This window comes from Phascolarctos cinereus, unplaced genomic scaffold, assembly GCF_003287225.1.
Source record: "Phascolarctos cinereus isolate Bilbo 61053 unplaced genomic scaffold, phaCin_HiC Scaffold_4;HRSCAF=312, whole genome shotgun sequence".
Taxonomy (NCBI): Eukaryota; Metazoa; Chordata; class Mammalia; order Diprotodontia; family Phascolarctidae; genus Phascolarctos; species Phascolarctos cinereus.
In genome coordinates, this window is record NW_027555847.1 from 500,382,864 (window position 1) to 500,454,952 (window position 72,089).

General features: G+C 39.3%; 1 protein-coding gene across 1 annotated transcript; it reads right to left on the reverse strand.

Annotated features, from left to right (window-relative positions):
• Positions 1 to 32,129: 32,129 nt before the first annotated feature.
• On the reverse strand, positions 32,130 to 51,002 carry LOC110195791 (actin, cytoplasmic 2-like). The gene is given in 6 exon segments (XM_078151786.1): positions 32,130 to 32,342; positions 32,344 to 32,431; positions 32,433 to 32,841; positions 38,269 to 38,378; positions 50,259 to 50,476; positions 50,997 to 51,002. Coding segments are annotated over 6 exon segments (1,044 nt in total).
• Between the last annotated feature and the right edge of the window lie 21,087 nt (positions 51,003 to 72,089).

Genomic DNA, 72,089 nt, shown 5'->3' on the forward strand with positions numbered 1-72,089 from the left:
TCCATCTGCCTTCCAAGCCTTGAATACTATGCTTCTTAAAGACCCTTGCTGGTTTTCAGGGTGCCATCTTCTAAATGAGACCTTTCCTGATGCCCTCTATTGTTTGTAATTTCTCCTTCCCTCATGGGAGGAAGTCAGAAAAGCTAGGTTCTAATCCCACTTCAGATGCTAATGATCTGTGTGACCTTGAGCACACAGATAATCGTCTACAAAAACACGTGAGTTGGACTAGAAAGCCTCTGAGGTCACTTTAGGTGCAGTGAATAGAATTCTCAGAGTCAGGATGACTCATCTTCCTGAGTTCAAATCCCGCCTCAGACACTTACTGTGTGACTTGGGGCAAGTCACTTAAACCTCTTTGCTTTAGTATCCTTCTCTGTAAAATGAGCTGGAGAAGGAAATGGCAAACCACTCCAGTACCTTTGCCAGGAAAACCCCAAATGGGGTCACAAGAATTGGACGTGACTGAAGAACAACAAGGTCCCATCAAGTTCTATCTTTATGATGCTATCGTATATAAATAGATACGAGAACCCATTTATCCACATGGGAGAACAAAATCGAATTACTTTTTCAAAAACTGGGTACCTTCCAAACCAGTGTTGTTTATTAGTTATTGGGCACAAATGAGTTACCTGACTTATGTACTGTCCTTCATAGGTCAAAATTATAAGGTAAATGAGTTCTTACCTTAAACTGAGGTGTCTGACAGAGGAACCCTAATCCCTGGACAAGGTAGAGAAGACCAAAAAAAGACTAAACTTGAGTTCGTTAGTCAGCAGAGGAGACGCTGCTCTTTGCTCTAAAGAGCTTAGTGCCTGGGCCTGAGAACCTCTTGCTGAGATGAAGCATCAGTGGTCAAGACTTTGAGGGAAGAAGACAGGAGAGCTCCAGGGAAGGCTCTTTGCTGGCTCCATAGGAGATCCATAAAAAGGATATGGGCTTTGAGCTAAGGAAGCATGGCAGCATCCACACTTACAAAAAGAAGACAGCCAAGGTTTTCAGCTGAGTCAAAAACTGAAGGTGGCTGAGAATACAGCAGGGTGGTCTTCAGCAGATACTATATGTCCAGTCAAGCAGCATTCAGGTGAGTGTGTCCAGTGGAGCAGGGGGGCAGCACCGAGCAAGACAAGGTCCAAAGGGTACTACAGTAGAGCTGTCTATGGTAGCAGAGGCTACAAACCCAGATGAGCAGGATTAGGTGCATTATCTATAAAAGAAAGGTGTTGGAGCAGATCAGGGCTTCCCAACCTTTTCACCTTGACTTAAAGTAAACCTTCCTGTACTTGTTTCAATATGAGAGGAAATGAATTCTAAAGTTTACCATGCATATACACATATGATATGACATAGAGCAATTCATTTTTTTCTTTTTTTTTCTTTTTGGTGAGGCAATCAGGGTTAAGTGACTTGCCCAGGGTCACACAGCTAGTAAGTGTCAAGTGTCTGAGGCCGGATTTGAACTCGGGTCCTCCTGACTCCAAGGCCACAGCTCTATTGTGCCACCTGGCTGTCCCGAGAGAAATTAATTTTTCATAGATACTCCCTCTAACTCCTTTGAAATATAACCTGCTGCTTGATTTCTCTGCCTTAAGTCTCTCCCTACTCTCTCTTCATTGTCAAACTGACCTTCCTTACGTGTTGCTTTCCTACCCCACTCTGCTGCCATTCAATACATTTCAGTGACTATCTTCTGTTTGGTATGTAAAATCCTTCATAACCTTGGTCACTTCCTACCCAAATTTTCTTGCACTTTATTCCCTTTTACTGCAATTTACCATGGTCTGTGACATGGGCCTTCTTGTTCCTCCAACAGACCTCTCCATCTCTCTACTCCAAGCATTTTCATTGGCTATACCCCATGCCTGAAACTCTCTCCCGCCTGATCTCCTCCTGGCTTCCCTGGCTTTCTTCAAATCTCACTTAAAATCCCACCTTTGACAAGAAGCCTTTTCTAGTTCTCCTTAATCTTCTCCTTAGTGCCTTCTCTTCAGAGATTATCTCCACTATATCCTGTATTTATCATGCTTGTACAGTTGTTTTCATATTGTCTTCCCCATTAGAATTCAAATTCCTTGAGGGCAAGGACTGTTATTTATATATTTTTTTGTTTCCAGTGCTTAGCATGGTGCCTGGCATATAGTGGGGCTTCATAAATGCTCATTAATTGATTGACTTACTGAAAAGCTTCTCATGTCCCCTGGGATATGCATACACCAGATTGGGAACTCTGACCTAAGTGATCTACAATAGCCTTTCCAAATATGAATTATATCATTGAAAGAGGGAGAGAGAGAGAGAGAGAGAAAGAGAGAGGGAGAGAGAGAGAGAGAGAGAGAGAAAGAGAGAGAGAGAGAGAGAGAGAGAGAGAGAGAGAGAGAGAGAGAGAGAGAGAGAGAGAGAGAGAGAGAGAAGGAAGGAAGGAGGGAGGAGAATTTGCTTCTTTTTAAAATCTTTTGGTCCTTTGTGATTTATGACAAGATGATTTCAGTGTGTTAGTTGAACTGGTCAGCATTTGGTTTTAATTTTCAGTCATAGTCTTATGTGTTGAATAAAGAGGTCCCTTAGAAACTCATCTCTCCTCTCCTGTCACTTCCCTCATTCTCCCAGGTTGCCCCCAAATAATTTGCTTATCTCCTCGTGATAGATAGGTTGGGGATGGGGGGGGGGATTCTGTATTCTTAGTCATTAAAGACCAAAGCATAGGATGGACAAAGTTTATGTTGCATGTTTTAATTTTCCTACTTGGGAATAATAAGACATCTGCACTAGTGGCTGTTTGAAACTGAAGATGAATGGCAATGCATTGGGAGGAAATCAGCCAAAACTCTGATGCTTTATCAGATGATGCACCCTCATTTATTATCTGCACTCTCTCCACCAAAAATCAAATGGGAAAGGTAACAAAGGGAGGAATTTACATGCTGCCCTTGTTGCAGAAGGATTTTTCTCTGAGCTTTCTTCCCTAGTTTTTTGACAGCTCTGTTGAAAACTGTTGTAAAGTCAAAGAATGAAAAAACCAGGGCACACCCAGAGGATGCTAAAAATGAGCTTTCCCCCTTTCCCCTCCTGTACTGGCTTTTTGTGTTTTCTTTTTCATTTTCCTCTCTCCATTCCTTTTCGGAAGGCTCTTTTCCTTTGCTGGTCCCAGCTCTCTGGCATGAACTCCGCTCCTCCTGGAATTCTCATATCCTTTTGTCTCACACACATTGCCCTGAAATAACATACTGAGCACACACTTAGACTCTGCAAGGCTTTAAATACTTTCAGGCCCCACTGACTTCCTCCCAAGAGGTTTCTTATTCCTCCACACCTGCATGGGGTTCAACTGTGCATTTCATCTAGGGTGGGGTGATATTTTCCCCTGAATGGCTGTTTTTCTTTACTTGGGGAGGGTTAGTTTACCTTTGTTCATTTCTGAGTCCATTCATCAGGTTCTGACCGGGGGAGAAAGTATCACTTAGCTTTAGCTATCATAGGACTAGAGATCACATACCCCTGATTTGCTCACAGCTGAGAAGGCAACACCAAACCTATAATAATAAGAATAATAATAGCAATAACAATAATAACAACAATAATAACTAGCATTTATACAGAACCTTGAGGTTTACAAACCATTTTATATCTATGTATATATTGGTATTTATATATCACATGCAATATATATTTGCTTTGTTTATAATCTGGATATTATCTCATTTGATCCTCACAACAAACCTATGAAGTAGATGCTATTATTATCTTCATTTAACAGCTGAGGGTCCTGAGTCTTAGGTTAAGTGACTTTGCCAGGAAAGTGACTTATTTGGGTCACATAGCTAGGAAGTGTCTTAAGTAGAATGTGAATCCAGGTTCCTAGCATGCTATCACAACACAAAATATGGCTAGGCAGACCAAATTCGGCAGTTAACAAAGTTTGTTCTGAGCATTCCTCCCTTCTTCATCTATTCTGTCAGTGCCCTTCCTCCAAAATGATGCCTCCCTAAGATGCTCACCTAGGCTGTAACCGTTCCATGGTTTTTCACTCTTTGAGTTCCTATAATTGGAAAAGCTCTGAAAGAAAAACAAACCAATGAATCCTCACGAACTTAATAATGCTCATTCTTCTTATTCATTCCCAACAGTCTGGAAACCACTGAGAGACTCCAAAGGACCAAAATCTTTAAAACTCAAAAGAACAAATCTTTAGTGTTGGAATTCTAGGACCCATGGCAGGCAGGTGGGGGAGACATTTAGGTACTCTATAACCATGGGGGTCCCTACATCAGACTTGTCATTGATTAGGGAAGTTCTAAAAGCCTTAAGTTTGTAATAATTCTGCCATTGGAAATGAAGTTGTAAAACCTATGAACAATTTCTGATGCTGCCCCACTTAGAGAGTCAAGACTTTCTAACAATGGGCTGGGGGGTTGGGATCCCAGCCCTGAGCTAGAAAAGGTCATTGTCTCTTGTGTGGCTTCCAGAGCTCTGCTGCAGGATCCCTTCTGTCACAAAGAAAGGGGGCACAAGGAAATGCAAAGGATAGGAGCAACCAAAATCATTTATAAGAAATAAGATTAGATCTGTCAGATGCAGCCTTTAACAGAATAAAGGAAGACACCTAGAAAGAGGGGCCTTTCAGACCCTTCTTAAGCAAGGTCAGGGAAGGAGATCAGGACTTCTAATTCTGGGCATATCTGGGTTTTTATTTTGGGGGTTTTTTTGTTTGTTTTTTTGAGGGGGAAGAAGGGGTGTTTGATTTTTTCCTCCGTGTTCTAGTCCCTTGAGCTAATGTCAAAGATTAAAAACAAACAAAAAACAAACAATCAAAGAGAGTTTTATACCTTCCCATTTTAGTTTTTGTTTCTTCAGCCTCCCAGGAGGAGGTGTGGGTGATGGTGCCAGGGCTACTGCCACCTTGTGCTGCTGCTCCAAGGGCTGGATAAGGCCCCTCCGCCTCCCACCTCTCCATGTGCTCTCTCTCCTCATCCTCAAGAGATCCTTTAAAATTCTCATGGGGGCCAGGGAGGATCTCACCCTCTAGCCATGGTCTCATATTAGATTCCTCTTTCCCCATGTTGGGAAGAAGTATACCTCGCAAGGTCTTAGGTGACGTGGACCCCCTTTTAAGGCAGCTCTTTCTAGAAGGGCTGTTACAACTCTTACTCATAAGACCCAATCATGAGATCAAGGGTTACTTCATGAGAGGTAGAGCACCCTGCACCCCACAACACCCCATGCCCACCTTACTTCTGTATCTCTACTTCTATCGTTCAGTGTGAACCAAAATGTTCCATCCATTCATCAATATTTCCAAACCCAAATTTCATTTGTGGTAGGGACTATGTATTTCAAGGGAGACATCTTTTCCTGTGTCTTTCTGGAGGCAGTCAAAGAATAAAGAGAGTGAAAACAAATACCAAGGAACTTTTCAAAGAAATGGAACTACTTAGCAAAATCCAGCCTCATTTCCAAGGTCCAACCATTTATTTTTCCAAAGATGCTCCACTCAACTGTGACTTCTACTATGGTTAAGTTCTCACCTGACAAACATCAGAGAGGGTATCTGTTTCACCTTTTGGTTTCTAATTTCTGTGATCACCTCGCTTTCCCCAGAGGCCGCAGATGGAAGAGCAACTGTCCCCAGGCCTGAGCAACGGGGTTGCCACAGACTTACTGCAGGCCTGTTAACCCCTGTTAGATTAGTGGCTAGGGCAGTTCTTCCATGAAGAGGCTACTCAGAAGAATGCAAAGCTGCCTCCCCCTTGCTTTATTTGAAAATTAACCTCCTCTGGTCGTTGGCTTTCAAGTAGCACACTGGACTTAGAACTTCTTGAGCTCTGCGATGCTCTCCTGAGGACGTGTTCTTTATTTTAATTGAAGTCTTCATCATTGGCTGACTTCCAAGTGGTCTACCAGATGTCTATTTCTTTACTATAGCTGAAGCAGATTATAATGTTCCAGTTCATTTTTTCAATTTACTGTACTTTGTTGGCAGCCTGGTTTCCACAGCATGCCAGACTTGAAAGGCTGAGCTTGTGGAGCAGAGCTGCAACCAGTACATCTTCAAAACAAACTCACTCAGGTTCTTTTGGGCAAACCTGTCATTCACCTCCACCTCTCATTGTTATTGTGCTTTTTTTTATTTGCAGCCCAAGTTTAAAAAAAAAAAGCTGTCCAACTTTTCTAGTTTGTCCTATACCTTAAGCCCAGTGGAATATGAGGACCCCAAGTCATTGACTCATCTCCAACTTCTGCTCATTCCCCAGTGGACTAATTTCTTACAACTTTTCAGTTCTGCCCACTATGGTCTGCCAAACACATGACTTCCATTTCCATTTCTTCTTTAGTCCTTTAGAGGCCTACAACACTCCTGAATGTGACCCAAATCAGTGTGAGAATAACAGAATACGTAAAAATACAATAAAACAGAGATAATGTTAATATGTGGTTTTCTAAGTCAGCATGTGGCCTGTAGGGATCCTTATGTATGATTTAGTGGCCCCTGAAGTTGACACCACTGCTTTAGGGAATGTCTCCAAGCTCAGTATGGGGCAGCTGGAGGGCTCAGTGGATAGGGTAAGGAAGACTTGTGTTCAAATTCAGATTTAGACACTTACTAGCTGGTAAGTCACTCAACCTCTGTTTAACTAAGAGGCAACAAGGTAGCTCAGTGGATGGAGGCGTAGGGCCTAGAGTCAGGAAGATCTAAGTTCAAATCTGGCCTTAGCATTCACTAGCTATGTGACCCTGGGAAAGTCATTTAACCTCTGTTTGATTTAATCCATTGCAGAAGGAAATGGCAAACCACTCCATTATCTTTGCCAAGAAAAGGCCATGAACAGTATAATCCATGGGTTCATGAAGAGTCAGACATGGCTGAACAACTAAATGGCACCAAAGTAAGTAAGATGAAAGTCAGTTACCAACAGACTATAAGTTCTTTTTTTTTTCATTTGCTCCATTTTAAAAATATTTACATTTTTTAAAATTTATGGAATAAAACAAGCATTTCCATAAACATAGTACAATTTAAAAAAGATGATTACATATAAAACCTCAAATTCACTATGTATAACTGGTTATTCCTTTTAAATACACAACGAAGTTATCGTGTAAATTTCCTTCCCCCTCCCTTTCTTTTTCTTCCATAAATTCTTAGCATCATAAGATAATCAAGTTAGAATAGGAAGGCACCTTACACAGCTAGTCTAAGCTCTTTGTATTATGGATGAGGAAGCTGAGGCCTGGAGAGGTTAAATGATTTATCTAAGGTCATACAGATAGTGTCTGAGGCTCAAGATCAGAACCCAGGCCCTTTGACACCAAATCAAGGGCCTTCTCCATACTGCCTTCGGTTGCCTAAAGCGGCTGGGAAGATTAAGCTGATTATTGTTATGCATGGCAAAAAAAAAAAAGTGGAAAAAGGACTGGATTTGGAGTCAGAGACATGGCTTTGAATCCTGACTCTCTTACTTAAGCTCTATGTGACCTCAGGCCAGTCACTTATTTTTTCTCCATCTCATTTCCTTCATCCGTTGAATGAAGGAGCTGGACCTTCTCACATAAAATCCTGGAGTCTCTGATCTTACAGGCCACGTAACCTTTATCCCCAACTTAAGTGGCAGATGACAAGGGGCTTCATTTTATTTTTTGGTTTAATATGGTAGAAACCCAATTAAACCTATAATAAAACAGATGGGAATTTTGACTTTATAGGAAGCTGGGGGGGTCCAAGGGCCTCAGGAGACCTGTCACAAGTGAGTGTGACTAGAAACCTACATTTCTTAGCCAAGTTTTGTTAGCCTCAGGTGACAGTGTTAATGCAGTGTTAGTCCCTCCAATGCCTGCCTTTTCCACAAAACACAAACAAAACCTCACAGAACAAAAATAATCAAACCAGCCCCCTACTGCCTGCCAGCTGATGTGGAACAGCAGGATGGCAGTGTTGAGGAAAGGGTTCAAGCAGGAGGAGGTGGCAGTTCACTAAGAAACTATATTGTTTGAACAATTTTGCTTTAGTATAGAGGGGGGGAAAGCCCTTGTGCTGAAGATTTACTCCAAAGTTCCAAGCAGATTAACTTTTGCTAAGAGTCGAGACTAAAAACTTTATTGGGAATGCTACGTACACTCCAAAGACCAACAAGAGAATTTAAGTTAGACGTGATTAGTATGAAGAAAGTTACATTTATTGTACTCTTATGTATAATTGATCACATGAAAGGCCTTTTGTAACTATAAAAGAGACAGCACATTAAATTGTTTTACCCTGAGGATTATACAAATTTGCGGATATCGGATTGGAGCCCCAGCCTATTGGTTTCACTGCACTGGTAAATCATTAAGAAGCTCATTTTTATTCATATATCTTTCTTGCTATTTATTATTAACCAAATAGCTCCTCCCAGCATCAGCTCAGCTTTCAAACATCTGAACCAATCAACCTGCTACTCCATCACCTGCAAAAGATCAGTTGGATGGCTAACAACCCTTTAGGTAATTTTTGGGGGGTGACTTTTAATAGGAAAAAAGGTATTGGACAAAAAACATCCCAAATGATTGCATTCTAGCTTCATCCTTTGGTCGTGGGTAGAGAAGCTGATGAAATAAATGGTCAGGGGCCATCTCGGAGTCTTGATTTGGATAGAAGGGTCATAGAACTGTTGGCATCGGTTGGTCCAAATAGATCTAACCCATTGTTTTGCTCTTGCCATCCTCCTGACCTGGGATTACTGCTGGAAGAGCTAGACATTGTGCACACTGTTTGGCAAGAATGAGACAAGCAAAGTGGCCCATGTGCTGATGTTACAAATTGCTGTCAAGGTTGGTTGCCATTCCCTGTTTATTTCAGATAGGCCCACAGAAAAATTAAATCTGGAATTAGTGCTGGTAGATGTTTTAGGAGGGTGCAGCTGCAAATCAAGGCCTGGATCTTTATCACCCTGGAACTGAGTTGAACCCAGTTTGCCATTGCCCGTTCCCTTGATTTAGTATACACAGAAAAATCCATCTGCCCATTCCCAGTCACTGGAAATATGGATGGCTAAAAGTAGAAGTTTGTCTTCACATAACGAGCTTCCTCAGTCGGCTGTTCAATCTAGTTTTTCATACATTTGAATTTCACCATCAATGTCCCACACCTGTTTGCTGTAATCTCGCAGAATATCCCAGAATGTTCATATTAAAAGGTCCCTCAGGGATAATCCACACCAACTACTTCATTTTTCACAGAAAAGAACAAAGATACACCCAAGTGAAATGACTTGCCTAAAGTCACACGATTAGTAAGTGGTGGACCAAGATGTGAATTTTCTGTCTCTTTCCAGGGCTCTTTCTCTTATGCTATAGCTTGATATTTATCAAGAATCCATGGAAATACTAGAAAACACCATTGTTCCAGAATCAGCATACAAGTCCCCAAAGAAGTTCATATTCTGTACTAATGTCTAAACTGTGTCAGACCACTTTTGCATATAATTCCAACTACAGAAATTAGTAGGTGGTTGTGTGAATTTATAAATCGAGGTCTCTATCAACTGTATGCCCCCTTTGTTTCTAGAAAGATATACTGTTAAGCAAATGACATTCACCTTAAAATATTTGTTGTATTTTATCTTAAATGAAACCTCTCAATCAGTTGAACATTTTTTGAGACAGTGAAGATATTAGAACAGAAAAGCAGTTAATGAACCTGTGGAGAAAGTTGCTTCTAAAGATCATTATGTGTTTAGGGCTGTAATTGCTTTATGACATTTTGATGGCATTACAACATGAAATTAAGAGGGCAAAGTGATTCCAGAGCATTTCTTCGGATACCCTGTTAGGAAACTATTAAAAGGCAAGATTACCCTGGCAAAATGATTTCAGTGTGTGTCTTCAGATACCTGTTTCCCAAGCTATTATGGGTTGAGTTGATATTACAATGGCCAAATGATTCCAGTATGTGTCCATGAAAAAGAGCCCACTCCAGTGTTTTTATGGTCAAATTGCTGTGGGGGATTAAAATGCAAAGTAAGATTGCAGGAAAAGTCTGGGGAGGTCAGTCTCAATTAGGATGTCAAAATGAAATGAGGCAAGTGTGAGTATTAGTGCTGAGACTCAAACTCAGAAAAATGAGGGCCATTGGAGTTACGAGGGCCACAGTCAGCCAAAATCACCCACTTGTGTTCACTGCATTAACAGCATATGTGGTCCTTTGCTCCAGAACCAAAGTCACATTGCCAAAGAAATGTGACAGAGCTGGCTTGTGTCTGGAAAACAGATAAGTGGAAAGGGTATTTGAAATGTAAGAAAGTCTGTTTTCTTGAGGAAATTACACATGCAAAGCTAAGTTTAAAACTTCAGAATGCTCACTTCAACTAATGTACCCCGATGGTCCACAGAGAAGAGCTAGGTCCTTACTGAACATAATCTTTTGAGATTCACCCACACATTCACGGCCTTGAATATACTAATATATTCTCTCTCTCTCTCTGTCTCTTTCTCCCTCCTTCTCTCTCTCTCTCTCTCTCTCTCTCTCTCTCTCTCTCTCTCTCTCTCTCTCTCCCTAACTCCCCATCTCTGTCTGTCTCTATCTCTTTCTCTGACTCCTGTCTCTCTGCCTCTTTCTCTTTTTTCTCTATGTCTCTGTGTGTTTGTCTCTTTCTGTCTCCCTTTGTCTTTTTTCCTGTGTCTCTCTGTCTCTTTGTGTTTGTCTCTGTCTTTCTCTGTCTCTTTCTCTCTCTTCGTTTCTCTGCCTCTGTCTCTATCTGTCTGACTCTGCCTCTGTATCTCTCTCTCTTTCTCCTTTCCTCCTCCCAGATGTTACCTCCTGCTGTTCAGTCTTCACATTCAAAGAGGCACTGAGAAACACAACATCTGGGATGCTCCATTAGAGGAGCATCCACTCAGAGGAAGAAGGAGGTTAAAATAACTAACGAGGCTTTTTTTTTGTCAGTTCATAAAAAGGAAGCTTACTTTTCAAAGGGCATATCTTTGCTGGCGGGTCAGGGCTTTGTAACATGGACCATATCGGAAAGCTGTGTGGCTTACTGAGTGAGCTTGCACTTTTCATCAGTGAATTCATCTGAGAACATTTTGAGTTTCATTTTTCATGGCACTTCTGTTGTGTGTTAAAGACCAATATGTCTGAGGACACATAGGGATGCTTTTCAAGGCGTATTCAAAATATGATGATGATAATAACTATATAGTGCTTTAAAGTTTGCAAAGTGCTTTAAAATATTTTATCGCTTTTATTCTCACAACAACTCTGGGAGGCAGATACTATTATTATCCCCATTTTACAGATGATAAAACTGAGGCAGGTAAGGGTTAAGTGACTTATCCAGGGTCACATAATTAATAGGCATCTGAGGCAGGATTTGGACTCTGAGTTTAGTGCTCTGTCCACTGAGTTACTCAATATTAGACATTACTTTCCTCTACACATCAAAGTCCAGGCAAACTGGCCTTCTTGAATTCCTCACACATGACACTCCCCTCTTGTTGTTTCTGTGAGTTTGCACTGATGATCTAGAACACCTCCTCACCTCTATCTCTTGGAATCCACAGTTTCCTTCAAAATTCTACCTGAGCTCTGCCCAAGCATCATCTACATGAGGCCTCTCCTATTCCAGTTCATTGTTCCTTTCCCTCAAAATTACCTTGTACCTATTTTATATGTGTGTGTATATACACATATGTGTATGTAATACATGCAATTATGTACATGTATATTACACATAATAATATACACACTACATGTATAATATATGCACATTATATATACATATATGCAAGTGTATGTGTATACACACACACACACACACACACACACACACACAGAGTCTCCCCAGCTGGACTCTAGGCTCCTTTAGGGCAAGGACTGTTTTCACTTTTCTCTTTGTGTACTCAGAACCTAACACGGTCTGGTACATAGTAGAAGTTTAATAAATACTTGTTGATAGAGTAATTAATGGAAGACAGTTATAAATATGGTTGGAAAGAATTTCATTAGATAATCTTCAACTCAAATAAATATGAAGCTGGTTAATGCTATATTGCCATTAAAATACATTGGTATAGCTTGGCTCACACCCTCCCCTATAATAAAATGTCGTAGAAAATACAATCCCTCACGGGGATAAGATATAACCAATTTTTCTAGTCCCTTCATTCTACCTCTGTGAAGAGAACGGAGCTTTTGGGATCCGCATTATAAAGCAACACCCCCAGAAATAAGGGAAGCACCAGTAGCAGAACAACGGAACAGGTGCTGCCCGAGCCTAGAATGGCAGCCTCTCTTCCCCTCTCCCTACTGCAGGTCTGTCTGGTCTTCTTTGTTGTTGAGTTGTTTTCAGCTATGCCCACTCTTCATGGTCCCATCTGGGGTTTTCTTGGAAAAGATACTGGAGTGATTTGCCATTTCCTTTTCTAGCTCATCTTACAGATGAGGAAACTGAGGCAAACTGGGTTAAGTGACTTGCTCAAGAAGGTAGCTACATGGCACAGTGGATAGAGCACCAGCCCTGGAGTCAGGAGGATCTGAGTTCAAATCCGGCCTCAGACACATGACACTTACTAGCTGTGTGACTCTGGGCAAGTCACTTACCCCTAATTGCCTAGCCAAAAAGAAAAAAAAAAGTGGGGGCAGCTAGGTGGCACAATGGACAGAGCACTGGCCCTGGATTCAGGAAGACCTGAGTTCAAATCTGGCCTCAGACACTTGACACTAGCTATGTGACCCTGGGCAAGTCACTTCACCCCATTGCCTCACCAAAAAACAAACAAACAAAAAAAGTGACTTGCTCAGGGTCACACAGCTAGTAAGTGTCTGAGGGCATATTTGAACTCACAAACAGGAGTCTTTCTGACTCCAGGCCCAGCACTTTATTCACTGTGCCACCTAGGTGCCCTTAAAAGCAAGGAGTGTTTCATTTTTGTCTTTTTATCCCAACCCCTTATGGATATGAGACATTTCCTCTTTTCTCGCCTGGCTGCGCTACCTTGGGATTCCTCTGACCTGCTTCTCCATCATGCCCCTGGAAGCTCAATGTTGGGATAACCTCATCAGGCTTGGTGCACCACCATCTGCCTCTCTGCTGGGAAGGTGATGCCATGGACTCCACTTAAGGAGAGAGCTCACCACAGAAGATCTCATTTTTTAACCTGGCTGTGCTTTGTTGCTGTGATTATTGGGTAGTTTCAGCAGGGTCTGACTCTTCATGACCCCATTCGGGGTTTTCCTGGCAAAGACACTGAAGTGATATGCCATTTCCTTCTCCAGCTCATTTTACAGATGAGGAAACTGAGGATGTCTCATTTCCGTAGTTATTTGCAGTTAAGTGACTTGCCCAGAGTCACACAGCTAGTAAGTGTCTGAGACCAGATTTGAACTCAGGAAGATAAGTTCTATCCATTACAATTTTAGGAAGCTCCAATCCTGCCACCCCTCTACCTAGACAGGCTTGCTTTAGTGACCTCATTCCATTCTGTCTTCTCCAACAGATTGCCCCCTCTGTCATCTTCCTCTATCACTTATTTTCAGTCTCTGCCTTTCTCCTGGCTCTTTTTCTACTGCCTACAAACATGACCCTGTCTTCTCCATCTTGAAACAACCTTCACTTGATCCTTCCATCACCACTAACTGTTTTCCTTCATCTTGTGCACTTTGTGGATAAATTCCTCCGAAAGGCCATCTACAATAGGTGCCTCCACTTTCTCTCCTCTCACTCTCTTCTTAAACCCTTATAATCTGGCTTCTGACTTTATCATTCCAGTGAGACTGCTCTCTCCAAAGTTACTAGTGATCCCTTAGTTGCTAAATCCAATGGCCTTTTCTCTGTCCTCATTCTCCTTGACCTCTCTCCAGCTTTTGACATCATTGATCACTCTCTCCTTTTTGAAACCCTCTCTTCTCTAGGTTTTCAGGACACCACTCTCTTCTAGTTTTCCACTCCTTCTCTGTTGCCTTTGCTGGATTCTCCTGCAGATCATGCCCTCTGCTCACATTTGTCCCTCTGGGTTCTGTCTTGGGGGCTCTTCTCTTCTTCCTCTATGCTACTTCACTTGGTGATCTCATCAGCTCCCCGGGATTTAATTACCATCTCTCTGTTGATGACTCTCAAATCCACTTATCCTGCCCCAACCTCTCTGCTGACTTCTATTCTCTCTCTCATCTGCCTTTCAGGCATCTGAAACTGGATGTCCAGTAGACATCTTAAACTCAATTATGTGCAAAGCGGAACTCATTACCTCCCCTCCTTAACCCTGCTGACCCTCTCACAGGCACACACCTTCCTTATTACTGTAGAAGGCAACACCATCCTCCCAGTCCCTCAGTCTTGAAGTCTAGAAGTCATCCTGGGTTCCTCACCATAAGTCACCTGCCATATTTAATCTGTTGCCAACGCCTGCTGATTTCACCTTCACAACATCTCTCAAATGTGACTGCCCCTTCTGTCTTCTGATACTTCAATCACTCCAGTGTGTGCCTATGGCAATGGCCTGCTTATGGGTCTCCCTGTCTCATTTTCCTCCTTTCCAATCCATCCTTCAATCATCCACCAAAGTGAGGTCCAATCATGTGAGCCCCCTATTCAATCAACTCCAGTGGCTCCCTATCACCTCTAGGATCAAATACAAAATATTTTGTTTGGTGTTCAAAGCCCCTTATAATCTAGCCCTCGCCTACCTTTCTAGTCTTCTTATATCTTACTCCCTGACACATACATACTCTCATTCAGTGACACTGGCTTTCTCACTGTTCCTTGAACAAGATTCCATCTCTTAGCTCCAGGCATTTTCTCTGTCTGTCCCCCATTCCTGGAATGCTCTGCTTTTTCATCTCTACCTACTGGCTTCCCTCACTTCCTTTAAGTCCCAATTAAAATCCCATCTTCTGTAGGAAGCCTTTCCCTACCCCTCCTAATTCTAGGGCCTTCCCTCTGTTAATTATTTATCCCGTCAAGCTAAAGCTTGCTTTGTATATATTTGTTTACATGTTGTCTCTCCCATTAGACTGTAGGTGCCTTGAGGGCAAGGGGCCTCTTTTGCCTCTTTTTGTATCCCCAACACTTAATGCAGTGCCTGGCACATATTAGGTGCCTAATTAATGCTTATTGATTCACTGATTGATCAATAGATGCTTGTTAATGGACTGACACTCTCTCTGCCTCCTTTTCCTTTAAAGCTTTTACCAAATGATCAAGTTTAAGTGTGATAACGAATTCAGCACAATATTTTTATTAGGTTTTCTTTTCTTTTTTTAAACAAATTTTAAATTCATTTCACCTACCCTTCTGTTGGGGTCTTTAGGGTTAATTAAGAGCTGCTTCATATTTTGTTTGGTGGTTAATTATAAAGCACAGCAATTGTACAAAGTATAACATTGAGGGGAAAATGCTTTTCATCTCGGCATCCAATTCCCAGGAGGCCTGGAAAAAACTATTTTACTTGTCAGAGGCCTCATACGGTATTAGGTAATTATTAAATCTGATTGCATATCAGAGCCTAAATATAGCACTGCAGAACTGTACTTCATGTATATTATCCTCATGGCAAATGAGTCAGAGAGGCATTGCCATGTATTTTTGAAGAGTAAATCTTGTGCTAATTAATTATATCAATATCAACGTGTTGATATTGATATAATTAGCACAGTGGATGACACTGATATAATTAGCACAAATATTTACTCTTCAAAAATAGGTGGAGGTTTATATGCATATAATAATATTAATAATAATGTTTTGTATTTATAGAGCCTCCTTCTCTGAGGAGCTTATAAAATGCACGGAATAAATAATAAATAACTGAATTAAGGAGCTCTGACTTCATTGAGGGCTTTAGAGACCATCACTGAGGAAGACTGAAGAGGGTTGTATAGTCAGATGTGTCCAAATAAATATGCCCAAATAGAATGGTTTCATTTTTCTGAAATCCAGAAAATATTTATGGATGTAAATCTCTGGACTGATATCTATGTGATTTCTATTCAGAAGACAAATGCTACGTGGTGATGGACTGCTACTGTCTTATTTTTCATTTATTCTGATGAAAGTATTGATAATGCTTTATAATTGAGCTGAGTAATATACTTTGTTCCAAAGAATTAGACCAGAGGCAATGATGTGAGGAGATCTCTTAACTTTTCTTGGCCTCAGTTTCCTCATCTGTAAAATGAAATTATAAGACTAGATCATTTCTAAGCTCTCTTCTGTGAGGGCATAACCCTTTTTCCAGTCACTCAGGTACACATCAAGGAGCCATCCTTGACTGCTTATTCTCCCACATCTCATACATCTAATCAGTTGACACCTTTTGCCTGTTCTGCTACATTCACAACATTTCTCACATCCATCTTTTTCTTGCCATGTACATGGCTGCCACCTTTGTTTAGGACCTCACCACCTCTGGCCTGAATTAGCTGCCCTAGGTACCAGGGATATAGAGACAAAGATGAAAGAATCCATGCTCTCAGGTAGCCTGCATTCTTTATGAGAGTAAGACCCTTTGAATTCACAGAATCTCTGAGCTGGAAGGAAACTCAGGTGTATATACCCAAAAAAGGAATCCCCTCTACAACAAACATGACAAGTGGTCATCCAACCTTAGCTTGCCACAGAAAGGTTAAGGGTCACACAGTCGGTAAAAGTAAGAGGCAGAAGCTAAACACAAGTGTTCCAAGTTCCAAGTCTAGCACTCTATCTACGATACTGCACTCGGATAATTTGTGTAAATTACTTTACAGCACAAAATGTTGTGTAATTAAAGGCAATTCTTTTTGAAGTCAAAAGACCTGGATTCAAGTCCCATCTCCCTACTCTAGCACTTAACCTTGGGCAAGTCAGTCATTTAGCCTAAGCCTCAATTTTTTCATCTATAAAATGGGGATAATAGTCTGTACATCTCATGGCACCTCGAATTGGAAGAGACCAGAGAAGTCATCCCATCCAAGCCATTCTTGAACAAGGATAACAATTTCAATTCAATTCAAATCAACTCTGGGACCTGAACCCAGATAACTCTCCATTCTTCATCAGTAACTCTGCTTGGGTTTGATTCCATGGAACATCGAGCCCCTGAGCAGGATGCTCCCTGCTCCCCCGTCCCCATACACTTCCCTTTGTGAGTTATCTTCTCCCAACAGATTATAAACTCCTTCAAGTCAGGGACTGTATTTCTTTTTTTGTTGTGTTTTGTTTTGTTTTATTTTTGTGGAGGCAATTGGGGTTAAGTGACTTGCCCAGCGTCACACAGCTAGTGAGTGTCATGTGTCTGAGACTGTATTTGAACCCAGGTGCTCCTGACTCCAGGGCCAGCGCTCTATCCATTGTGCCACCTAGCTGCCCCATATATTTCTTTTTCTTATTTGTATCTCCAGGGCTTAGCAAAGTGCCTGGAACACAGCAGGTACTTAATAAATGATTACTGAATTTAGGTGAAATTTGACATGATTTATTAAACAGTAACTTTAAGGTTCTTGTAGGCCCTGGAGTTATACAAACAGAAACGATTGTCATCTGCCCTCAAGAAGCTTCCATGCAGCTGGAGAGAATAGGGAGACAACATGTATACAAATAAGCAAATATAAAATTATTTAGGGAAGGAAAGAACATTAACAGCTTAGAAAATGGGGAGGAGGGAAGAGCTTCAAAAAGAAATTATGTTTGAATTGAGCCTTGAAGGTAGATAAGGATCATGTATTAGGCATCTACTATGTGCCAAGCACTGTACTAAGAGCTGCGGATACAAAAAGAGGCAAAAGACAGTCCCTACCTTCAAGGAGTTTGCAATCTAATGGAGTCATTATGCAAGCAAATATATTCAAACAAGCTATAAACAGGATAAAAAGGAAATAAGGAACAGAAGGAAGACCGTGTGTGTGTGTGTGCGTGTGTGTGTGTGTGCACAAAGTAATTTCAAGAGAGTGCACAAATGGCTTGAGGGGTCAGGAAAAGTCCCTTGTAGGAAGTGATACCAGAACTTTACATTGAGTGGAACTAAGATTCCCAGGTAAGGAAGGAATGCATTCCATCTATAAATAGAGACCACCTGTTCTCAAAGGCGTGGAGACAAGAGGCGGAATGCCAAACTCAGGGAATAGCTAGTGGTCCTATTTGAATACCCCTGCTAAATCTTCTCTCATTCAGGCCAAAAGTGTTCCTTCACTTGATTCACTTTACTTGACATGATCTCAAAGCTTTCCACCATCCAAGTCACCCTCTCTCGAGTTCTATTTATCTTATCAATGTCCTTCCTAAAATACAACATCCAGATCAGAACTGACCATGGGAGTGTACAATGAGACTAGCTATGTTTCTTCCAATGCAAACTAAGAGTAACATAGTTTTTTGGGGACTGCTATATTATTATACTGTTGACTCAGCTGTCATAGGTCTGTTGTGAGAAGGAAAATTATATAATGTATATGAAAGTTTTTTTAAAAAGCTGTATAAAGCATTATATAAATGTATGACATTGATCTTCATTGTAAAAATGAATTCTAAAAGATTTAAAAACTCTGATCAACAAAATGATCAACTGTGACTCCAGAGGGCCAATGATGAAGAATTTTGCCCACTTCATGATAGAGAGATGATAGACTGATATATGTAATGAGACATACTCTTTTTTTTGGATGTAGCCAACGTTGGGGATTGGTTTTGCTTCACTTCTCATACTGGAAACACACTCTGCCCTTGCAATCCCTTCCTCTGATTGGTCAGTTCCTCCAAGAACTTCCATTTTAAGGAAAGCACCCAGGCTAGCTATGTCTTCATTACTCTCTCTGGTCTCTTTGCTCCTGACTCTTCGGATACTTCACCATTTTTAGCTACCTTTCATATGTTGACTTCACCCATAAGAATGGAAGCTCCTTGAGGGCAAGGACTATCTTTCTTTCTGATTGTGTTTATATTCCCAGCATTCAGCCCAATGCCTGGCACATATTAAGTGCTTAATAATTGCTGACTGACTTGACTTGGGGTGATGGGTCCTATGATTCCTTAACTTTGCATGAGTTTTCATTTGGACACCTTCTGGATCCATCATCATTTTTTTAAAGCATGTGTTAAGACTGATTGCAAAGGTGTTACTTGCTCTAAATTCATTCTCCCCACTAAGCTTTGACTTTAGGTTGCCAGTCAGGTTCTTAACACAAAAAACTTCGCTTCTTCTTGATTGCCAAATATATATTCAATGTGTCTTGCCTTTAGGAGATCAAGTATTTGTAGATATCACCTTCATCCAACAGTTCAATTTCATTTCCAGATTCAAGCTCAAAGCATTCAGTCTCTATTCTTCCTTTACACATTAAGAATATTATACTTATTCAATGCAAATGTCATTTTGGTATCCTTGGAAAATGTTTACACTACAGAAAGTAGTTGTTTAATGTCCTTGTCGGTGGAAACATGTAGCTTGGTGTCATCAAATACATCAAGTGATTAATAATGACATTTTGGTAAAATTTCTTTGCCTGGAAAACCATATTCAATTATATTCAGGAATAGTGATGGATTTGAGAGTAGGCTGAACCATATTGGGCTTAATTCTCTCTCTGGAAGTTGCCATATTTTATATCTTTTTTTTTTTGCCTGTGTTATCAGCATATTTAAAACAAAGAACATTTTTCTATGTGGACCCCAAATACTTTAACATTCTCTTTTTATTTGGATCTATTTTATATATACATATATATACATAAATACATATATATGTGTGTGCGTGTGCAATACCTGACTGCCATGAATTCAAAATTAAATCAAAGACTTTGTAATTATCAATATAAATACTTAAATGTAATGGCAGTCTTGGGCATTTTGTCTGCTGATCACTAAATCAATACTGTGTTGCTTTTTTACCCTAGAGACTTGACACATCCTTTTTGCTATTAAATTATTTTCCTTAAATTTTTATAAACATTTTTAGTAATACAAGCTATGGATAATTTGTATGAAGTACATAAGCACATGCGGCCCACATATTGAGAGACTGCTAGCATTCTGATGATTTGGTAATAAACAAATGATATTTTATGTTTTAAAAAAAAAAAGATGGTATCATACTCTCATCAGAGAGGAAGCTGATAAGTAAAGTGCCTTGAAGTCAAAGCTTTTGACTTAATAATTATAGCTTTGATCTAGTCCTGGTGCTTTCCAGTTTTGAAGAGAAGCTAGGAGTTGTCACCTCTCTTGACATTACTGTTCTGTCATTAATACTATTAATGGTTTGTTGGGTTGTTATTCTGTATTTGATCCAACTTTTACTTTCATTGTTGTGGACTTATGTTAACTATATAGATGACCAGAAATTTTCCATATCATCACTCTTCAGGAGTTTACTCTCTTCTCTCATTTCTTCATTTCTTAAGCCTCTATTATTTTATTTTGATTGATATTTATTTTTTTTTGTTTTTGTTTTACACTGCTTTGACTTATATAACCTTAATCTTTTTTTGTTTTTTAACTGCTACTTGAGTGAATCTAAAATTTCTGATAAACTTCTATATTTGGTGTCTTATATTCAACATTTCTTATCTCCTTTAATTGGGCAGTATAGTAGTAAAGTCTGTTATTGCATGTAACAGATAGATATTGATGTAGTCTTCCAAAGTCTTTCCACAGGTCTTCGATAATTTTCTCTAATTGAGACTGCCATGATTTATATTTACTTGCAGTCCTTAGAAGGATTACTAAATAAATAATTGCACCTTTCCTCCTGCAATTCTTACCATGGTATTAGCTACGGTATATAATGTTATTTAAAAGTCTTGAATATTGTTTACCCTTTCTGTTAAATAATATCAGAGAATATATTCACTCATGAAAGTTACAACAGATGCTAGATTCTTAATATTTCTCTCTTTTGGTATAGTTTGTCTATATAGTACATCAAATTCAAAGGAGAATTTCTAGAGTTCCAGTCCAAGTATGCTCATCTCCTTTTCAAAATCATTTGAGACTAACACTATTTCTGCCCCCACAGACCCCACACTTGTAAGGCTCACATTAAGTATAGAATTGCAATGCCTTTAGGTTCATCAGCTTTTTAGGTCCAAGAAATGCCTCAACTTCTGCTCTTATTTCATCCAATCTAGATTTAACTTTCCTACCATACCATTGTTGCTCACGATATGGATCTTGGGTTGGACTTTGAATGGGGTTTTTATTTTTGTTATTTTCTTGTTCTCATTTATTTCAGCGAGGTTCAGATGGAAGTGATCTTGGGATTAGTCACTATACTGCTATTATTATTATCATTACTGTTGTTATCTCTTACACATCTGACCCATAACTCAGAAAAAGCAAACATGAATTACAACTAAATATGACTCCTATTTCCACTGAATTCATGCACTAATATCTCAAAAAGAGACTCTTTTTTGCATATTTCCAGAGACAATACGAATCTTCATAATCTAAAAATTCAGAACTAAGTCTAACCCTACACATTGCTCAGATTTGTAGAATGTTATAGGTGAAAAGTTACTAAAAGATCATCTCATTCAATATCTTTTCATATAGATGAGGCAATTGAGGCTCACCCTGATTAGTAATTAAGTAATTATTAAGTAATATGCCCAAGGTCAGAGAATTAGGTATTGACACAGACAGAAATAAAAACCAAGTGTTCTAAGTCTCGGTCTAGAGTTCTTTGCATTATAATATGCTGTCTCCTCCTGAGAAAGTAGTTTCTTAAAAACATCTCTGCAGGCTTAAATTTAAACTCTAAAAGTCCCTGAAAGTAGTTATAGAAACAGCAAGATTCCTTTTCTCATCTGAAAACATAGAAGATAGAAAAAAAACCCCAGAGATAATATGATTTGGTGTGTTAAAAAAAAAATAGGAATCACTTTCTCAGACATTTTTCCACCTATTTCATCATTTCCAATCAGTGAATACCAAATCTGTCTCCTTATGAGTAGACAGACATAAGTGAATGAAGAAGAAACCTTGTCAGTGTCACAGAAAGAAAACCCCACCTTTGTCCCTTCTGCTAGGGCCCTCCTGTTTTTCCTTCTTCCTTCTGGTTATTATTCAAACATCATTTCAGTTAGCATTTATAAAAGACCTAGACCGAAAGAAAAGAGTTGGAGAGAGAGCAGATTCAAGGATGACATTCTCCTTTTTTCAGAATTGCTCATTCTCCACCAGCTTCAAATCTTTTCCCAGGCCAGTAGAAAAGGCCATTTTCTTTTTCTTCCCTCATTGCGTTTCCCGTCACAAATTCAGCCTGGTGCTTGCTCCTTTCAAATGTGACGAATATGTCCTTCTCCCAAAAGTTAATGACCTCTACTTCAGCAGCTGATATTTCCTTTCTTCTTGGGCAGGCCAATCTCAGGGTGGCTTCAGATGCCACTGAGTTTTCTCTTCTTAGGCCCTAACATTTGACATCTTGTGTCTTAAGAGTTCTTTCTGCCACCACTCTGAGCTTTCTTCTTGTTTAAAGCCTCCCCCCTCCTCCCTCTCCGCCCTGCTTTTCAGTGTTTTACATTAAAGTACAACCTTGTTTCTCTGAACTGACTCTTTTGACCTCTGTGCTTCTCTTTCCCCTCCTCATTTCTCTGTGGGTCCAGAGCAACAACAAGCCCGCCTTGCAGTCAAGGGAGCTGCAGGAATCATGCCACTGATAACATGTATTTTTATTTCTTTCTCCATGAGATTAGTTTCACTGTTGGTCATCATCATATTTAGCATTTAAAAGAGTTTTTCATCTTCAAAGAGCTCCTTAGTTATATAGGGTCCTCTAGGGTTAGTTTGAATAAGGAATTTTTTTGGTCAGGTGGTTAAATGCATTAATGAGCCTGCATAGGCATCTTTGCAGGATGGGTTACCTATAGGTCTATCTCCTCCTTAGATTCACTTAGACCAATTTACCTCCTTCTGCTTGGAATGTCTGTCTTTGTCAGCATCTTTCTACCCCATACCTTTTGGTTACACAACACTTCAAAGGCTCTGGACTGAAAAATCTCTGCTTCACGTCTTTGACTCCAACCACGTTCTTTAATTCAGTCCTGAGGGCGGAAACTTTGGAATCATCATTGACCTGATACTTGCCCTTTCTTCTCACATCTTTCGTGTCAGTGAGTTACTCTAGCAGAGGTTCCCAAAGTGGGTGACGTCACCCCCTGGGGGAGCGCTGGAACAATGGGGGGGCAGTAGCAGCCTTGGGTGAAATTGGGGGGGCATTGAATAAAAATAAGGGGGTGGTGGAAGCATAAGGAAAGAAGAGAAAATAAGAAACTTTTGAAAAAATTTACATATGTTTCATCTGTTGTGTAACAGAGTTAAAGTCATAGTGATTAGATTATTTTCCAAATAAACACATAAAATGCAAGTTATAACCAATCAGTGGTCATGTCCACTGACAGGTCTTAACAAACAAGTGTTTGCAGACGAGCATATCAAGCATCGTTGGGAAGTCCAGCACGCACTGGCAGGAATAGGTGCATATAATGACTTGTTTACAATACAATACTATATGGTTACATACTGTCATCAAAATTTCAATGCAGGAAAAAACCCCACAAAATTACAATAAATGATTAAATATAAGATACATCATTTAAAAAATGATTTATGTATATTTGAAATAACACAAATTTCCTGCTGCCAAGTCTTGAAAAGTTGAAGGCATTAAGTATATGTTTACAAAATGCCACTCAAAATCCAATGATTATAATCAATGGGCAGAAAATTATCTAATTCTATTTAGCCCAGAATTCTTCATGTAGTTGTTTGTCTACAAATTTTCAACATCAGGGCCAGTCACTCTTTTTTCATTATTCTTATTCTCTCTCTAGTACCCTCCTCCTACCAAGGAAACCACTGCCCTCCTGTTCTCTCTTTTCCCCCTACTTATCAATAACTGCACCTGGACATTTATGTCTAACCTAGTGACTTACATATAATGAGTGCTTAATAAATGTTGAAGTGATTTCAAATGAACTAAATGAAAAAGATCTCATAAAGTAACCCACACTAAGATGTATTTGCTGCTTAAAAAAGGGTTAATGTTATTCCTCCCAGTGGTATTTGTATTTTAACAAGGGTCATCCCTTCACTCAAAGTAGTATAGTTCTAATGGCAGCATTTCAGAAGCTACAGAAAAGAGATACTTTAGGCAGAGTCCATCCTAGTGCCACTAAAACGATAATATTTGATATCTTTTTCCTCTGCCCACGTAGGATCAGTCCTATCCTTGATACCTTTTACCATCAAAACATTTCAGGGTTGGGTCATACCCATGGAAGAGATCAAGGAAAAATGCCAAACCAATAGAACCCAGTGGTGTGGAAGGTCTACTGCTGGGCGCCGTGGGTTCTACCTGCCATGGGACTCAATGACAAGCAGTTTGGTATAGGGGAAAGAACATTGAACATTCAGTCAAAATACCTGAATTTTAGTCCTGACTTTTGCTACTATCTCGCTATGTGACACCGGCAAATAATTTACTCTCTTTGTAATTTAGTTTCCTATATTTTAGAATGAGAGGTTTAGACTAGATGATCTAGAAGACCTATTCTGTCACCAAATTCTATGCCTCTATGATGCTGCAGAATAATCTAAACGAATCATCTAATGCAATCCACTCACTTTACATAGAAGAAACCTAAGTCAAGAAAAGTTATACAAAATCATAGTCACAGGGTCACAGAACTGGATAGGACCTTAGAGATCACCAAGTCCAACCCCTTTACTTTACAGATAAGGAAACTGGGACCTGGAAAGATTATATGACTTGCCCAAGATCACTGCCTTGACCAAGTAATAAGCAAGATGTGAGAAAATTCAGGCATTAAGAAGAATCACAAATCATTGAAATGTCAGTAGAACAGTGGAAAGTAGATATTAAGCTTTCTGATTCATGGTCTCTCCCATAGACCTTCTTCCTCTCCTAATGCTCATTTTCTTCCTTCTTCCCATTCCTGAATTCTTTCCAGATTGGTAAAACCTGTTAGAGGTTGGACTGCACTGCCATAGCCTTTGTGAACCCAGCATTGTCTCTATACTCACATGAGACATCATATGATGCTAGGCATGCAGAGTATAAGCTGCTTGTATTTGGGTATGCTGACACACCTGACCATGCTTGCAAGGAGGACTTCGGTGGAGTATTCATTCATTTAGTCAGTAAATGTTTACTGAGCTTCTACAATGTGTAAGACACTGTGAAAGCATATTGTACCTGAATAGTTTATTCTTTTGGTGAAAACAGAAGCCCTTACTTAGATTTAGTGAGTACCCCAGGAAGTGGGAACCTCAGAAAGCCTTTCCATCTGGAAAACTCCTTGAGGAATGTTGCTTTTATGGCAGATAAAGACTTTGGCTGACCTCCTTCTTCCAATATCCCATGAGGCCATGATCACTGCCAAGAGACAATTTGAGAATCAGTCTCTTTTTAGATTCCCAGCTATATCCTTCCTCCTGTAAGTCACCCACCTCTGAGTTCCAGGAGTTTGAGAAAATCAGAGATGTGAAACAATTTTTAAAAATTCAGAGATTCAGGCATTGAAACCAAAGCCTAAAATCATGCAAACTGCTCCATCAATTTGGTATCGGGGAGAAGGGCAGAGAGGTCAAAAGAATTTTCATGAAAATACAGAGTGAACTAGTTTTATCTCAGAGACTTTTGTACCAAGTCCTTTTGATCTCAATTTTAGTGAGAACCTGATGCCAGACCCAGAAGACTATTAAAGGCTTCTATGTCATCATTTCACATGACTTTTGTAAAAAGCATATACTCATCGTCCCATCCACCTATCTCAGTTTATTTGTGCCCTTTAAAAATATTAACAGTTAACATTTATGTAAGGTTTGTGAAACACGTGTTAGTCCATTTAATCCTCACAATAACCTTGCAAGGTTATTTAACAAAAAGATCCATCTTACAGATGAGGAAACTAAGGCTGAGAAAAGTTAAGTACTCAGGATCAAACAGCTGACATTTGAAGCAAGATTCAAACTCAGGTCTTATTGATCTCAAGCCTGCTATTCCATCCCTTAATAATTTGTATTTATATAACAAATTAAAGTTTTCAAAATACTTTATATTTATTATCTCATTCAATCTTTAGGATAACTGTGAAATGAATAGTATAAGTATTATCAACCTTATTTCACAGATAAGGAAATTGAGGCTCAGACAAATTAAATGACTTGTTCATAGACATATAATCAATGTCAGGTGAAATTTGAATTTAGAACTCTCCTGACAACCTGTATGTCTTTTATGCGCTGTTGTTAAGCCAGTCTTTCCCAATACATCTGAATTCATTCAACTATAACTGCTCTCTCTAAAATTACAAACGATCTTTTAATTGCCAAATTGAATGACCTTTTCTCAGTTCTGATCCTTCTCTTCCTCTCTGAAGCCTTTGACACTACTGATCAACCTCTTCTCCGTGATACTCTTTTCTCCCAGTTTTTCCTGGCACTGCTCTCCCCTGGTTTTCTTTCCACCTCTCTGAGCGCTCTTTCTCAGCCCCTTTTGAAGGATATTTATGCTGATCATCCTGGTGTCCTTGAATGTCCCCCAAGACTCTGTCCGGGGCCCTTTTCTCTTTCTCCCTCTATAGTATTTCACTTAGTGATCTCATCAGTTCCCAATGGATTCAGTGATCATCTCTATACAGATGACTCCCATACCAGCAATAACCTCTCTCTTAACCTCCAGTTCACATCTCCAACTGCCTATTGGACATCTCCGATTTGATTTCCTATAGATATCTTAAACTCAGTATGTCCAAAACTGAACTCATTACTTTTTCTTCTTCCTAACTTCCTCATTACTACCAAGGACACCCCAATCCTCCTAGGCACTCAGGCTCCCAACCTAGGTGTCATCCTTGACTCCTTCTTCTCTCTTACCTCCCTGCCCAGCACACCCAATTAGTTGCCAAGTGCTATCCTTTCTACTTTTATAATTTCTCTTCTATATATCTCCTCTTTTTCGATACTGTCACCACTCTGACCCACCTTACAATGGACTAGTGCCACAATTTACTGGTTAGTCTCTCTCTAGCAACAATCTGCTGGTTAGTCTCTCTCTAGCAATCCTTTCCCCTTTCTAATTCATCCTGCACTAGCTGTCAAATTGATCTTCCTAAAGCACAGGTCAGACCATATCACTCCTCCTTCAATAAACATGAGTGATTCCTCATCACCTTCCAGGATCAAATACAAAATCATCTTTTTGGCTTTTAAAGCCTTTCATAACCTGATCTCTTCCTAACTTTCCAATGTTCTTTTCATATTATTCTTCTCCACGTACTTTCTGATCCGGTGACATTGTGCTCATGGTGACTCTTAAAATACGATGCTCCATCTCTGGATTCTGAGAACATTGACTGGCTTCCCCAACTGCCCCCCATGCCTGGAGCTCTCTCCCTCATAATCTCCACCTCCTGGATTCCTGGATTCTTCAGGTCTCAGCTAGTCTCACTTTCTGCACTAAGCCTTTCCCAGTCCTTGATTTTAGTACCTTCATTCTGAAGCTACGTCCAATTTATCCTGCATATATTTTACTTGTACATAGTTATATGCGTGCTGTCTCATCTATTATATTGTGAACTCTTTCAGAGCAAGAACTTTTTTGTTGTTGTTGTTTCATTTCTTTGTATTCCAAGTGCTTGGCAAAGTACCTGACATCATGACTCTTTCCATTTTTGATTCTTTGAAATTATGGCGTGATATGATATAAAGCCGTATATTATCACCAGGAATATTTTGGGGGACCATTAGACAAGTTATTTCAGAAATGTAGGGAATTTATGGTAAAGAAAGTCTCTCAACCTGTGCAGATTAGGAAATATTCTACAATTTAGAGTCTGCCTATAGTGGCCCCTTTTAGCCTGTCTGCCTATTCAGTTTTACTGGGGTGTGGTTGCTCTGCAACGTTTGTGTGTGTGGTTTGTCCTTCATTCTCAAAGGGGACCATGACATTGGGGAGATGATGATATGACTTGCAATTGACTTTGATTTGAGTGAGAGAGGGCTGTGCAAAGTCACCAGCCTCATTTTCCCCTCCAGAGCCATCTGTGTGCAGTGGCCAGATAGCAATCAGGACAACTGGAGATGGCCCAGGATGCAGTGGGAGATCCTGGCCCTTTTAAGCTAAGATCTTTTTAGGTTCTCACTTTGAGTAAGGCAATGCCCGTTCAGTTAATAGGCCTCTTTAAGAAGTGAATCAAGGGATGGCCCCTTTAATAAAAAAAAAATCAAACTGGGAGGGGAACACCCTCAGGATTGGGGCCAAAAGAGAAACAGTTACTATTTACATTAACTCTGAGCCTGGGGGGCCCAAAAAAAAACCATTAAGTTGGCTTCTTGGATTCACAAGTAAGAGTTGGGTGACTGGTGTACCCAAAGGTGAATGAGGAGCCCCTGAAAAGGGCTTGGCAAACTGTCACACCAGAGGTGCTAATCCTCCCTGAACATCCCATACAACTCAAGAGCACAAGTAGACAAATCAAAAGGGAAGACACTAAAATTAGAAAAGTAACACGATATCAAAAAGATTGCAAATGTCTCTAAACAAATAATAGAAGAGAAAACAAATGTAACCAATACCTGATAAAATACAGAACCCTATAGATTCCCAAGACAGCATGGACTTAACTTCAGTAGAATGTGAAATAATGGCTCATGAGAAAACTCAGAACCTTGAGAGAAGAATTTAGGTGGGATTAAAAAAAAAGCTGGACTTATTATACTGCATGCAGAAATATTCAGCAGGATAGAAAAAGTTGAATATACAATATCTAATGTCCCCAAACAAGCAAAAGAAAACAACAAATACAAAAATACTAAAGTCAAGGACAATGTGGAGGAAAAAAGCAAAAAGACATAACATTAAAGGAATACAGGACTGCTATACAAAAAAAAACACATTAATCTTGAAGACAGGATGGATAGAGACAATTCAAGGATCATAGGCCTCCCAGAATGATATGACCAGTCACAAAACTTAAACAGTATGATGCAAGAAATAATACAAGAAAACTGCCCAAAACTTCTGAATACATAAAATAAAGCATCAATTTAAATAATTTATAGCTTGCTTCCACAAAAAAAAGATGATAAAGCAAGAAATTCTGAAAGTGAAGAGGAGAAAAACATACAAATGTAAAGAAAAGGAAATTCAAATAACTGCTCTGTACCCACCAGAAATTGCAGAAAGGTGTGAAAGAAATATCATATTCTAAAAATTAAACTCAATATGCAAAAATGACATACCCTACAAACCTGAGGCTATCAATGGAAAAAAAGATAGCTATTTAATAAAATCATTCAGTCACTAAAGATTTATTAAGTACCTATTATGTGCCAGGCACTGTGCTAAGTGCTGGGGATACAAAAAAAGGCTAGTCTAATTTGAACATTTGAAGAACATTTGAAACATTCTTAATATGTTCATATGCACATACATATATACACATATACATAAACATACAATATATAAATGTATCTATATGTATATAGAGCACATATATAATGTATGTATGTGTATATATAGTATATATACACATACACATATATACATATAATCTGCATATATATACGTACACATATATATGTTTGGGCATTTATGCAGATTATATACACACACAGATTATTTGACTTGTGAATTCACCAAATAATAGAACCATAACATAGATAAATAAATACAACTACAAAGGAAAGCCAAAGTAATAAAATGAACTACCTCATGTACAGTGACAATTGAAAAAAACACAAAAGAGAAAAATACCAATGGAGTTTTTATGAAATAACAAGAGCCCATTAAGAATTTTCTTTCTGAAAGTATACCATGAGATAAAGATAAAAATAGAAGTTAAAGAAAGAGAAGAATTGTTGGAGGAACAAGCCTGAAACATTATGGACTAAATCCAGTAACCATCCCTAAGGTAAATGACTATATTTTGTGGGACTGCACTGCAGAATGTGATTGTGCATCAGAGGAAAGGGCGAGTGAAAGTGGAAGATGGGAATGTTTGATGTACACTAATCAAGACTATGGTAAGCCACAGAGGGAAAATGACTCCTCATATCTCTCATCCTGAAGAAGGACTACAGAAGAATGAGTAAGGAGACAAAGGGAGGGATTGAAATGGTTGGAAAGAAAGGGAGATATCTCAGTGTCAGGAGGAGTCTCATTTAAGAACAGTACCTTGGGAACTTGACAATGAGCCTAATTAGCAGGGGTTTATCACATAGGGAGACCTCTTTTCTGAGAGAGTATAGTGTCTCAGTGGACAACATTCTACTTCAGGAGAAATGGAATCAGCTCTTGGTAGCCACCAGCATCAAAAAAAGTGGGAGGGCATGGAACAGAAAGGAGATTGCACAGCAAAAGGGAAAGAAAATCATCATGAGAAGGAGGAGAGAACTGTGAAATTTGTACCACTGAGTGACGCTTCTGTCTTCATAATTTCCCCCAAGAAATGATGTTGCTAAGAGTGAGACACAACAGAAAAAGGGGATAAGCAAGTTCTATAAAGCAATAACACAGAAGAGGAAACACAAACTTGGTACTTTTAGAAACTTCAATTTAATGAGGAACATGATGAAGTGAAAAAAGGAACAAATATGTATAAGGGCACATATCAAAGAATAAACTTTTAAATAGACAGAAAGAAAAGAGAAGTAAGATGAAAATAATGTAAAAATATTTTTCTTTTGGAAAAAACTGCAGAAAAAAACACTAAGAAAAGAAGTTGTAGAAGACAGGATGGAATATTCTGAGTCAATCACTTAAAGGGGAGGGAAGAAACAAGGTGGAAAAGGAGAAGAAGAGTTATATTATTAAATAAAAGAAAGAGTTAAAAGGAATCAATAAGCAAAACTCTGCAACTAAGAAATGGTTAATAAATGAGAAAGGAGTGAGGTTGAAGGTGAGAGGAAGAGAGCTTATGGGAATAGGGTTACCTCTAATTAGATTAAGCAAAAATAATTGTAGGTGGAAAGTACTGTCTTAAAGAGGAAGGGGAAAATTCTAATTCAGAAAAAAAAAATTAGAGACACAAATGAAGGGAAATATAGATCAAACTCAAAACTTTAAATGCAAATGAGTTTTTAAAAAGCCAATAAAACAAAACAAAATAAAAAAGTGACAGATTGGCTAAGAAAGTAAAACTCTTTTTTGCTTACAAGAAATATATCTAAAAAGCAAAGACAAACAGAAGAAAAATGAAAAGCTGGCATAAAATTTGCTATGCATCAGGTGAACCCCCAAAAAATAGAGTTGCAAACATGCTATAAAACCAAGAATATGGATGTTTTAGCAACTTTGGTTTTCCTCTTTTTCTTTATTTCTTAAAACAATCTTTATTACAGGCAGGCCTGCTTTATTATGTGGGCTGGATCTCTAGGAAGAAAGACAGTGAAGAATACAGGAGGAATTCAGGCAATGTCAAAACTATCAAGTATCAATTATCAATTAAATGAATTTTTTTTCTTTAACATGTGTACTTTAATTTAAACTGGTCTTAAGTCAACATACAGGTAAAGTTCCTTCCCTCCCCCAAGGACTGGCACCAAGTTCATAAAACTCCACGGGAGATTGTAAAATCTTCATTCACATCTATGTTGCGGGCAGGGAGGGAATTTAGGGAGCCATTCATTATATCTCTGACAATTAAAAAAGGAACAAATATTAAGGCAGAAGATAAAAAAAAATTTTTTTTGATGATTACATAATTTACATGTAAAGCAATACTAGAATTTCCTCCCTTCCCCTCTCCCTGGTCTGGATTTATATTAAGCAGCTTCTTTGTGTAGAGCAGGATAGCCTTCACAGAGGCAAATACTTTTCTGCAAAACAATGCATATTGTATAACAATATTTGGAATGGCTATTTAAAAAAAAACAAATGTACAATCAAGAGTCCTGAAGATTCAATTGTAGAGCTTTGGGGTTGTTTACCTCCAACATATTTAGACTGCTTATCACTTTCACTGTTCCATTTTTTAAAATCCTCAAATACCAGAAAATAAAACAAAAAAAAAAGAAAAGAAAAAGAAACCAAAGCCATGACAATCTCATCTCTTTGTGTGTGTGTGTGTGTGTGTGTGTGTGGTGAGGGGGAGAGATAAGTATCATTTAGAAATATTTGCAATAGACAATGGAGGGCCCAAATTCATCATATTCCTTCTTGGTGACTCACATCTGTTGGAAGGTGGAGAGAGAGGCCAGGATGGAGCCTCCAATCCAGATAGAGCATTTGGGCTCAGATGGGGCAATGATTTTGATTTTCATTCTGCTGGGAGTTAGGGCTGTAATTTTCTTCTGCATCCTGTCAACAATGCCTGGGTCCATGGTGGTATCACCAGATAATACAATATTGGTATAGAAATCTTTATAGATGTCAATATCAAAGCTTCTTGATTGAGCTGAAGGTAGTTTCATGGATTTCACAGGATTCCATACCTAAAAAAATAGTTGGAAGAGAGCTTCTGTCACCAGAAATTCTTGCTTACAGTGGTGAAGACCTGACCATCAGTGAATTCATAGCTCTTTTCCAGGGAACAGATAGATGTAGCAATGGCCATCTCTTGCTTAAAATCTAAGGCTGCATAACACAGCTTTTCAATGTCATGCATGATTTCCCTCTCAGCTGTGGTAGTGAAACTGTACCCTCTCTCAGTCAAGATCTTCATGAGGTAGTCTGTTAAATCACGGCCAGCCAGATGCAGACAGAAGATGACATGGGGAACGTCATAACCTTTATAGATGGACATAGCATGGGTCACACCATCACTGGAGTCCATTACAATGCCAATAGTACAACCAGAGGCATACTGAGACAGCACAGACTGGATAGTGGCCCCTGAAGAGCACCCAGTGTAACTCACAGAAGGGCCCTCTCCAGAACCTCAAAGCCAACAGAGAAAAGATGACATATCCTGATGTTTGAAGTGCCCAGCAATGGAAGGGATGACAGCTTGAGGGGCATTTTCTCCCGCAAAGCCAGCTTTGCACATTCTGGAGTCATCGTCAACAATGAGGCCAGCAATATCATCATCCATTAAAAACTTTGAAATGGCAAGTTTAAACCTTAACAAGGAGGTGGCACCCTTGGAGGCAGGGTAGATGAAGTGCATGCTGGGTGGAAGAGCTCATAGCTACCAATTAAATGTATTTCAAAAAAATAAAAGACATGTTGGGGGGGGAGAAAAAAACAGATTATAAATTGGGCACTAAGACACAATTTAGTAGTGATAAGGAATTTCAGTTATCTGATCATGGCTGGAATTCCTTCACTTTATTTGCAAAAATCCAAATTGCTTTTCAGAATAATTATACTAAATCGCATTTCCATCAACAATTAATTATTGTGCCTATCTTTCCACAGTTTCTCCAGCACTGACTGTTTCTGTCATCTTTTCAAATTTTCTGGGTGTGAAGTAAGAATTCAGGTTGTTTTGATTTGCATTTCTTCTATTATTAGTGATTTGGAACATCTTTGTTATGGTTGTTAATAGTTGGAAACTCTTTTTTTTGAGAACTGTTTGCTTATATCCTTAGACTATTTATCTCTTAGGCGATGACTTTTGGTCTTACGTAGTTCTATTATTTGTCTACATATCTTGTATATCGAACCCTTATCCAAGAAATTCAAGACAAAGATTTTCCCCCCATTTGGCCACTTGCCTTTTTATTCTGCATGCATTAATTTTGTTTATGCAGAAGCATTTCAATTTCATGCACATTATCTATTTTGTCTTTTGAAATTTACTTTATATTTTCTTTAATTAAGTATGCATCTCTCTTCCATAGCTGTGAAAGGCATATCATCTGCTTCTCTTCTCATTTTATATATGATCTTTAACACTCAGATTGTGTGTCAATTTTATATATCAATTGTGTATCAACTCCTTCACTGTTAAAAACAAACAAATGGAGCAACTGATACATTCTTGGCTTTCTTTAACAATAACTTATTTTTCCAAAAAGTTGAAGTAAGAGGAAAATGTGTTCTTAACTCAATTCAGAATAACAAGGAAGAATTTGTTGCTGAAGGTGAAATTATCAGGTCCTGTTTGGAAGGGACAGCAAATATACAGTAAATTTTGAAAAACTGGATAACAAAAGTTTCAAAAATATTAAATAGAATCATTTGGCCTAAGATTCTACAGAATTGACTTTTGGATCACATGAGGAACAAGATGGAGGACTAGATATTTTATTTGATCTCAATTACCTCTCAAACCTTTGCAGAACAGATATTATGTACCAAAGATGAAGTAACTTCAGCTATCTCCATGGTCTAGGACACACTGAATCCAAAAGAAGATATCCAAAAGAGCACAGTAGCTCTCTGAATTGCCAGTGAGGGGCCAGAGAACTAAGGAACAGAGACAGCAGGACAGAGCACCAGGACTGGACACTGTTGGGGGAGGAGGGGTTGCTGTGCAGCATTCTAATTAATCTGAAGGGAAGAGTACAGCATCTGGCTAGGATCAGTTCTGATCACCCATAAGTCACTTGGGGCACAGATATAGCATGGTAAACCATAAATTCCCCAGTGTGGAAGGAAGCTGAGACACTGGGATCTAGCCTCCAAGAAACCACTATCAGAGGAGATGAAGTCGGAAAGTTAATAGAGGTAAATCAGAAAAAAAAATTTACCAAAGATCTTAGGAACAAAATCTTGTCAAAATGACTACAGCAATTTATCCCCCAAAATATCCATTATGACCACATGGGATTTATGCCAGGCATACAAAAATGGTTTAACATTGGGAAAGCAATCAACACAATTAATCATATTAAAAATCAAATCATCAAAAACCATATGATCATTCCAAAACATGAAGAAAAAGCCTTTGACAAAGTACAACGCTCTTTTTTGCTAAAAACCCTACAAAGTATAGAGGTACCTTTTTAATATTATAAAAAGCATCTCTATAAAACTAAAAATAAGTACTTAATGCAATGGAAGTATTCTAGAACCTTTTCCAATAAAATGAGAGAGAAGCAAAAATGCCCACTCTCTTCATTATTATTTGATATAGTTGTGGAAATGCAAGCAACAGCAGTAAAGCAAAAGAAAGACATTAGAAGCATAAATATAGGTAACGAGGAGATAAGACTATCTTTATTTGCTGATGTTATAATTGTTTACTTGGAAAATCCTAGGGAATCAGAAAAGTTACTAATTGGGACAATTAACTGTTTCAGCAAAGTTGTAGGCTATAAAATAAATCTTCAAAAATCAACATTATTTCTATATAATAATAACAAAATACAAGAACTAACCATAGAGAGGAAAATCCTATTCCAAATAACTAAAAAATGCATAAAATATCTGGGGACTGACCTACCAAAGCACACAAAAGACTTGCAGAGATTCAATTACAAAGTGTTCCTTAAGGAAATAAAAAACAATTTAAATAGCTAGAGGAATATTCAGGGCTCATGGCTAGGCCATGCCAATAAAATAAAAAATTACAATATCATCAAAATTTACACTTTTAATGCTATAACAATAAAATTAACAAGGGGATACTTTATAGAACTTGATAAAATAATAACAAAATTAATTTGAAAAAACAAAAGATCTAGAATATCAAGGGAAATGATGAAATGAAGTAGGACTGAAATGGGAATCGCACTTCTAAACCTCAAACTATATTATAAAGCAGCTGTCATCAAAAGCACCTGGTATTGGTTAAACAATAGAGAGATCAATGTAACAGACTAAACAAAGGAAAAGCTGAAACAAAAGAACTCAGTAACCCAATGTTTGATAAAGAAGAAAACATAAATTACCTAGGGAAAAAAAGACTTATTTGATAAAAACTACTGGGAAAAGTGGAAATATTCTATAGAAGTTATCCATTTGTGTGTGTGTGTGTGTGTGTGTGTGTAACTCTCAAAAAAAATTGTGAAGAAAGAAAAAATAATTCTGAGGAAGAAAAAAGGGAGAGGCAATTTTAAAAACTGCTGCTGCACAGGAACTCATTAACCAATTTAAATATTAAGAAGACAGAATATATATAGAAGACAGAATTAAAGCATACAGTGGGAGAGAAATACAAAATAGTAGCAGGGATAGTAGTTGTGTTAGGAGACACTCAAGATTTATAGCATTATAATTACAAGACAGGCTTTATAGGAATTATTTCCAAACTTCATGTAGCAATGCCTTATTTTTTCACCAAAGAAAGGCCTTTCCCTTCATTTTTTTTGTAAAAGTATGCAGATAATTTTCTTAACTTGTGATTTATTGAAATAAAACCAAGAATTTATTTTAATTTCACAACACATACATCTTAATTGAAATTAAAATAATGTAACATATATAGAGATTTACTGATAAAAAACTTTTTTTACAAGTTTCCTATCAATAACTTACAAAATAGTAAACATAATAATACTATTGCTGCACTGGGAAGGCTTTTAAAAAATATGAAATGTCATTGATTTTATTGCTGCTCATAATTCTTTCCCAATCACTGATGTAGATTAGTATTTTGTCTATATAACAACTACAGAAGAAAAACCCATTTCACACAAATAAGATGTTACAATCAATAGTAAGAAGATATACTGTTTTATTTTATGAATCAGAGAATTCTTCCTTCATCTATACTCAAAACATATATTTTCAGGTCTAAATCTCTTTTCAATATACTATCAAAAGTCACTATTAATTATTCTTTTGCAAATGGAATAAGTGCAATTTTATCATATTTGTCCAGGAAAAATGAGTTTATTATGTCTCCAAGTTTAAAAATATCTAATTATTTAAAATATTTTTTCCCCTGCAGATTGGTGATTAATTTGCATGTCCTTAATTTCTTCCATTTTATTTGCAAGGTGGCTATTCTTTAAATTAAGAACATTTTAAAAAATCTCCAGAGAGAAGATTCTGAACTAGAATTATATTAATCTGCCCTCTTAAATATTGCTAATTTGAGGAAAACATTCTTTAGAGTTATAGCATTCTCTTTATCACTATCCCTTAATGGGGAAGAAATGCCCCAAGCTAAATCTGGAGGTTGACTCCCTTCACACCAAATACCAGTTACACAACAAAAGCCCCATCACACATAGAGAACAGCAAATAATTCCATTTATCCAAGCTAAAAGCAAATAGAAATCAGAAAGTTAGACTTATTAGAATAAATCCAGCAATACACAGAGTGAATGAGTTCTCTCCCTTGAGAATGAAATATGAGGAAGAGACAGAGAGACAGAGAGAGAGAGAGAGAAACAGAGACAGAGAGAGAGAGAAACAAAGAGAGAGAGAGAGAGCACCCAATCTCATTCAAGAGGAAATTCCCCGAAGTTCTAGTAAGGTAAGCTAGAAAAATGTGCTCAGGGTGATGTTTCCTCCATCTCCTCCCCATATTCTTTCTCTCCCTCCAGGGATCTTCTGCTGAAAAAAGACTGGTACTCTGAGTGTCCTATCTTGAAGCCAGAACTCAGAAGAAGAAACTCTGCTCTCCCAATTCCTTAGTCTCATCTTTTGAGAAGGCACAAAGTTGACTAATCATTCACTACAGCAATGAGAAAAATCTTATGCGTATGCCTATGTTATATAAAGGAAGACAAATCTGTGTAATATTCATTACTCATAGTCAGGCCATGCCAATATAATAAAAATAATGTATAGACTTAATGCTATGCCAATCAAACTACCAAGGACATATAGAGATAGGCAAAACAATAAAATTATTTTGGATGAAAGCAAGGTATGTGATCTCAAGGGAAAATCAATTAAAAATAAGAATGAAAGACAAAATTTTCAGACTTTAAAATATGTTAGAAAGCAGTAATCAAAAAAAGTATTTGATGCTGGTATAAAAAAATAGAACAGTAGATTGGTGAAATATGCTAGATAAGAAAGAAGTTTTATCTAGTTAAAATTCAAATCTATAGTCCAATTTTTTATAAATCCAAAAACATAAACTCCTTGAGATAGAACTTCCTATTCAGTAAGGGCTGCTAGTAAACTCGAAAGCAGTTTGGCAAAAAAATAGATTTGGAGTAGCATTTTATACTATTAATCATAATAAATGCCAAATCAATATGCAATCTCAATAAAGTCAGAGTCGATAAACATTTATGAAGTAACTTCTATGTGCCATGCACTGTGCAAATGCTGGGGATATAAAGAACAAGAAAAAGAGAGACCTACTCACAATCTAGTGAAAGAGGACATCCCATAAAAAGAATTTGAGGGGGGAAGGTACCCGGCACAGAGGCATGAAGAAACCCCACAGCCAAGAATATAAACGATGAGGCAAATACCCTGGGTGCTCTTCTCAAATGGAAGATTCTAGTCCCTCACCCTCTCCAACCACAGGAGGGAGAAGTCCCAGAGCAAGGGATACTGAGGAAGTGTGGGTTTCAGAGTTGATTTCATCTGGCAGAATAGTGAGTTTCTGGAGATCATGAAGTCTAGGAGAGCAGTCAATCTGCATCAGTTTTGTTTGTGAAAAAGTTTTTCAATTTAAAGTAATCAAAACCACCTATTTTTCTGTAATCCTCTCTATCCATTCTTTAATTATGAACTCTTCCCCATCTCCATAGTTGGGGATGGAATTTCAACCCTTGCTCCTTGAATTTGTTTATGATTCAACCTTTTATATATAGGTCATGTATTCAACTGGAACTTATTGTGGTATATAGTGTGAGATGTCATTCTAAACCCAATTTCTGCCAGAATACTCTCTCGTCTTCTCATCAATTTTTGTCAAATATCGAAGTCTTATTATCACAATGGGGGTCTTTGCAATTATTGGACTCCATGCTATTATATTCCTTCTCTTCTGTATAACTGTATAACTTTTAAATCTAAGTTGGTTAATTAGTTCTTTGTGCATTCACACTTTCACTTTTCCCTTCTACTCAGAATTTTTTCCCTTCCTCTCTTTACAATTCCATTCTTGAGAAATTCCTATTCCAGCTAGGCTGATGTCTTGTAGAAACTTAGTTCATAGAATCTATTCTTCCTTTGAACTCTTGAAAAAAAATTTTCTGTCCAGAAATGTAGGGTACATGTCAGAATATTTCCAGCCTTCCTCTCCCTCTCTTTCTCATAACTTTAGATGGTACTACCAAGAGGGACGACTATTCCTCCTTAAGGACTTCCCCCCATAATGGTTCCATCATCCCCACCTCCTGTTGGCTAAAATCAGATCTGTAAATTTCTCATTCTTGGTTCCTTTACATTTTTGAAGAATGAACAAGAACGTCCAATTAGATGAAATTGAAACTAGTTGAATAACAAATTCAAAGAGTTGTCATTAATATTTGGATATAAATTTGGAGTAAAGTTACTAGTAGAGGACCCCAGAAATTGTTCTTTTGTCCTGTGTTATTTAACATTTTAATTAGTGACTTCAGTGAAAGTTATAGTTACTTTCAACAACTTCATGACACCTACTATATTTAAACAAGTCTTCTTACCCAAGTGAAAAATCTCTGTTCTTCAGCCTGTACTTTTATGGCATTGTTTTGATCCCTTTCACCATTTGTCATTCTCTTCTGTATTCACTCCATCTTTTTTTATTTTATTTTTTAATATAAATTTATTTATTTTTAGTTTTCAACATTCACTTCCACAAGTTTTTGAGTTCCAAATTTTCACCCCATCTCACCCCTCCCCCACCCCAAGATGACATGCATATTGAATATCCCTTCCCCTAGTCTGTCCTCTCTTCTATCTCTCCCCCCTTCTCTTATCCCCTTCCCCTTCTATTTTCCTGTAGGGCAGGATAGACTTCTGTACCCCATTTCCTGTATTTCTTATTTCCCAGTAGCACATGAAAACATTTTTTTTAAACATATATTTTTAAAACCTCAGGTTTCAATTTTTCTCTCTTCCTCCCTCCCCCCCACCCTCATTGAAAAGGCAAGCAATTCAATATAGGTTGTACATGTGCAGCTATGCAAAACACTTCCATAATAGACGTGTTGTAAAAAACTAACTCTATTTCCCTTAATCCTATCCTGCCCTCCCATTTATTTTATTCTTTCTTTTGACCCTGTCCCTCCTCAGAAGTATTTACTTCTGATTACCCCCTTTCCCAATCTTCCCTCCTCTCTATCATCCCCCTGCTCTCTTGTCCCCTTCACCCCCTATTTTCCTGTAGGGTAAGACAGATTTCCATACCCAATTGAATGTGTATGTTATTCCTCCTTGAGCCAAATCCTATGAGAATAACATTCACTCATTTCCTCTCACCTTCCCCCGTACCTTCCCCCATTTCCCCTCCACTGTAAGAGACTTTTCTGGGTTTTTTTGTGAGATAATTTACCCCATTCTACCTCTCCCTTTATTCTTCTCCTAGTATAATCCTCTCTCATCCCTTAATTTTGTTCTCCACATATGACCCCTTAGTCTTCATCTCAACCTGTGACCTCTATCTATCTATCTATATATACATATATATAATTTTTTTCCTCCAACTACCCTAATACTGACAAAGTTCTCATGAGTTATAAATATCATCTTTCCATGCAGGAATGTAAACAGTTCAATCTTAATAAGTCTCTTATGATTTCTCTTTCCTGTTTACCTCTTCATGTTCCACTTGAGTCCTGTATTTGAAAGTCAAATTTTCTATTCAGCTCTGGTCTTTTCATCAACAATGCTTGAAAGTCCTCTATTTCACTGAATAACCATTTTTCCCCCTGAAGAATTAAACTCAGTTTTGCTGGGTAGGTGATTCTTGTTTGTAATCCTATCTCCTTTGCCCTCCAGAATATTATATTCCATGCCCTGCGGTCCTTTAATGTAGAAGCTGCTAAATCTTGTGTTATCCTGATTGTGTTTCCACAGTACTTGAATTGTTTCCTTCTGGCAGCTTGTAATATTTTCTCCTTGACCTGGGAACTCTGGAATTTGGCTACAATATTCCTAGGAGTTTTCCTTTGGGGATCTCTTTCAGGAGGAGATCTGTGGATTCTTTCAATTTCTATTTTGCCCTCTGGTTCTACTATATCAGGGCAGTTTTCCTTGATAATTTCTTGAAAGATGATGTCTAGGCTCTTTTTTTGATCATGGCTTTCAGATAGTCCAATAATTTTTAAATTCTCTCTCCTGGATCTATTTTCCAGGTCAGTTGTTTTTCCAATGAGATATTTCACATTGTTTTCTAATTTTTCATTCTTTTGGATTTGTTTTACAGTGTCTTGATTTCTCATAAAGTCACTAGCTTCCAATTGCTCTATTCTAATTTTTAAGGAAGTATTTTCTTCAGTAATCTTTTGGACTTCCTTTTCCATTTGGCCAATTTTTCTTTTTAGGGCATTCTTCTCCTCATTGGCTTTTTGGACCTCTTTTGCCATTTGGGTTAGGCTATTTTTTAAGGTGTTATTTTCTTCAGTATTTTTTTGGGTCTCCTTTAGCAAGCTGTTGACTTTTTTTTCATGATTTTCTTGCATCACTCTCATTTCTCTTCCCAGTTTTTCCTCTACTTCCCTTACTTGCTTCTCAAAATCCCTTTTGAGCTCTTCCAAGGCCTGGGACTGATTCATATTTTTCTTGGAGGCTTTGGATGTAGGAGCTTTGACTTTGTTGTCTTCTTCTGGTTGTATATTTTGATCTTCTTTTCACCAAAGTAAGATAATATAGTCTGACTCTTTTTGCGCTGCTTGCTCATGATCCCAGCCAATTACTTGAGTTTTAAACTCTTTGTTAAGGTAAGAGTCTGCTTCCAATGTGGAGAATGTACTGTCCCAAGCTTCAGGGGTTTGTACAGCTGTTTTCAGAGATACTTGTAGGGACCTGTAAATTTTCAGTTCTTCCAAGGTGGTATGATAAGGGGAGGTGTTACTCCTTTCCTGGCCTGTGACCACAAGTACTCCTTTCTGTCCTGTAACTGTGAGGAGGGGTTCCTCTCCACAGCCACTACAAGCTCCACCACGCCAGCTCCTCCTCACCCCAGCACCGCCCCAGAACTGTGACCCAGATCCAAACACAGGAAAGCAAGAAGATCCCTGCAATCCCTCTCTGATCAGCCACTGGATTCCCCTCAGTCTGTGGGCGAAGCTGGGAAGCAGCTGCCCCCCCCCGGGCCACGCTCTTGGGGAATGGAGCTGAAACCCCTTCCTCTCAGCACTGCAGAAACAGACTTTTCCCACTGACCTTCTAAGTTGTCTTTGGCATTTGTGGATTGAGGAGTCTGGAAACCTCCACAGGTGCCTGAGATTCAGTCCTCTGAGGCCTGCTCCAGGTTTGCTGTGCTCCCAGCCCGGCGTGATATCCCTTTCCGATCAACCAGCCAGGTTGTCTTGGGCTGGAAATTTGTTTCACTCTGTCTTTTTGTGGGTTCTGCTGCTTCAGAATTTGTCTAGAGCCATTTTTTATGAGTATTTGGAGGGGTTTGGAGAGAGCTGAAGCAAGTCACTGCTTTCACTCTGCCATCTTGGCTCTGCCCCGCCCCCAACTCCATCTTTTAAATATCTTTCCTGAAGTGTGGCACCCTAAACTCAGTACTTGAAATGTGGTCTTAATAAGGCAGCATACAACAGGGTTATAACCATTCAGTATAAAAGTGCTTTAGCTTTTTTTTTGGGGGGGGGACACTGTGTCATACTGCTTGTATTCCATGAAATTCCCACATATCTTTTATATAAATTATTATTTGGCCACATTTCCCTGCCTTGTAATTGTGCAATTAATTTTTTTAATGCAAGTGTAGGACCTCGCCTTTATCCCTGTTAAATTCCTTTTGGCCCATTTGATCATAATAACTTTGGGAATAATCTAGTGAAACCTCATATTCTAAACTGTCTATGTAATTTTGAATCCTGATTCTGCCACCCAACACATTAATTCTACAACTGAGCTTTTTAACATCTGATGATTTTTTGTTATTGATTTGAATGTTTAGTTTTTTATTTATTTAATTTAGTTTTATTTATTTATTTAATGTTTAGGGGTGGGTTTTTTTTGTTTTTTAATGTTTAATGTTTTTATGTTTAATGTTCAAGTACAGGTACTGTTTTCACTTTATTAGAAATAGTGCTCCCTCCAGATTAACTGTGATCCAGTCATCTATAATCTTTGGGTCCAGTTGCTTAAACAGTCCCAAATCCACCCAGATATACTATGACCAGCCCCTATATTTCCTGCTTATCCAATTGGATATTATAAGATAGTTTGTCAAGTGTTCTCACCCAAATCTTCTGATCTATTGAATTGCTAATTAATTCATGAAACTATGGATGTAGGCAGCACACCCAGTTTTTACAGGACCCCCTGGGAAAGATCATGATGGCAGGAAGAAATGAGGCTACACTCACACTTCAATAACGCACAGAAGGTTCAGGGGAAAACAGACACAGAAAACACAGACAAATGGTGAAAGGGGTACAGACATAGATGGCATAGGAACAGGGTCTAGGGTAGTGAAGGAAGGCAGGAACAAAGGGAAGAGAATGAGGAGGGAGAGACGCACAGAGAATCACGCACATAACCATGGATTAAAGTTGGGAGCACTCAGCATCATGGACCCAGATGGAGATGGAAGAGTAGTCAGGGAACAGTAATTTAAGGTCTCATTTTATAGGGTTGGGGGGGGTTAGAATAACTCTTATCATACAACCTTGGGGTTAGAGCCTTAACACATCTAAATCATCTCAAGATTATCAGTAAAACTTCAAAGTTAACATCCACATCACCTCAAAATTGTTCTAATGGTCTTACTATAGATGTTTGGAACTTACCCAAGATTTTCATAATAGAAGCATAAGGCCTTGACAGCAAAGCCCAGAAGGATTCCCTGATCTAGCACATATTACCAGGGTGTGATTTTTGGTAAACATATGATAGTTTGCAAAGTACGGTCCTTTGATTTTTGGGATAGTCTGTACATGACTCCTAGCTTTCATTTTCCAATCTTATTTTTTGTTATTGTTACTGGCTACTTACCAACTTAGTATACTGATTAGAAGGGTGCAATGGGTGGTCAGAGGGATCAGAAGAAGATAAATTTTAACACATCTGTTTATCTCTGGGAAAGAAAATGAACTTATATAACTTGTTCTTAATAAAACCATGCTTTCTTCCTCAAGTGATCACCAATTCACTTTCCAAATTTTCACATATCACGCCTTCAATAATACCTTCTAAATTTTTGGCAAGGATCGGAGTCAAACTCACTAGCCAAAAGTTTGAGAAATTAACCTCATTTTTGAAACCTGAGGTAACCTAAGCCTGTTGGCAGGTTTTTTTTGGTACCTCTTCCATTTTCCATGATATTTTTCAAAGATCAGCACTAGAGACTCAGCAATCACATCTCCAAGTTCTCTTGGTGTAGACCTAGAAATCTGAATATACTGAGAGCACATAGGTTATCTTTTATCAACCTCTTAATTATCTTGACTTTTGATTCCTTGTTAATCAAAATTTATTTTCCTATACTTCACTATCTGAAGATGATTATCATTGGTAAAGAATACTATTATGATGAAGAATCATAATTTCATCAGTGCGAGCATTCCTTCTACCAATTCAGATCATTATTCTTTCCATACTTAAGTAGGTCTTCAAGAGTTGCTGTGGCCAAGAAAGATCTCCACCTGTTGGCTAAACTTTTGCTATTGTTCCTTTCTCAATTTTGCTAGATGCACCCTAGCTGATTCATTCAGTTGATTGCTGGGCTCATACCTGAGACTTTTGTAGCTTGTTTCTAGGGCTTCTACTCTATTAACATAATCTTCAGTAAACAGTGTTACCTCTATGTCATAATGTGTCATTGAAATAAAATGTTGGCTAGTGTTGATGGGGAAGACAGAAACAAAAGCAGGAGTTGAATATTTCTCAATTCCTTTCATTGTCCATTATGATGATCTGCCCATAATTTACCCTGCTACAAAGCTCCAAAACCCTACCTTAACCTTCCTGACAATGTTTCCTTCCTTTTATTTTTCTCCTGGCTATATGCATTGATCCACAATCCCCACCATAGCTGAAGGACACCTAGAATCCATACTTCACTCTGAAAGTTAGGCTTTGGTCAAGACAGGCCATGTCCTTTGATGAAACTTATTCTTAGGTCTTCCCGTCCACCGTAATGCAGCCCCTTTTAGACTTCTGGGCCTTTTATCGAATCATAAGCTCAAAAATATAGAGCTGGAAGGGACTTCAGAGACTATTTAGTTCAACCCCCTAATTTTATTGACAAGTAAACTGAAGCAAACAGAGCATTAGCAACTTGGCTGAGGTTATACAGGGAGTAATGGCCAGAGATAGAGTTTGAACCCAGGTCCTTTGACTCAAGAGCCAGTGCTTTTTCCTATTCACAACACTGTCCTACAATTCAGCTTTCCTAAACGTGCTGTCTCTTTCAGTTAACGTGTGTACTCCTGGAGAGCAAAAAGCTATCTTTTTTTTTTTTTAATATTTGTACTTCCAGTACTAAGCACAGTACTTGGCACATAATAACCATTTAATCACTGTTTTCTTACTCATTCATCCCATGTTGCCTACAAGTGATTGTCTTCTTGCCCTCAGCACAAATTTTTTTTTCAAAATTCTTTTTATTATCCTTAACATTTATCACCAGCCTCAGCTCATTTGGACTTTGGCATTTTTGACATTCTTACAGGATGTCTAGTCTATTGCATTCATTCTCATTCACCTGCTGTTGCTTCTACATCCTGTACTTGGTTGCTGCTGTTGTGGGTTTTTGGTTTTTTTTTATGTAAGGGGGTCAATGAGTTCCCTCTACAGACAAAACAGTCCTTTTAGTCCACTCCCCCTTTTCTTCTTTTTTGGGAATCATTTGTGGGGCTTTTTGGTCAGAATTTAATTCTTGAGACTTTCATTTCTCCTGAACTATCCTCTCCTATATGTCTTTTTTTTCCCTGAATTCTATAAAATCTAGTCTCTCAAATTTTACAGTACACTTTTGTCTATGGAGCATTTACCTCCTTCATATTTCATGAACTCTAAAATACACATATGATAATTCCCTGACAAAGTTCTAATCTTTTTAGTATCAGCAACATTTCCTCCTTATTCTTATTGTCAGAATAAGATCCTAAATATAAATTCTCACAGCCCCTTTCTCAACTTTCTAAAGAATAAAATTATCCAAAATTAGGCAAACAATTTATTACCTGCTCTGTTCCTAATCAGATAGTTAAATAAAATCCCTAATTCGTCTCAACTAGATCATTCCTCCATACCAGCTTATGTTTCTTTGTGTCTACCCCCATAGACAGAAGGATAAGGATTGGATCTTTGATTTCATTGGTACAGAGAAATTCCAATGAGGAAACTAAGAGATTGAGTGCAATTGATAGCCCTTCTCTTCTACCTAATGTAAATGTGAACCAAATCTAGATGTTCAAAGAATAGCTCCACAGACCTTACCACTGACCTTGGCTCGTCCTAAAAATTAGAGGTAGTATGGCATAGTGGATAGAAAGCATACTGGATTTGGAGTAAGGAACATTTGGGATCAAGTCCTTTCTCTGATGATAGCTATGTGACTCTCTGACACTTACTAGCTATGTGACTCTGAGCCTCAGTTTCCCCTTCTTCAAAACTGGAGAATTAAGGGATAGCTTTTGAGGTTTATTTCCAGATCAGAAATATATGATTTTATACACACACACACACACACACACACACACACACACACACACACACACACATGCGTGTATGTATGCATGCATATATATATATATGGAATCCATATATACACATCAGTTGAGATGTAGAAAAGACATATGTGTATGTATACACACACATATACACATATTGAAATATACAGGTATACCTTGGAAATATTGCAAGATCAGTTCCAGACCACTGCAATAAAGTAAATATTGCAACAAAGTGAGTCACATGAACTTTTTGGTTTCCCAGGACATACAAAAGTTTTGTTTACACTATACTGTAGTCTAGTAACTGTGCACTAGCATTATGTCTTAAAAAATGTACATAACTTAATAAAAATACTTTGCTGCTAAAACATGCTAACCACCATCTGAGCCTTCAGTGAGTCGTAATCTTTTTGCGGGCAGAGGGTCTTGCCTCTGTGTTGATGGTTGCTGACTGATCAGGGTGGTGGTTGCTGAAGGTTGGGGTGGCTGTGGCAATTTCTTAAAATAAGACAATGATGAAGTTTGCCACATCGATTGATTCTTCCTTACACTTAACACGTAGATATCATTATTGGGTTAATTGGCCTACTTTCAGCATTATTGTGTCTCAGAATAGGAAGGCTAAAGAAAAGGGAGAAAAACTGGGGAATGGCTGGTCAGTGGAGCAGTCAGAACACACATTTATTGAGTAGGTTCACCATTTTCTGCGGGCTTGGTTCCTGGCACCTCAAAACAATTACAATAGTAACATCAAAGATCACTGATCACAGATCAACATGACAGATATAATGATAATGAAAAAATTTGAAATATCAAATTATCAAAATGTGACACAGAGGCACAATATGAACACATGCTGTTGGGAAAATGGCACTAATAGATTTGCTCGACGCAGGGTTGTCACAAACCTTCAATTTCTAAAAAAAAATATCTGCAGAGTGCAATAAAGCAAAGCACAATAAAATGAGACATGGCTATATATACGCATGTATATCAGAATATATTCACACACAAATATACAAACATACATATTCAATGTATATGACACAGAATATTCATAACAGAATGTGTATATATATGATGAAATATACATAAAATGCATACGTGTATATGCATATGTATGTATATATATTTTGATGTGTTGTGTGTGTGTATATATATATATATCTTTTCTACATCTCAACTGATGTATATTGATGTATATATTAGGATGATGTATGTATGTATGTATGTATAGCTATCTCTCTCTATATCCATCTATATAGATATCTTTTCTATATTTCAACTGACATCTAGTCTCCAGCTTTTGGCAAATGAAAAGGAAAATATGAGAACTACATTTAACTCCAACCATTACCCACAAATTTTCCCATTTTTTTATATGGCCAAACTGTTCGCCTTCACACATCAGCTCTTTTACCTTAAGGAAACAGAAAATGACAGTCTTGATTAAAGATCAAACACATTCATCTGTCCGTAAAAGCATATTACACTTTGGTTCCTTATTGTCTCATGATAATTTAGATATTGAAGGTTAGCAGCTGGGATAGGCAATAATACAGTATCTCCTTGCCCATCGGTGAGCCGGCTTGAACGGTGGTGAGCTGATCTCCCTGTTTCTTGTATTGAAAAGAAAGCCTCCCATTGTCCGTCTGCGAGCCTTAGGTTTGGCCCTCTCAGGTGATCTTCAGGCTTCTGACAGAATGCCGTCTGACTGCTGAGGATTTCTAGCCAGTTCAGTCTTCTGTATACATGTCTGCAGAGACCCAGACCTTTCTTCCTTTCCTTGACTTCAGTGAAATGAGTCTAATGTGCAGGAAAACGAGGGAACCACCCCCAGGCCCTGTCATCCTGGGGGATTGCGTTCCTCCTGCATGCCAAAAAATCCCCAACTGGCTAAGGTCATAACATTCGGGGAGGAAAATGACATCAGTCTCTATGGCCCATTCAAAGCCCCGGCTCTCTGCAGAGCCAGCTGACAAGGCTCTTGGCCAATGCCATATGAGGGGGAGTTTTATGATAGAGACACCTGGCAACTGAGATCCAGGCTGAGCTGGTCAGTTCATTTCATTGTCACTAAAACTCAGACTACAGAAGCATTTCTTTGGGCCTTTAATATTGTGGTCTCAACAATACTGTCAACTGTGGACAGGCCATCCTAATGAAGGGAATCAGTACTGCAGATAATCAGCGAGTCGATCACCCCCAGATCATTTATGTTTGGCAGTGGGATGTGAGTGCTTTGCACTTATATTGGAATAGGAACATGTCAGTGATTTGGGGGAATGACAGCATTTTAAACTCAGTAATATGAAGTTTTAGGGGAAACTGGGCAAGCCAATGCCCCTTTTCAGAACCCTTTCCTGCTCCTCATTCCCTTGCTAGGAAAGGGACAAAATCATTTCTGACACTGATGAAAAGTAGCAACCTAATGCCATTTACAACTTCCCCAGAGTTAAAAAGCAAATAAGGATTTTGGTTTAAAAGGCCATGTCTTCCAGCTGGTATTGAGCTAGAGTAAACAGATATCAGCTTTACCTCAACAAATGGGTTAATTAAATAGAATATTACAGCTGAAAGGGGCCTTAGAGACCACCCAATTTAATACCCTCCTTTTACAGATAAGGAAATTGAGGCCCAGATAGGTTAATTCCATTACAATCCACGGAGCATTTATTATGTTCCAACTCTGGAAAATGGACTATACTAAGGCAAAATGAAAATCAGTTTCTGCCCTTGAAGAGCTTACACTCTATCCGGGGGACTTGCTCAAGGACACACAACAATTGAGTAGCAAAGCTCTGCGCATTCTTTCTCTTATAACTTGCTGTCTTCCTTATTTTCTTACCACCCCAGGCCCTAGAGCTAAGAGCTTCTGTCTCTGTGAGTCTTTATCGTGTCGTCCAATGGGATTTCACTCACTTACACACAGGTCTGAAATGTGAGAGGGGCAATTTTCCAAACTGGCATTTGAGGAATAATGGGCAGCAATGGCATTACCTTTCCCTGGGCCCATATGCATTGCTCCCAGGGCAACTATTCAACAATGTGTCCTTACGCATCTCCTATCATTTTACTTAAGGTAGCATTAATCTGCAATAAACATCTGTCTGAAGGCAGGACTGCTTCCAAAACATTATCTTGGTTAACTTCAGCTACTGTTGCTCTCAGTAAGAGCCCCGTCTTCTCCTTATCTCAGTATTTGTAGCAGACCACTCTGCTTTCCCCAAATTTGGAGCTCCCATGTTAAAAGTAGCGTATATTTGAAGTGAGCATCCTATAAATAATCCACATGAACAGCCTTGGGCATTAATATATGGTCAAAAAGACCAACCCCACAGATATAGTTCAGAAAGGTTCAGAAAAGAAGTCTGACATCACTTATAGCCTTAAAGTCCTCTGAGAGGCCAGGGTACAGACTGTGCTCTCCTTTCCACCTTCAATTATATTTGCTGACCTGTTTAGGTTTCATTTCATAAAGAGAGGTGGAATCCAGAGGGTGGGAAATGGTTTTTGAAGGTGACGAAAACAATGAAATTGGCTTTCCTGTGTTTTGGGGGGCTAGAGTGGGTCTAGGTAATTGGAACCAATTAACGTAAGTGAGAATTTCTGAAGCAGTATTTCACTTGAGTGTTTGGCATTTGCAGGAGAAAGCTATAATTATGTTGCTTGGAAAAATAATTGCTGGTTTGAAGCTGCACAGATGTATAGTACCCCTGGAAGAAAGGCATTTTCTGAGGAGCAATATGGAACGTGGTGATTCTTAGGACCCGTTCCCCAAATTCCTCGTGTGCATGTTTTGTCTCTTGCATCTGTTCCTCAGAAATCACAAGAGCTTTACATGGTTCCTCGATGCTGTTCAGGGAGTGGGGTGGAGGAGCTGGAGCTGAATTTTCCATATTCATGCCCTCAAATACGCCCTCAGAGGTCCCCTGTGGGAGGGAAGGAGAAACTAAAGCACAGTACAATAACATACGCTTCTGGGGTTTCCGCTGTCCTCAAATCTATTTTTAAAAATATAGTTTATTAAATTATATATAACATATAGCACACCACGATCGTATGTCTACAAAATGATGAAATGGATTCACTTCAGGTTGTCAATGTCATTCAACTCCATTGTTCACCTAAACTCGCTTTCCCAGGGAGGCCCCCAGCCCCTCCACAGCCTCACTCTTCTCTGGAGTTTGCACCACTGCTGGCTTGCTCCTCACCCACTGGCTGAGCCTGACAGTCTGTGTCCTGGTGTGCATTTCAGGGCACCCTGGGCATGGCCACAATCATCCAAATAATTCCTTCAAGGAACCACAATATTAGAGCTGAAGGCATCATTTTAGCTTAATCCCTGAGAAAGCCAGGACCTAGAGAGTTGAAGGCATTCTGGATCTTCTGTGTCCAAGTCCAATGTTCTTTCTGCCATATCTTGCTTACTTTCAGAAGATCTGTTCTTACCATCATGATTACCATTTCATTCTTTTGTCTCAATCCCAATAAAGTCGTCTAGTTCAGTTCAATACAAGTCAACAATGGCCTATTAAGTCCCTACTATGTGCAAGGCATAAAATTGACCACTCAGAAAAAAAGGAAAAAAAGTCAGCACTCAAAGAACTTTAGTTCTACCAAGTGGGCATGACAGATAAATAGGTAAGTAAAAACAAAGTATGCACAAAATATTTTCAGAGGAGGAAGAACACTAACAATTAGAGACACGAGGAAAGGCCTCATGGAAGAGATAGCATCAGAACTGAGCCTTAATGGGAACTATAGAATCCAAAAGGAGGAAGTGAAGGTTGAGGGGATATTTCAGGCATGAGAAAACATTTGTGCAGTGATAAAATGGGGTAAGTCATGTCTGAGGAATAGTAAATACTCCCCCCACCCCCACTTTGTAGAAAGGAAATGTGAGACACATTTTGAGGTGACTTGCCTAAGGTAATCCTGGGGTTGGTAGTAGAACAAGAAGTAGAATTCAGGCCAACACATTGAGCTCTAATGAAGAGAAGTGGCTCTCTTCCAATCCAATGTATTTATTGATTATTCATTTCTATTGGACATTGTTTTGGCTCACTCCTCAGGCACAGTGCTGCTACTCCTTTAAGAACCTTTGGCTCTTAGAACACAGCCAAATCAAACAATATGGCAATATTTAGTTGATCCACTTTCCAATGGATAGTCCCAAACAGAGATGCAAGAGGAGTGCAGGAGGGATGAGGAGAATGGATACATCGTATCTGGTGTAGATAAGATACTAGGAGGATCATGATATCCTGGCTTCATGATATCATGAAATCCTGTTAATGAAAAAAAGTATTTGTTTTTCTTCTGGACTCCAAAGGGCAGAATTATGAATAATGAGTAGAAGTTACTTTGCAAAAAGCTAAATTTCAGACTTAATGTAAAGAAGAAACTTGTTCACAAGTTATGCTATCAAAAAGAGGAATCAGTTAATCAACACACATTTATTAAGCACCTCCTATGTGCCAGGCCCTGTGCTAGGTGGTACAGAGGCAAATGCAAAAGTGATACATGCTATGCCTGCCCTCTAGGAGTTTATATTCTATTGAGATAGTATAATATATGCATAGGGAAGCAAACACAGGAAATATACAATGGGATGACCTGTCTCAGGATATGGTGGGTTCTTCTTCCCTGGATGTATTACGGCTAGGTGGCTATTTGTTGGGTATTATATAGAAGGGACATGTAAGCAGGTATGGGTTGGATTAGAGGGTCTCTGATATCTCTTTCAACTCTGAGGTTGTATGGTCCACTTGAATGAAACCAACTTAGAAGAATTTCAGGGCCTAAATGGGTATGGTTGACGGACTCTTAAAACAAAGCAAACAAAACCCCAGGAAAACTAGTTAGCCAAGTAGGCTGGAACCAGCATCTCACCAGAAGACTCCTCCTTCCTAAAGTGATAGCAAGACTCCTAGGATCTTCTCTCTTCATAAATGGCTTCAAAGAAATTGGATAATAGGGGTACAAAAATAAGAAGAAAGCAAACTAGGATGATGACTAGTATCAACAGATAGGAAACATGGAAGTAAATGTCAACATTTTTTGTACAAGTATTCATCAAAAATGTGTTGAAATCACAGGTCATCCATTAACTCGGAACAATCCAACCAGAATAAAGCATGTCAAGGAAAGCAGATGATATGGCTGAATTCATCATGTCTATTGACATTTGTTTGTCAGCCTCAAGACTGACCATTAGGAAAGAAACTTGAAGTGAAAGGACATGCATGCAATTCGAAATCAAATGAAAATATACTGGGCCCAGATCCAGAGGATTTTCCCAAATTTTGCTTTCTTAATGTATTTGCCCAAGCGCTTCATCAGTCGAAATCCTTTCTTGGGTATCATTCCCTATCAGCTTTTTGAAATGAAGAATTTGCCTTGCAGTGAGAAATCTGCATTTCATCATAAAGATGGAACACCACATACTTGGGTTAGTTATTCTCTAGAGAAATAGGGTCTTCTTTGTTTTGTGGGTTTATCATAGAGTAGAGACAACAGCTTCCTCTCTCTTATTTTAGGCATGATAGATGTATGTATACACACGGATCTAGGATTCTATTCTCCATCAGCTGCTCTCCTTGGCTGCCACTCCATGGAACAACATTTCCTTCCTCCTCAGGATAAGCTGATCATTTTATAGCCATGAAGAATGACTTAGGTTTGCGTACTCTACAGCTAGGTGGCTTACTGGATAGAACACCGGGCCTTGAGTCCACAAGATTAATCTTCCTGAGTTCAAATCTTGCCTCAGACACTTTCTTGCTGTGTGACCCTGTGTAAGTCACTTAACTCTGTTTGCCTCAGTTTCCTCTTCTGTAAAATGAACTGGAGAAGGAAATGGCAAAAACCACTCCAGTATCTCTGCCAAGAAAACCCCAAAGGGGCCATGAAGAATCTTATATGACTGAAATGACTCAACGACAACAACCAAAAAAAATATTTCACCCCTTCTCAACTCACCGTCAGTTGCCTCTCCCCTCTGACTGGAGGGCTAGAAGGGGAGGCTTGGGGGTGCGGCACTAAGCTCCTTCCAAAGTTGTCCTTTAAAGAGGGCTTACAATCTTCCTGTTAACTCTATCTTCCATCAATCAGCTGCTGTGCTTGGCTTGGCTCTAGAAGGAGCAACAGGCCCTTGCATCGTACAGCTTCCACGAGATGGTAAGTTCTTTTAGGGCAAGAAATGGCTCCCAGCAATTTGTACTGGGTCTGGCACATAGTAGGCACTTAATAAATGTTTATTGAATTGAATACGATCATTAAAAAAAAATGCTTAGGGAGCAGCAGCATGCTGAATGTGATGAGCTCTCATCCACTGGGAAGTCATGGACCCAGAAAGGATATGTAGAGGGTATACTGGCAGCAGCAACAGGGTGGTATTTTAGGAAGATTGTCAGGATGCCAATGACACTATGAGGCAAATACAATAACAGTAATAATCTATATGTATAATTTTATTATATAATTAAATGTAATTATTTTTAATTTAAACTAAATTATTTATTAAATTAAACTTAAATCAAATAAATAATATAATTATATATATAATAATAATAAGATGCAAAGTGCTATGCTAGGCATTGAATATACAAAGACAAAATGGCAGTCCTTTCACTCAAGGAGCTTACATTGTAGTGGAGGACTACAACATGTCAACAAATATATACGTATATATACATATATCACATATATGTATATACATATAGAGTATATGTGTATATACACATGTATATATAAATATATACATATATCATGTGTGTGTATATATATACACAATGACTTTAGGAGGGAGAGAACATTATCAACTACAGGATGATAAAAACAAACAGATCTTTCTAATGAGATAAGTAGTAGTGATAGTAAGAGTAATATAATAGTAGTAGTAATAATAATTCCCATTTACAATGCACTTTAGAGTTTATTAAGCAATTTCCTAGAAACACACTTGTGACAGCTACTCCCAGTTGGATTTTTCTGTGCTTAAGAATGTTAAATTTATTAAGAATTCTTTACTCAGTAGAAGAAAATGTTGTATTTGCCCATAAATAAACAATGCCTTTTAAAGCAAATTTTGTTACTCTTCCAGGAAGATGTGGAGTGGCATTCCAACAGAGCCTTGAAGAAAGCCAGGGATTCTAGGAAGTGGAGAGGAGGAGTATGGGGGACAGCCTAGGCAAAGATACAGAAGCAGAAGATGCAGCACCAAGCTTGAGGAATGGCTATCAGCCAAGTTTGTCTAGAACAGGGGTGGGGAACTTGCAGCCTCAAGGCTATGGGTGGCCCTCTAGGTCCTCGAGTGTGGCCCACAGAACAAACCCCCTTAAGAAAATGATTTGTTCAGTAAAACTTGGACTCAGTCAAAAGGTCACACCCAAGGAGCTAGAGGGCCACATGTGGCCTTGAGGCCACAGGTTCCCCACCCCTGGTCTAGAATGTAGGGTATGAAGGATTATAGAGTGAAATAGATGTAGAAACATAGACTTCAGCAAGAACTCATAGGTGGAGGAGACGGGTGGCATATAACTATAGCTTACTTATCGAGGAGCAAAAGTGTTAGTGGCAAGTTAAGCAATAAAAAATGAAGTCATAGTTAAGAGGTAAAACTCAACATGGGGCAGCTAGGTGGCTCACAGGATCGAAGGGGTTGAGAGAATAAGCATTTATATAGAACCTACTATGCACTGGGCCCTCAACGAAGGGCTTTTTACAACTATTTAGTCATTTGATCCTCACAACAACCTTGGGAGGTAGTTGTTATTATTAGTCTCATTTTACAGATGAGGAAACTGAGGCAGTGAAAGATTAAGTGACTTGCCCAGCATTACATAGCTAGTTAAATGTCTGAGGGTAGATATAAACTCAGATCTTCTTGATATCAGGACCTTTACTACTCACTGGACCCCAAGCCGATAAGAGTGTTGGACCTTGAGTTAGGAAAGCTTGAGTTCAAAACCTGTCTCAGACACTTACCAGCTGTGTGCTCCTGTCAAATCACTTAACTTCTCAGCCTCAGTTTCCTCACCTGTAAAGTGATGATAATAATAGGACTTACCTTTCAGGGTTATTGTGAATATCAAACGAGATAATATTTAGAAAGAGCTTTGCAAATGTTAAAACTCTATATAATGGCTATGATTATTTTGTACACCAGAATATAAGAATTAGTAGAGACCCTCAGGACCACCCAGTTTATCCTCACTCTGTAAAAATGAAGAAAGTGAACCCCAGTGATGTGAAATTACCTGTCTAAGTAACAAAAGAAGTTAATGGTAGCTCTGGGACTAGAATTCAGAACCTAGAACTTTCCATCTAATGCTTCTTCCCACATAGTATACTACATGGAGAAGTGTTGAATGTGATTCTATAACCATGAGGAGTGTTAACAACATTTGTTCAGTCATTTTCAGTCATGTCCAACTCTTTGTGATCCCATTTGATGTTTTATTGGCAAGGATACTGGAGAGGTTTGCCGTTTCCTTCTCCAGTTAATTTTATAGATGAGGAAACTGAGACAAAGAAGGTTAAGTGATTTGCCCAGGGTCACACTGCTAGTGTCTGAAGCCAGATTTGAACTCAGGAAGATGAGTCTTCCTGACTCTAGGACCAGCACTCTATCCACTGGGCCAACTAGCTGCCAGTTGACAACATTACAGGCTTCCTTCATAAACTAACTCTTCCTCTCTATTCTTCCACTAGCAGAACCAAGCTGATGTATCCTAGAGATTCCTATGGACTGACTTTATACTGTCAGTTCAGTTCAATATATGGCATCCTTAGGCTGAGCAGTAAGGGTTTAACTTTATTGCTTGTGAGATCTTAGTCAAGGGCCAACTAATTTGTTTAATTTTAATTAGTCTGAAGGAGTAACATAAACAACGAATCACGTAACTTTTTCCTGTGTCTGGATATAGGTTTGGAAGCAGAAAAGTATCATACTCACTCTCTGGTCCACCCCTTTGGAATATAGGGACTGGGGATCATAAGCAGACATACCTTGGCTCCTATTATTCATCAGCACCTACTCTACTACTAGTCAATGTTCTTGATTCTACTCCCCTGGAGAGCTTTTTCTGAACAAGCATGGGAGAACAGAGGAAAGAGTGCGTGGGGCCATAGTCTCAATAGCCTAGATTTGTCTGAATTGGAAAAATGGTACTCTGATGTGTGTATGTGTGTGTGTTTTCGCACAAGGCAATGGAAGTAAAATGCCAAACTCAGTTTGGCTCTGGCTTATGGGAAGTTTATCCAAAATAAATAAATTAAAACTATGAGATGCTCTCTCAGTTTGAGCTCAGCCCCCAGCCAAGAGAAAGCCTGGCACTTTTGAGAAACAGGGCTCAGTCTCTGGTCCTTTTAGTATCTCTGTATATCAATATACACAGACATTGCTCCTCCCTGCAGCAGCACCCATGTTTCCAAATATATTCAATTTACAAATACAAATAAGGTCAGCTGCATTTAGATTAACCAGATTTATCTAAGTGGCAAAATAAATTCAAACTACTTTTTAAAGGGATTAGAAAATTAACTTTAACGAACGCAAGATGCTTTGGAATCAGTTTCCGCCCTATTCAGGCAAAGTGGAGGGGGGTAAAGTCCATCTTTCACAGTCTAGTACCTACTTTGCTAAATGGAAAGTCAATGACTACCTTCCCATTCTGGCTGATGAAAGCGGAGGCAGCCCCAGGTGCCCAAGGTTCTGGCATCAACCCCATAGGCTCCTGCACCCTGGACTCAGGCAGCAGCCCCAAAGACTGTTATGCCTCAATGCTGGGCTCCCCCGTCTTTAATCTCCTGATCCAGCTGCCATTCCATCTTCTCAGTCACTTGAAACACATGCTGCTGCTGCCATCGACCACTCCTGCTGCTGCCTCAGTGGCTTCCACTCAGAGCTCATAATAGTCTCTGTCCCTCCCAGGGTAGGGTTGTCGGTCTGAGACTACATCTCCCAGAAACCCACACATCGAAACTGCAAACGCGTCTCATTGTGCCCAGGGGTCCATCTCAAAAATCCATTTACACTTAAACATAAAATGAAAAGTAGAGAATTAAAGCAATTATCCAAATAATTAAGGACAAAAATGCTTTCACCTGAAAATCAGAATTGTAGCTACTGCAGGGCAACCACCATTTGTTCCCAAGCAACAAGATTTAGAGAACACAGCATTTGGTTCTTTTAATAGCACACAAACAATTGAGCTTAGCATCTAGTTAGCAAGATTAATTAGTTAAGTGACAAAGCGACAGGTCAACTCTCTTCCCCCACCTGTTGGTCTCATCCCAGCATCTTCAGCGGTGGCCCCAGTATGATGTCCCAGTTACTTTCTCTCTATGGAAACTTGTGCCCTAGGATCTCTCCTTCTGTCTGTTTTTGTCCTAGAGCTATTTGTCTCAAGATAATTTTGTGAGTCCATCAATCATTTAGTTAACGTGTTTTTTATTAAACACCTACTATGTTCCAGTCATTGTACTGGGTGCTGGAGATAAAAAGATCAATTTTATATTCTCTGGTGAGACAATGTGTGCGCAAGTATGCATAGGAATATGTTGTACCTCTGATCTCATTGGCATAGGGAACTCCTATAACAATTTCTGATAATAGTCAACATTTATATAATATCTACTATGTTCACACACTGTACCAAATGTTTTATCAATATTATGTCATTTAACCCTCACAACAACCCTGATAAACAGTTGCTGTTATTATTCCCATTTTATAGATGGAGAAACGGAGACAAACTAAGGTTAAGTTGCCCAGGTGCACACAGCTGGTAAGTGTCTTGAGGTCAAAATAGAACTCAGGTTAATCCTGAGCGAAGGACCAATGATGTATCTGCTATACCACCTAAATGCCTCTGTCTCCTAGACAAAGAAATTCCCTCTACCAGTGCAGGATGGCACCATCTCAGCAACTTAAAATCTTAGAGAGTTTCCAAGAACATTGAGACATTAAATCACTTACTCAGGGTCACACAGGCAGTATATACCAGAGGCAAGACATGAATGCAAGTCTTCCTGGTTCTGAAGTCAGCTCTCTATGTATGCACTATCAATTTATCTCTCTGTTTCTCTCTTTACACACACACATACACACACACACACACACACATGCATACAAACATTTGGGTATATTACATACATATATGCACACGCATACATAAATATATGTATTTATATATGTAGACAAAATAAATTTAGGTAGGATTTGGTTGGGTTTTTTTTCAGGAGGATGGGGAGGAGAGAGGAAGGAACCAGTAGCTAGTAGGATCAGGAAAGGTTAGCTTACAAAGTTTGCTTTAGGCACCAAAATTGCTAGTTATGGCTCTGAAAATATCCAGGTGATTGTGATAAAAGAACTTGTGTTAAGAATTAATGGGTAATTCATTTATACAGTTCATTTTGTATGTGTAGACACAATCTAATAATTATTCAGACTACCATTCGACCTAGTTCTAATGCTCTTTAAAGAGCTTATTTCACATGCCCCAAGTCTAAGACATCATAATCAGTTGAAGCCCAAGTAAATGATTCAGAATAGTAGGCTGTAGTATAGAGATCATTTAGTTTTAGTCCAACCTCTTTTTTTTTTTAGATGATGAAACTGAAGCCCAGAGTGGTTAAGTGCCTTGAATCTACTTAACTGGGACAAAAGTGATAGGTTTGACTTGACCTACCCAAATAACTACATCAGTTCTCTACTTTGAATGTAGAGATGCAGTACTAAGAAATTCAAGCTCATGAGTACAGGTTCATTCATTCATGGAGAGGCTAATTGAAGGACCTCGTTAGCTCAAGGTAATGGGACCCTTTCTGAAATGCTTGCTCAGGGACCCAGAGTGTAGACTTCAAACCCTGTTTATGACCTGAAATCGGGAGCAAGCATTTTAGAAACCATAGCATGAATCTGTTTTGGTTGAGAACCATTCCTGGGAGGGAAGCTTCTAAAATCATACAGAGAGAACTGGTCATAGAACTATATATGTAGGTAGAACTGAACCCTAAGCAGTCTCAGATGAGGACCTGAGCCTAAGTAACAATAATGACAAATCTCTCCCCTTTCCCCTTTCTCTCCAGGCTAATGCATAACTAGGTCTGCATTTGCAACCTTTTGAAATGTCATGTACCTTTAATTCTGTGCCAGGGCCAGGCTTCTCCCAAGGCAGATGGCACAGAGCATCTGAGAACTTGGTATTATTTAAGTGAAGCAAGTATTTCATTGCTCTAGATCACACTGAACAGTGAAGATTTCACACCCCACAAATTCATCATCTCCATTCTTAATGTTAGACAGCTGAATAAACACTCTTTAAATCCAGTTATTTGCCTCATGTTACTTATCAGTAGAAGGGGTCCTCATGATCAACTCTGTGTTATGGTGGATCACTATCATTTCCTGTCAGCTCCTCCTGGGAGAGAACAGAGCATGCAAAATGCCATGATGTGACTTTAAGGAATTATAAATGTGCCTAAGATGACTTGGAATTAGATGTCTTCCAAGTTGTAGTGGGAGACTTTGGAGAGAGTCAAGGAACATTTCCAGGAGATTACAGGAAACACAGGGGAAATTTTTTAGTGAGCTCTTTGCACACAGAGCTGACTTCAGACACCTGCAAAATCAGAGAAATGGTGAAAAGGAAAGCTGGGAAGCTGAGCCCCATTCTGAATAGTTACACTCCCCTCCTCCAACTCCATTATTCAGCTCTGAAAACCAGAGCCTCCTTGGAGGTCATTCCTCTTTCCCCAGTGAAATATTAGGGGACAAAGAAGTCCCTCACAAGCAGGTGGTCCATTATTCGCACAAGAAGCTTAAGTGGACTGCTTCTCGGTGGCAGTGCATATGATTTGACTTCTATTCAATTCAACAGCATAGCATGCCTTTAATTGGACCTACGCGTCCTGCACTCTTCTTGGCATTGGGGATTCAAAGACATAAACGATTCAAAGAAACTGCCCTTACCCTCAAGGTGCTTGTATTTTATTCGGAAGATACAACACATATATAGAGAAGTAAATGTAAAATTACACAAAGAAACTTGGAAGGAGGAACCCTAACAAATGGTCTAATCAAGAAAGGTCTCTTGTTCAGTTTCTGGTGCTAATCTGCTCCACGGCAGTAGAATGGACAGAGACAGGGCCCTCAGGTATTGCTTTGTTTTAGCCCACTCCGTTTCTGACCTCGTTTCCCCTTCCTTTCGCCTTGCTTTCAAGAGGTTTCCCTCTTGTTCTTGAAAACCATATCGCCCTACCTTTGACTTGGGTTTCAGCTCTTCCCCGTCTCTTCCAAGCCAGAGCATCGAGGCATTTCCAAGGTGAGTGGGCCTTCATCACTTTCCTTTGCTATTTGCTCTGAAAACATAGGCAGGCAGGGCTGATGCGACAGGAGCCTATGACAAGCCGTTGTGGCGGCCGGGAGGGGAAGCTAATATGTGTTACCACTGAATCCGCCAAGGGGAAAAACTTTGAAACATTTTTAAAAATGCAGGTGCACAAATTACTCCTGCCAGGAGCAGCAGTGGTACTTTGTAATAAAATCTTATGTTTATTTTCCACTGTTGAATACACATACCTTAGTGTTCCCAGAGAGAGGAGCCAGCAACGCTATCCAATGAGCAGTTTGCAGATGGATTAAATACATGTACCAATGAAATAAAACGTGCAGATTTGGGCCTTTTTTTCTTTCTTTTTTTTTTTTGCTTCCTACCTTTGCTCTGCGCTCAGTGCTCCCCAGTGATGACATTGGAGGCTTGTGCAAAGATCTGAAGAAGAGAGGGATTAGTTTAAAGAGTCCGATGAAAAAAGGACCCAAATTAGAATACTTCCGCTACAACCTGAAAACCCAAACTTAACGGCAGATCTTTACATGAGTGTCTCAGGCGGCTGTGCCTTGTCTCGGATTCCTCCTCATCACCTTTCCCTACAAATTAATGTAGAATCAAGCGGGTTGAAAAGTTCCAGGGATCTCTCAGTCAGCAAACTTCTCAATATTTATCAGGCAAGCAGCAGACATTAATAAAGTGCTTACTATGTGCCAGGCACTACGCTAGGCTTAGTAGGCTAAGTGAAACCAAGTGAGGTATTACTTGTAAAGCACTTAGCCCAGTGCCTGGCACGTGGTAGGTACTATGTAAATGTTTGTTCTCTTCCTTCTGTCTCAAAGTATTGGGGAAACTCAGGAAAAAAAAAAACAAACAAGCCTCTGTCCTCAAGGAACTTATAGTCCAATGAGGGAAAAGGCAAGTACGAGATGAATACAAAGGAGATACAAGATAGCCTTACAGGGAAAGGCACTAGCAGCTAGAGGGACTGACAAAGGTCTGGGGAGACTTGAGTCAATTCTTGAAGGAAGCCAAAGATTCTAAGAGGCAGAAGTTAGGACGGAGAAAATTCCAGGCACACCGGACACTCAATTAAAATGCATGGAGATGGCAAATGGAGTTGGAGCATTGTACGTGAAGAATAGCAAGTAAATCAGTAAAGCAGACAGGAAGGGGGAAAAGAAGGAGAGAGGGGATGAAGGAAGGAAGGAAGGAAGGAAGGAAGGAAGGAAGAAGGAAGGAAGGAAGGAAGGAAGGAAGGAAGGAAGGAAAGGAGGGAGGGAGGAAGAAGGGCAACCATTTATTAAGCACTTAATATATGTCAGGCAAAGTGCTAAGTGCTGGGGATAAAAATACAAGCAAAAAAGAAAGAACCCCTGCCCATAGGGAGCTTATACTCTAATGGGGGAAGACAATATGTAAAAAGAAGCTGAAAAGTTGTGGTGGAGAAGAAGGGAAAAGGAACCCACACAGGGATGGGAATAAGCATTTGTATAATGCCTCCTACATTCCAGGCACTGTGCTAAGTGCTTTTACAAATATTATCTCACTTGAGCTTCACCACGACCCTGCAAAGTAGGTATTATGCCCATTTTCCAGTTGAGGAAACTGAGGTCAAATGACTTGCCACAGGATCACACAGCTAGAAGGTGTACAAGACTGGGTTTGAACTCAGGGGTTTTTTTGTTGTTTTTTTTACTCCAGGCACAGCACTCCATCCACTGGGCCACCCAGCTGCCTCATTTCAAGTCTGGAAATGAAGAAGCAGAACCAGGTTGGGAACAAATAAAAGTCAACCTAGTCACTTTCCCCAAATAGAAGCCCCAGGAGAAATGTATCAATGTAAGAAAAGAGTAAACCTTTTGAAGGGATATTCCACAGTGAAAAGACTGCAGGAGTGGTTGTATGTTTCAGGGCAAGGGAGAGTCCAGGTTTTAAGGGAAGTTCCAGGATGAGACAGGAACAGAGGCATGGTTTTGAAGTCTGGAGGAAGTCAGGAACAGGGCCCAGAAGGGAACAAAGGCTGGCCTGGAACCCCCACAAAATGGCAACTCCAAGAGGAATGTAGAGAGGAATAATGTTTAAGAAGCTGGAAAGATGAGAAGCCAGATTGTGAAGAGCTTTAAACGACCAGCAGAGAATATATTTAATCCTAGAGGTGAAAACAAGTCATTGAAGTTTATTGAATAGGACAAGACAGTCAGACCTATATGACAGGAAGATCACTTTGGCAGTTATATAGAAGATGGACTGGAATTAGGAATAAGGAAGGGAAGGGAAGGGAAGGGAAGGGAAGGGAAGGGAAGGGAAGGGAAGGGAAGGGAAGGGAAGGGAAGGGAAGGGAAGGGAAGGAAGGGAAGGGAAGGGAAGGGAAGGGAAAGGAAGGGAAGGGAATCCAATTAGAAAACTATTGAAATAGTGCAAGTGAGTGGTGATAGGAGTCTGAACTAAAGAGGCATGTGAATGGAGAGGAGAACATATTCTGTTGCTGTTGTTTGTCCTTCCTTTTCAAAGAGGACCAATGACATCACAGGTGATGACTTGAGCATGAATTGGATATAAAGAGACAGAGTTGCACAGTGGTCATCCTCACTCTCTTTTCAATAGTCATCAAAGTCCAGTGGCAGGACAAAAGTCAGGATGACTGGTGATAGCCTGGGATGCAGTGGATGACTTTGGTGTCTTTAATAGCTGACCAAGTTCTAAGCACTGAATAGTGCCTGCTTCTGTCCATTCCACCAGGAGAAGTCTTCACATGCTTGGGGTATACATTCCCCTAACTCACTGATGGGTTTAAAGTGGGTAAGTTAACCTCAACCCAGTTTAGTCCATCTGCTGAGACAGTTCACCAGGGAGTAGCTGCTTCCAGGACAACTAGCACTTTCTGGTGTGAGGGCTTGCCAAGCCCTTTTCAGGGCTGCTCATCCATCTGTGGTGTCCACCTTTCACCCAACTCCCACTTATAACTCCAAAAATATAGAGATTTTATGAATGGATAAATTAAGCAATTTGGCATGGCTTCATGTGTGGGTGGAGAATGAGGAACAGAGTACTTACCCTTAGGTACTGAACTTGGGTGACTGGAAAACTAGGAATGCCCTTGACTCAAGATTCCCCATTTCAGAAAAGGACTTAGTTCTGGATGATTGATGATGAGTTCTGCATTGGCCATGGTGAATTTAAAATACCTTGGGGGTTAATAGATAATGACTCCCAGAATAGGGATTGGGTGATAGATTTAGATTGTAAGAACCACAGAAAAGTTGGTTAGTGATGGCAGGAGTCTACAAGTGGCATCCTGGGCCCAGAAATATTCTAACTCACCCACCATGATCAGTGAGCCTGGAATTATGAGCAAAAGTATAGCCAATACTAGAAAGGGTGGTCAGGGATGCCACATCATGTAGTGGAAAGCCAGGTCTCCATAAATTTTAGAAGATAACAGGGACAAGAGAAGAAGTGGATTCAAATGAGTGAAAAGTTGTAAAGTATGGAGCAGAAGTGGAAGGTGCAGGTGGATCTAGAGTAGGACATTGGGAGGGTATGGTTTGGATGGATGGGGATGAGGGATCACATAGCTGGAGTTGAGGAGTAAAGTTCATTCTTTGGCAGTCAGAAATTTGGTATCACTGCAATGGGGAAAGTAAGTCTGTGTTGGGGCAGGGGATGCTATACTAATTACTGGGTAATAAATCGAGGAAGAGTATTATTAGTATCAGGTGATAAGGCATATGGTTAGAAGATTCAAGGTTGATCTTCAAGGTTTCTGCACACCTTCAATTATCCAACCTGCCATGTGTACTAAGAAGCATCCTGAATCCTCTGTAGGCATGAGCAGGAGGTTATGTTAACATCCAGGAGGAGGTGGCTGAGTTTTGGAAGAAGCTAAAATCTCCAAGGACAAGCTTGACATTGTTGTGACCCCTGGAGGTGTCCAGAGGCCAAGGTAGAGGTGTGTGTCCTCATTGGGTTTGGAGCAGAGGTGATTAAATGCCTACCATTTGTAAGGCATTGTTCTAGGCACTGAGGAAACAAAAAGAAAAAAAAATGAAACAGTTCTTTCCCTGAAGGATCCTACTTTCTACTAGGGAAAACAACAAATGCACAGATAAATAAACACTTTATAATATGAAGAGAAGAAAAGCACTAACAATTCAAGGCATCAGAGAAAGGTTTGCATAAGAAGCAGCATTTCAGAGGAAGCTCACCAGGAAACTAGAGATTCTAATAGGTGGAGGTGAAGAAGGGCTGTGTTCAAAAGCAGCCAGGCAAGCCATGGAAAGCCAAGTTTTGGGAATGGCAAGTAGACCTGTTCATCCAGAATGTGGAATGAATGGAGATGAGTAATATGAAATAAACTTGAAAAAGTACTTGGGAACCAGAGTGTAAAGGACTTTAAATTTCAGATTCAGGAGTTTGTATTTTCTTCTGGAGGTAAGAGAGAGCCACTGAAGCTTTTTGAATAGAAGAGTAACATCCTCAGACCAGTGTCTTAGACAGACTGAAGGAAACTTTGGTTGCAAATTTGCATATAAAAGGGACCTTGCTAGATATGTGGGATGTCTGGGATGAACCTCATATTAAATAGCATGTGAGAGAATTTTAATGTTACAGAATCTTGTCACCACCTGTTCATTCATATTTTCAATAAACAAAAAACAAACTTAGGAGTTCTAGTCATATCTGGGAGAAAATTTAGAGAACATTCAGTCCAGCTCTCTGATTTTATAGTTTTGGAAACTGAGGGCTTTCCCAAGAGCACATGGCTGGTGAAGCAGAACTAACACCAACGTACATGTCTCCTGACTCCTGGGCTAGTCCTGTTTGAAAATTCCCATGCAGCCCCCATAGGCACCTTACAGTATAAAATGCAAGTACTTACAGTCTAGTACAGAAGAAAAGACTCATAGCTTTGGCACAGTCATAACAATAACAATTACGATAATTGCTAACATATAGCATTTTAAGATTTGCAGAGCAATTTATATATTTTATCTTATTTGATCATCACGATGACCAATGAGTTAAGTGGTATTATTACCATCTCCATTTTAAAGATGAGGGAACTAAGGCTGAGAAATATTAGGTGATTTGCCTAGGATCTAAGGCAGAATTTGAATTCAGATCCAACTCCAAGGACAGCACTCTATCCAACGTGCCATCTACAGGACATGTGTAGTATGAGTAGAACAGAAAGTGAACAATGTAGGAGGAAAGAGTCCAAGGAGGGAGGGAGGGAGAGAGAGAGAGAGAGAGAGAGAGAGAGAGAGAGAGAGAGAGAGAGAGAACCATTAATCAGGGAAATTTGGCCAGGCTTTTAAAAGGGGGCAGGATTGGAGCAGGACTTTGAAGGATGAGTGAGATTGTAAGTGGCAGAAGTTCCAGACAGAGAATAGTATAAGTGAAGGTAAGAAGATGGCAAACACAACTCATGCTCCCAAAAGAGCCAAGTAGATCTGGTTGGAGGAGGGTTTGTGAAGGAAAAGGTAGGTTGGGGCTGCAATCGAAGGACTAACTTCTGGGAGGCAGAATTCTAAGAAGTTCCACAAAGATCCCAAGGCTTTTCCTCTCATCAGGTAGCAGTTTCACCTAAGAAGGGGAGGGTTAGGAGGTCCTCTGTCTCAAATGCCCATTAAAAACCAAACACTTCCAAGCTGCTAGCCACTCCCCCATTTGAAGTGAGATCCTGTCCTGCTGGGTCTGGCAAAGGAAGTTGCACCTGTCACAGGACAATAGGCTAAAGCCCACTGTGCAGGGAATTTAAATTCTGGTACGTCTATTATCCTCAAGACAGAAGAACAAAGAAGGCACAAAATGAATTCTTTCCGTGTCAGAAATCACAAAGAAGGTACACAATGGCGTGGCATCACCTCAATCTGGTAACAGTATTTGCATGTGGCATAGATAGGAGCCCAGGTCTCCTTCCCAGCTAAAGACTGCAATCTGATTTTAATCTTGTGACCCTTCTTGGAGACCTAGCAGAGGGGATACCAAACATTGTCTTCACCCACATTACATGCAAGGTGGTGGGGAACAGAGGCCAGTGGCCCCACCATCATTCCTTCCCCAACAACAGAGGAGAAAGGAGGAAATGCAGAGGAAACCCAAAGGTGATTTCCTTGCTGTGCTGAGATTCTCCCTTGCTGCTTCACACAACCACCAGCCCACTCTAAATCAAGTAATTGGCATGTGTAGATTGATCAGCAGCGGTGTGTGGCATGCTCAGCAGATGGATCAGCCGTGGCATATGTACAGCTGTGCAAATCTGGCACATAGGTGTTTCAGCCGGTATTTGTGAGCTAGCTATCCATCAGCAGCCATCTTTTGTTGTTTGTTTAATCAACCACAGATGCTACAGGGCGGGGGGGGGGGAAGAGAGAGAGAGAGAGAGAGAGAGAGAGAGAGAGAGAGAGAGAGAGAGAGAGAGAGAGAGAGAGAGAGAGAGAGAGAGAGAGAGAGAGAAATAGAGAAGAGAAAAAGAGAAGAGAAAAAGAGAAGAGAGAGAAATGGGAGGGAGAGAGAGGGGGGAAGGAGGAGTAGGAGGGGAAGGAAGAGGAAGACAGGAGAGGGAGGAGAGAGAGAGAGAGAGAGAGAGAAGAAGAAGAAGAAGAAGAAGAAGAAGGAGGAGGAGGAGGGAGAAAGAGAGAAACGGGAGAGAAGGCAGAGAGAAATAGAGAAGAGAAAAAGAAGAGAGAAGTGGGGGGAGAAAAAGACAGAGAGAGAGAAGAGAGAAGAGGGGGAGGGGGAAGAGGAGGGAGAGGGATAATGATATAAACACAGAGACAGACATGCAAAGACAGAGAAGGAGGGGAGGGGAGAGAACACAGAGGAGAAATACTGTCCTCCTCCCACCCGCATTATACTATATAAAACTATCCTCTGGTTCAATTTCTTCTTTCATACATTGGGCCATTTTGGTTTCTATTTTCAATGAAAATTGGGTTTATTTTGGCACTGAAGTTGACACCTGCTGAATGCTCTTTAGTTCATGTTTGCTCTAAACCCCTCTTCGGATCTTGGGGATCTTCACAGCTCATTGTGTGGAGGGAAAAAGAAACAACAGAGTCTTGAGGTAACTCCCAGTGGGTCGATGGTTTTCTCCAGACGAAGAACTGCCCTCAGGCTTCAGTGTTGATCTGCTATCCCTGGTCTCAGCATTTCACAGATGCCGAGGAAGTTAAAGCTGGAAGGGGGATGGGAAGAGAAGGATTTGTGTCAAGTCAAATCTCATTTCTCAGAGAAGGAGACTGAGACACCAAGAGGTGCCAGAAGGCACATAGCTAAGTGGCAGAGGGGAGACTCGAATCCAAGTCTTCTCAGTCTTATTGACTGCCAGCTCTGTGCTTTTCACACCACCCTAAACTTTCTAAGCTTCCTCCCTGCCTAGCTAGTGGGAGCTCTACATACAGTTCCTTTGAATAAGGAAGGGAAGCCTGGGGTGAATTGTGCTATTCAGAGACGGAAACAACTTCCAAAGCCTCTTTAATGTTCAGTCGAGAGCTAGCCATTCAGATTGTCATAGAAGCACCAAGCAGGTGAAAACATGAGATGAAAGAAAATGAAGTGACTGCTGACAGACTGGAGAACATGACTTAATCAGCAGCTAAAATCAATGAGTCGAAAACTGCCTGCCCCCCAGCAAAAATCAATGCTTTTAAAAAAATGGACTGCTGAACTAGATTTCCTCCTATATTGGTACACACCCCCCCACCACCTAGCAATATTCAAACCCAATTTGTGTCCTATCTACAGCTCCAAATTAGGCTATGAGTCAGAGACTCCCTTACATCTCCCAAGAAACAACCCCCTACGGAGACCTCCTTGAATTACTCAAGACTTGTACCTTTAAACTGCCTTCATATTGAAAAACATAATTCCTTTCTCATATATGGCCAAAGTTTCTCTAGTTATCAAATCATACTTGTACCTGTGCAGGGCATCATGAATATTCTTCAAGAAAATCAGCCATCATTTCCACCTGCCCTGGATCCCCTCCATTTGCTCCTACTTTCTCTTCTGTCCTAAACCTCAATCTTGAATTTCATAGGAATGCTCTAAAAATCATTTGATTTCTCTCCTCTAGCCCTTCTGTGGGTTCTATAGTTGCTTGTTTATTTTTCCTAAGAGATCTTTCTTGCTCTTGTCTTAATCATTCATACACAAAGAATGGAACAAATAAATAATGAAGGACTAGAATTGGGCAAATGGTTTTAACATTTAAAAAATAAAAAGGAGCGTCAATTTTTCAAAATATTGGTCTATGTGATTGATTTTGATTCCAGCAAAATTATTGAATGTGTTATTGAAAGGATCATATGTTAGCATTCAGAAATAGAAGCAGTGATCACTAAAAACCAGCATGGGTTCATTCATTGAGTACAGGTCATAGCAGACTATCTTTTCTGACAGAGTTTGAAAATGGGTTGATCATGGGAATGCCATAGACAACAGTATATTTGGATTTCATACCAACATTTGAAAAAACTTGTTGTGACATTTTTGTGGAAAAAGTGGAAAGATGTGGGCTAGATGATAATATAGTAGGTGGGATTGAGAACGGGTTGAATTAATTGCCAGATCCAAAGTGAACCAATATCTTTGTGGAGTGAGTACCCCCCCTCAGGATTTATCCTCGAACTTGTTCTGAGATATAAATAAATAAATTATATGTGTGTGTGTGTGTGTGTGTGTGTGTGTGTGTATATATATATACATGCACACATACACATATACATATGTTTTATATATGCATGTGCATATATGTACTGTATATGTATGTGTATATATATACATGTGTATATACATATATATCAATATAGAAATGTATATATATACATATACAGTGCTATATATTGTGTATATACATATATATGAACTCAACCTATGTATATATATTATTAGTGGCTTTGAAGAAGGCATAGATGCTACATCTATAAAATTTTATGGAGACACAAAAATGGGTGGGGTAGTTAATATAATGGATGCCAGAAATAAGATCCTCAAATAACAGATTATATTACAAGGGCCTAGACCTAAAAATATGAAAATGAAAAAGGATTAATGCAAAGTGCCATGCTTGAGTTGAAAAAAAATTAATGAACAAGTACAAGATGGTAGAGCTATGTCTACTCAACTATTTATGGGAATTTCGTAGAATGTAAGCCCAATAGGATTTTTCAAAACAGAATTCTTGTGCCACGAGTTGCTAGTGTTTCAGCTACCCTACTATACTTGCACAATTCTGTGATAGGTGCGACATGGCAGGCAAAAAATCTAACACAATCCTAGCCTGTATCCTGGGTAGTGACATAGTGTCCATAATGAGGAAGGCAAGAGTTGTACTGTTTTCTGCCCTAATCAGAACATAACTGAAAGATTACATTCAGCTTTGAGCCCCACATTGTAGAGAGGACCTAGAAAGAATGGATCTCATCTATGGAAGGGGAGCCAAGGTGGTAAAAGGACTAGAAATCATGCCACACAAGGACTGGAAGAAGGAAATGTTTTAGCCCAGGAAAGAAAAGCTTGAGGGAGAAATGACAGTTTTTTTCAAATACTTATTGGAAAAGGGATCAGATGTTCTTGATCCCACAGGGTAGAACAAGACTAAGAGGCAGATTTTAGGTCACTATAAAGGAAAACTCCCTCAAAATTAGAGCTTTCCAAAAGTTGAATGGACTACTTTTGGGAAAGCGTCACCTTCCCCAGAGGTATTTAAGGAAAGGCTAGATGATGTTTGGTCAGGTATGAGATAGAAAGGATTCCTGTTCCGTACAAGTTGGACTACCTGACTTCTCAGGGCCCCTTCAATTTTCAAATTTTGCAATGTCTCTTTTCTGAAATTGTTTTGAACTTCACCCAGTTTAGCACTTCATTGCTGGCTAATCATTCCACCCAGCTCTAGTTTCCCATCTGTAACTAGACTGTGTACACTTTGAGGGCAGAGACCACGTCTTACTTGTCTTCCCTATTCCAACTTTGCCTAATATGGTACGTTGGTGAACAATAGATCCTTTTTTTTTTCCTGATTAATTCTTTCTCTCAGCCTCTTCCTGCATATATGGGAGATGACTCCCCTCCTCCACTGTACACTTTAGAATTTTAAACATTGCTTCCAGAGAATGACCATCAGTTGGCACCATGGCTTGGAGTTCTCCACAGAGTGTGTGAATTGGCCCAGTAATAACAACAACAACAACAACAACAGATAGCAATGGTGATAATAATAATAATAATAATGAGCTGGCCTCCTCCTACCTTTTCAGTCTTTTTATACCTTATACCCCACATTGTGTTCTTCAGTCCAGTGACACTGGACTCCTTGAAGTACCTCCCAACTCCAGGCATTTTCGATGACTGTTCCCCATACCTGGAAATCTCTCCCTTCCTATCTCTATTTTCTAGCTTCTCTGGCTTCCTTCAAGTCTCAGCTAAAATCTCACCCACTACAAAAAGCTGTTTCTGATTCTCCTTAGTGCTAGTGCCTTCCCTCTGTTGATTATCTCCAATTTATCCTGTCTATATCTTGTTTGTACATAATTGTTTCCTTGTTGCCTCATCCATTAGACTGTGAGCTCCCTGAGGGCAGGGACTGTCTCTTGTCTTTTGCTTTCCTTTATATCCCAAGAACTTAGATCAGTATCTGGCACATTATAAGTGCTTAATAAATGTTTACGAATTGACCAACATTCATATAACACCTTAAGGTCCTTGAAAAGCTTTATCTATATCTATATCTATATCTATATCTATATCTATATCTATATCTGTATCTGTATCTGTATCTGTATCTGTATCTGTATCTGTATCTGTATCTATATCTATATCTATATCTACATAAATACATATACATATACATAGTCATTTGGTCCTCATAACAGCCCTGTGCAGTGAGTGCTATTGTTACCACCATTTTGCAGATGACTTGTAGGGCCACAGCTTAATCAGTGTCACAGTCCAGTCTTCTAGCCATTATATTACCTCATTACCTTGGACATTACCTGGACACTGGCCCTTTTCAAGAAAAGGACCTGCCATTCCTGGAAACTTCAGTCTCACAGTCTGGCACTATGAGAGTTTGTCTAGTCTTCTTCGTGGAGCTTGTCTAAGCCTCATAGCCACTTGTGTGCTGACTGGCGTCTTTTACTCATCTCTCTTTTGCAGGAACCCTGTGGTCACGTTTTCCCCCACACTGATACTTGGTCTT